Consider the following 72,089-nt stretch of genomic DNA (forward strand, 5'->3'; position numbering starts at 1 on the left):
GAAGAGTAGAGTATTCAGTATACTCTCTACTCTAAATATTCAGATCTACTGAGGCGAAGGACCACAAAGTCACATGGTAGAGTTGTTGCTCCTTAGGTTAAGTGTTATTAGCCGCTACATAGCAACTCAAAAAAACAAACTCTAAAATTGATATTCACTCTAAACACCACTTGGCAACACTTGTCGCAGTACTTATACTTCAGTGGTGGGCGACTTAAGGCCCTGTTATGCTCATTGTTATGTAGGGCTGGACGACAAAGTCAAGCTCTGTGTTCATTTCGTCCGTATCTCTGCAAAGCTTATGGATATGGACCAAAGAGAGCCGTACCACTGGACACCGTGGTGGGCAGTGTTGTTGTTACTACCAGACATAAAGCTCTAATAGGGCAGAATAAGACGATATTCCGACTTCCAGTCACGATAAATTTAACAACCTCACCGACCGCTACCTCCGTATTCCTCTTTTCTGCTAGTGGTACATGATCAACGCTGCTTCCACAGTCGCCGTGTTTGTTGTTGTCTTAAACTTTTGACTGTGGGCTGCTCCCCCTGCTGGATATGTTGATGAACAGCAATACCAATGCAAAGAACACATGGAAGTTTGTGATCAGTGATGTTAACATCGCAAATGGTTGATTTGCAGGGGTCCAACATGGTGGACCTGGGTAGCAGAAATGTAGCGATTTATCTACCGCGTCCGTTCCATTCAGCTTGTTTCATTGTGATGGGTTTGTTCTCTGTAAAAGCTGGGCTGTGATTGGTTTCACATTTTTTGCCCAGCGTCTTTGATGTTGCTAGAAACGGACTGAAGCTGTGACCGTGAACCCCAGGCATGTCACATTCTCCGCCCCTAGATTGTAACGCTACAGTTTGCCGCACGCAACTGTGCCTCTACATTGACTTTACAAGTCACTCGCAGGCTATTGCCACATTGAGTTGAACATACCACCATGAATATAATCGATTTTCAGCTGATCCCAGACACTGCTAGCGTCAACACCAGGGTAGTTGTGCTGTTCATTCTTTGGAGAAAGCAAAGCAAAACCGTCCACCTGTTCATGACGCCATCCTGATTCAAGAATCCAAGACATGCCTCCAGGGAGCCTGAAGACAGATTTGACTTATTCCTTCTGTAAACCGTGGCCTCTGACATGAAGGTGCTGACCCTCATCCCGACCACTTCACACTATGACCTTCACTTAACAAATGTCAATAGCCAAGATGCCTGCATAGCCACGTCGTCTTGAGAAGAGAGAGTCTTCCCAGCGGTCTCTAATGGAGCTGATATTGAGGTGCGGACTTGGAAACGAGAGAAAACGCTGAGTAAAAGTTGGAAAGTATCTTGGCAATATTTCAATGACAGAACTTTGCATTATTTTCTTTTGCATTTTCTCCTTTCGTTTTTTCAATTCCAGCCAATGCCCTGGAAATGACTTCCATTTCATATGTTTAGTCTAGTTGCCTGTGCCACCCCCAAACTTACTGAAGTATTTATCACATTTTGTGCCTAAAACTGCCCTACATTTCCATTCTAAAGGACGCTAACATGCCTCAGTGGAACAGCACTATCACAAAATGACCTTTTGCTTCCTTTTATTTCATTTAAACCTTTAACGTCCCGCTGAACCTTTTCGTAAAGAATTTGTACAAACAACAAGACCCCACTGCAGAACTGTTTTTCCCCAAGAGCTGGCTCCTTGCAGCAAAACGGTTGCGACATTTTTGTCTTGTATCCTTTTTGAAACAGGCATTTTTTTTTTTTTGTGAGCCGTTGCTATAATTATCCCTAGCATGTTACCAGATGTCTTGTCCTCATGTTCCTGGAGTATGATTCCATCTGCCAGACTTTCTCAGAATCCTCTCCCTCTTCTCCCTTCCCACTGCGCCATGTAGTCACTTTCAATCCGACTGCATCACTGTCTGGAACTTAACACTTTTTAACACTCTGCATATATAATGGAAATGCCAAACCACTCTAGTATGAACTCTACCCATCGCTCTCGTCTCGCGTTTCTTTCTTCCCCTCTCATTTGTCGGCCGTGTAGCCAGCTAGCGGTCCTGCCCCAGGAGTGGAGGCCTGCTCAATGTGGCAGGGATGATTTGTTTGCTTTGCAATTATTTTCCATCAGTGGAGACAAATGGATTCATACTGCATAGGTAAACCCGCGCAGACAGGGCCTCGGTGACGAACACGCTGGTATAGACTAATAGGCACTGCTCACAAGACTGGGAAACTTGCGTACGATCCTCAACGCAACCTGCTCCGACAGCCAAAAGAGCGATAGCTTTAAAGTGTTCCTTAACCATGTCATTCTTATTAACGTCATCTCGTCCTGGTCAGGCCATGAATGGACAAATACGCCAGGATCAAAGGCAGCCTGCGCTGAGGAGCAGCTGGTGGGACCCCGAATTGATGCATGCTGAACTGACTTGTGGGAATGAGTCGGCCCTGCTTGCATATTTACATGTCATTGAACAGACTTTTTTATCCAAAAGGAACTTTCAAGTTCATCGGAACAAGGACAGGATTCAAACTCAAGAGCAGTAGAGACGACTGCCTTCTCACAATGTCACTAGTCGAGGTTACTGGAGCACTTCCTCAGCAGTACTGAGTACTGCTTCCCCTTCCTTCACCGTTGGTGATGAACAATTGGCCTAAAAGGTCAATATTCCATCATTCTTCCCAGTTTCCTCTTTGCATTCAGGAGTAATTCATTTTGCTCAGCTTAGTTTAGTTACAAGTAGGTTCAATCGGACACTCCTGATACAGCATACCTTTTAAGTGTTAAACTATTTCGGGTTCATGTGATGAACAAAAAAATTCAGCAACAAACATCTAAACTCGGTGATACGTGCGTCATTTTTAAAAAAATTCACGATTTGGTTTATACTGATCTAAATGCTGTGTCATATCTACTATGTTTGTGTAACGCGGGGTTGACCACAGATGAAGATATTCTAGTATATGTACCAATAAATCAGAGTTTCACGTCTTTACCGTATAAAAATGTTTAGAAGTTTGTACGAGGCTGGTTTGGTCTGTAGTCTAGTCAATACTGAGCAAAAACATTACTTCAGGATCCATGTACTGTTTTTCAGTAATAACAAACACAGACACATAAGCAACATAAAGTACTTTAAACGCTGTAAGTAATACAGTACTGTACACACTTTTATCTTAAATAGAGAAAGGTAAATGGAAAGAAAATGTAAATGTACTGTTAAAACAATGGAAAGAAAATATTGCTTTCATTACATCTTCCATCGCTATCATCGCAGTTGTTCCGTTCTCCACCGGTACTTTACCTTTGTTAGGTTACCAACTTACGACCAATGGTATGAGTTGACCATGCACCGGCCATTTTTGTAGTTCCTACTGCTCTTCCTGTATAGTGACCATTTTGCTAAGCTACCATTCACAATATCTACTTACAATAGAAAAGGAAAATAGTCAAGAGGGCCCCTTTAACGCGAAGATAAAGAAGTTTTATGATGAGGTTATTCTACATCTGACAGCCTCAATTTAAACGGTACAAAGGTAAGAAAATAAGAACTCGGAACACGGATCAGTTCGCTGTTATAAGAAGGCCAAACTGGCCGTGCTGGTGAATTCACTTGTCAATGTACAAAACTTGGTTATAAAGCTGCACATGTACTTGCCACCCAGCTCATGACAACTCAATGTCACTCACACTGTATTTCAGAACCAGTTTAAGCAGTTTGTTTTGTATCATTCCGACACTAAAAGTTTCAAAATGTTGATTCTATGTTGCTTTAACCATGACTTTGAGTACATCATTTGTGACTTATCTAGGTTACACATGTATACTTTTTTGCTTCTGTTACACCTGAAAGGCCTTTTTAAAAATGTTTTTGTGCTAATAATTGTCTGAAGTTTACATTCCTGGAATGAGTTTCAGAGACACTGGAGGCAAAGGTTTTGGCCAGATCGCTGATAGATGCGACTGGGCTTCAGACTTTCCTTTCTCTCAATTGAACTTTGGATCTATCTGGGATAACCTTTCCAGCCGAGCCCGTGTCTTCTTAATTTTTGTGCCTTCTGTCTCCCTTTTCCTCTTCATGACCCTGTCTCCTCTTTCCAGTGTCTCTGTTGACTATCCTTGTCCCGTGCCCCCTCTTCCCGTCCCCTCCCCTTCCTTCCCTCCCTTTATACGAAGGGCAGGTTCAAGGGTCACCAATTACTGGGAGTAGGCTGAGAAAGTTGTATGGGCTCTGCCCTCGGGGCTGCCATGTTGGATTATCGTCAGTGAGATTGCAGGTACACAGCAGCTACTGGCTGCCGGCACAACAAGCACAAGCTCAGCTCCAGTACCGGGCTCTCCAGCCTCCGCCAGGTTCAAGCTCTCCTCATGCCTGAGCGGCTGGCTGGCTCCGAGTCAGGCCACCTCTACTGACCTCCTAGGCAGAACTAATATGAATGTCTAGACTTGATGGGAACTTCACCTAATCGCGTATGTATGGGAACAGTGTGGGGAAGCGTGAGCTGAACCTCCAAATATCTGCCAACTAAACTGACTGGTCCAAGTATTTCTGGATCGTATACAATATCTATCATATCATGAGCAAATGTACAAAGTTTAATTGCCGATACTTTTTGTTGGTGGAACCACAACAAAGTAACTAGCAACACTGAATTACCTATTTGAGGGTTTGAACCGGCACGGTTTACGAACTAATGATTCCTTAGTATATTGTAATGTACTGCAATAAATGGCCACATTGCATAATCTGAGATCACCATGTCAAAACACTGAGCTCCATCCATGACACAAAAACACCATCGCCATGACCATTCTGGGCTACGCAAACCTGGCCGCCAAAACCACACCAGGACAAGACAAAATCGAACCAAACACACCTTGACTTCTGACAAAGATGCCTGGTTATTGTTCAGTTATCTCTTTCCCACCACTTCAGTTTAGCATATACAGCAAACGCGAGGACAAACAGAAGCATTTCAGCAAGTTGTATTTTAAACGGCTACTGAATAAAGAATCTCAGCGTCCGATTCAGAGTGTTCAGCCAAACCCACGGTAATTGCAAAAACAGCACTTGGTTCACTAATAATGGGTGCGTGTCATCTCCAATCCCCCGGTCCGCCTGTCTGTCCACGCCACAGAGGCAGCAATTACAGGCTCGGGCCATCTACCGGACCTGCGCACAGTAAGGGCAGAGGAACGGTCAGCTACGTGTGGAGACGAAAGGTTGAAGGGTCCAACTGAGAGGGGTGTGGGTGGGTGTGTATTTCTGGGGCCAGTAAAACAGTTTTTTTTATAACGCCAACCACTTGTTGGTTGCATCCAGTCATTCGAAATACATACATAGGGACACAACTTTGATGTACTTTTTTATCAGTCCATATTGTTTTGGTTTGGTTGCGAGGGAAGCAACCTTATCAATGAGTCTGTAGAAGTCTGTTCAGGTCGACCTGGAGACATTTATACAGGGTCCTGGGTCTGCCTCCAAGGTTCCTCCCCGTCGGGCATACCTCACTAGGGAGGCAATCTGACAAAATGCCCAAGACATTTGGCGTCTCTTGACATGGTAGAGCAGCTTTTCACCCGGATGGTCGAGCTCACTATCATTTCACCTAAAGTACAGTGACGTGAAGTAAACAGTCACTTGCCTCTCATTCATTTGGTCAATACACACACCATCAGTAACCACATGTTACAATAGGAATGAACCTCTACCAGTATTAAAAGGAGAACTCGGTCTTGTACCTTATACTCCAAGTTTTCCTGACCCAAACAAAGTTACCTAGGCACTTGAACTGACTGGTTTCAAATCAAACCCAGACGATAACCTCATCACTGGGGAAGGAACTCGTCTCCAACCAGGATGGGACATCTCACCCACTCTGAGAGGACGTCTTTCCTTCAACAGTCCAGGAAGAGTTAAACTTGAATTTTCATATCAGTGATATGTGTTTTCCCTTGTGGCTCAGGAACCTACTGACAATCTGCCCAAAGAGCTCCTCCAATTTCCATTGATGGCTTCATGAAACTGTGAACTCATTTTGAAAAATAATGTCTTTTCATTGAAATGACTGTTCAAAATCAAAGAACATGGCAGAAGGTGCCATCTAGTGGGCCCTGAAAATGAGGGCACCGTTTCATGAAACCTCATAAGCCCCTCACTTCCAATATCTCTCCCGAACCAAGATGGAGATGTACTGGTGAATCTAACCTGCTTTGTTCGATCTGCTGGTTTTCCCTGTCACTGGGGCATCAGAATCAGTAACTTCAGAATCTGCAGTTAATCTACATCATGAATTTAGTTTTTCCATTTGACACCAAAGTAAGCAACACCTAAACCAATGCAATACCTTAACTTAATAACAACAACCTTAGACAGTCAGTTCACAAGACAGTTTAAAGAGTTTAAAGTTGACCGTCAGAATGAGTGAAACTACTTGCAGCCCAATGTGATGGAAACGAAATACCCGTTCTTTTAACCTGAGAATAACCACAGTGCCTCTGACTCAAGTTTCCATCCAAGGAATCAGCATGAACTTTATATGGGAATAGTTTTTTTTCTGACCACTGAGGTCCACTCCAAGCTAAGGTCCTTCAACATCTGCTGGAGGATGTTCTGCATGAGTGTCTCTGGTACCCAGCACCATATTGAAGGCAGATGATTCCAACAGTCTGGACAAGCTTGCCCGAAGGAGGTGTGTGACAGGAGGCAACTCTGCCGGCTAAAGGTCATCTTGGACAGTGCTGACCACCCACTGCCACCTGAAACCCTCACAATGCTCCTGTTGACATCAGTGATTCTGTAAAAGTGAATATGTGACCAATTGTTTTCAAACATATGCAGTAGAATGTAGAATTTCAGACTGAATCCCTCCCCCCATACGAGTCTGGCACTTGTTATGAAAGGGAGAGGCTAAGACCTGGTGCGATTCACTTCCTTTACCAAACACTCCCATGGTTAACCATCCATGATCCCAACAAAGACCATCACGAGGATTTGCTAAAACAGCCACTGATCTTTCCTGTAACGCTGCTATTGTTTTATTTGATTTCCTCTGCAGAGGCATGACGAACTCATGTCAGAGCGGACAATAGAACAGAGCCAGGACCTGACCCCAAAACTAATTTGCCAGCTTAAGTTCTGTTCAGCAAGTGGCAACTTCGCCAGAGTTTGTTTGGCCCTCGTTCTGCTTCCTCTCTGTTTGTCGTGGTTTCCCTTTGCCTTTCTTTGCACTGTGAAAGGAGAAGGATTTAATCCTGGATTTCACACGCGCTTCAGGCCGTTCAACCTCAGAGGACATTATTTTCTTGTCACTTCCTACGATGAGAACCTCTGTGTTTCTCATTCCTTGCGAAGGACAGTCTCTGCTTTTGATTTAAGCGTCGGCTTGGGCTGCTGTAGTATTGCGCTACAACACTCAGTGTCTGGTTGCGGCAGGGTCAAAGGGCAGATTGGAGTAGCCGTTAGCATCAGGGAAATGTGTGAAATTGGACACAGCTCCGCACCATTTGTGTGTGATTACGCTGGTTTCCTCAGGCAAGCGCTGTCCGCACCTCTTGGACAGTTGGGAAGTGGAAGCGTCTCATATATCAATTGGCCTTTTAAACATTATTAGCAAATGTATTACCTTAGACACACCGATCTCTATTTCTGTTGGTTTACGAAATGAAGAAATATACCCGACACTACTTTTAAGATCTCTCTGTGCTTGCTGTCCAACCACAACATTTTGGACAAACTTGAATGTATCCCGTTCCACGAGACTCACAATGTCCAGTGTTGGTGGTAGATACGAGGTTATACTGGATGTAGTGGCAGAAAGTTTGGCCTTTATTCCAAAGTACCTTGTGACACCCTACCATTCTGAACCGACAAATGCCAGCAGACCCTGGAATTCATCTTATGGAGATGAGTTGTTTTGATAATGCTGCGACTTTAATAGAGCCAGTGTACGATACGGGTCCCCTCATGTGTTATTCTCAGAAGACCGGCATATTTAGGGGCGGAGTAGCTTTGAAAAACAACCATACCACAGCGTTTTGAAAACAATGATGTCACAGTCACATCTCTTTTGTCGGTCATGACAAACTGCTTATGTTGAACATTTATGTTTCACAAATGAAACACATACATGTTAAAAATAATGAAAAAAAAAACCCCAAAAACAATCATTGTAAAACATTTCGTAAAGTGAAATAAAAAAATAAAACGAAAAAACACTAACTGCGACTGCACTGTCTGGTTACAAAACTAATAAAAACAAACTATAATCATAGCGAAATTGTCTGTTTTTTTATATATATTTCAGACAAAAAAAGACATTTTGAGATTTTTTTTTTTTTGCAATTGGAATTGCAAGTTGTCAAAGCACATATCTCAAAAAGGGCAAGACAAAAATGTGTTTTACTGTAGAGTCATTGCCCACAAAATACAAGGCAAAATCACATGACATATCCCTTATACTATGGACCGTAATTCAGTTAAGTTAAATTGAAACCTTAAATAACTGTGAGCTCATCCCAGATTGCAGAAAAAAAAAATCTCATCGTTCCGGTCACCTTCCATTCAGTGGAGTGCTTCAGTTTCTGCTCTCTCTTTTAAGTGCCCAAAACAGCAAGGTAATGCCGACAGGATCTCGCTGAGATGCACGCTCCCTTTTGAGTGCAATATTTTTACTACACCGTGAGCCCGCTATCATTCTCTACTCCCCTCGGCCCTCAACCATTTTTGGTTTATTTATTTATTTGCTGAAAGTAAAATGTGATTCAATTAGGCGCCTCCATGCCTGAGGCCTCTGCTGCTCCCGTTCTCTCGGAACAGCGTCTCTGCTTTATTCCATATGCAATGCTGATAAGTAGACCATGCAATATTACGATCACACTTGACTAACAGCAACACAACACCCTAGTGACATTTGTACAAGCTCCATGTTCCCAGAGTTAACACACTAACACCTTCTTCAAACCTCATGAAGGGCTTGTGTCTTTCTACGTTCAGGAAAGTCATGTTTGACCCGTGTTGTTTTAAACGGGGCCGGTGCAGTTGTTGTTTTTGAGCAGTTGATGGCATTAGTCAAGTCTCTTTAACCATGGTTAAATGGTTTCCTCTGTTTGTGAATCGGCACTTGAGCCGTAATCAGAAGTGATGTGTGGAAGTGGATGTGCACCCTGGTGGAAGACACTGACAGCGCCATGATAACTCACTAAGCAGACGCTGAGATCAGCTGCCTTGTACACTCCAAAGCTAGGCTTTGTGGGTCGTTTTTCCACGGGGGAGAATGGCAGAAGAACACTTAAAAAGTCAGCGAGAGAGAAGAGAGAATGAGGAAAAGCCCTGAAGGCAAATGGCAGGGAACATCAGTGCCGTTAGACGGAGCTACTTAAGCTGTCATTCTAGGCTACGTGAACGCATCAGCGAACACAAACAGTCGGCATCAGTGAGCACACATGCAGAGACAACAACGGGGGAATAAGATGCAACACAGTCCTGGTCTGGCTGAGATGAATTAAATAATGAGATGCACTGGGTTAATGACAATGGTGATGATGCTGGTTATTAGCAATAATAACAATGTAGTAACGCGTTAAGCTGAGGGTGCTGAATGTCGACATTCCCGTTATCTGAGGGTGCTGGTCACCCTAAAAAAGGGTGGTTACAATGTCAAGCGCCTCAATAATCTCTACACAAGACGCCACTCACATCAAGATTCTGAATCACCGCCCGACCCACAACCTCATCCTCCAAGCTAAAAATCTCACGATAAAACGTTACAACAACTGGGAAACACATGTGACATGGAAGTGGATGGGATGGTGGCGGTCGTTTTTTTTTTTTTTTTTTTTTTACCAGAAAATCTCAAAACAAAATCATTACGAAATGACGCAAAACAAAAGTCACACATGCAATCCGGACACCTGATGCAGCAGGAAAAGATGGCGGCAGATGCACTTAACCCAACAAGATTAAAAGCTAGTGGTTTTTTTATTGTCATTTCAAAACTTCCCCATTGCTTTCCTGTTTCTAAGTCAGCTTGCTTCTTCATTACATCACATTCTACGTCGCAGTTCAAGTCACAAGCCGTCGACTGAATACGTTTAACCACCTTTGATTGTCGTCCCTGTCCGTTTTTGGAGGGTTATATTGGCCTTCAACACACCTCAGACCACAGGATTATCTCAGGTTTTTAGCGCGTTCTGGTCCCAGCGCCTTTCGTTCTTCATCCCTGTTCGTCTGAATATTGCTTTGTCTTTGTCCATTAAATTGTTTATTTTATCTCGTCTCCGTGCCTTCTGTCCTCCAGTTACCATTTGCAACTGGGTCCAGCCTCAGACAGCCATGACAATTTCGCCTTTATCTTCTTGTCTCAGAAACCAAGAAAAAAGCAGAAACTAGTCTACAGCAACTGATAACAGAGAAATAGCAGTATAAACAACAGAAAGGTGGATGCTAAATCTTACAATAGTCTTACAATAACTTACCCTGACACTTCCGAAAAAGGGGATTTACACTTTATTTTCTCGATTGCAAGACAGAATTTCAGCAAACACTCGTTCTAATTCACAATATTTGCTGTTGGCTTCCTAGTCAGCCCAAATGGTGTTAACTCGGCAGACAATTTGGGTTTGTCAGAGTAGATTAGACCCAAGGATGCGTAAGCAGGCACTCTAGGGTAACATGCGGTGGTGTCACATTGAGCCAATGACCACAGCTTGCTAACTGGCTGATGTGTTAGGACAGGGAGAATGGAGCGGAGAACGTGTGCAGATAGAGACAATGATGATGCTTGAATTCTCTCACACAAGTACACTTTCTCCCTCTTGCTATTATTGAATCACACTTTCGTTGTTTACCATTTTGTCTGCCATGAAATGGAAGGTGGATGGAAGCGCTCATGATGGATTTTCTGCAGATGTTTATGAGAAGTGAGAGCAAGCAACTACTTACTACTACTCTTTAACCTAAAGAGGCTGTCTACCTCAGAATGTGTCGAGGGCTCACTGTTCGGTGGAAGCTTGGGTCCTGCATAGTCCCAGATGTGCACATTCTGAAACTTGCAGCTTAAACAACAATGGATTTTTACATTATTACTGTCAATGTAAATAGATTCATCACATAAGACCAGTGAAATCACAAGGTGTTTTATGGATATTAACACACTCTTTCTGCGTCACAGCTGATCCCAGTTGCAGCACAGAGGTCAGGGAACACTGGAGACATGGCGGAAAGTAAATAAAACACCAATAATTCCATTGGTCTCAAGTGTCGAGTCAAGTTATATTGGAGGCATGATGATCGTTCACAACACCACAGAGTGTTTTCGTCATTAATCATTGTCGGTACTGGACTCTGTTCTCTGATCTCCTGCCGCATCTGCTGCCAGTTTTATCTTCATCGAGGAGGTCATGTTTTCGATGGACTTGATTTGTCCGTCGGACTGTACGCAAAAATAACATGAAAAATTATGGCTGAATTTGGATTATATTTTCACAAAATCTACAAAATGGGACCAAGAACGAATGATTCAGTTTTGAGCGTGGTCTAGATCACCGTCTGGAAGCATTTTTTATAAACTCGCAAACTGCTGACATGACTCAGTGTTCCCGTATTTAACTCCTAGGTCATGCTCCCATGCGACGGAAATAGCTAGGTCCCTGGTTCAATCCCAGGTTTCACCTTTAAATATTAGTTTCATATACAGGTATGAGCTCATGAGCTAAACGCTGGGCGGAGGTTTGCACCCCCTGAGTGCTTTTCTAGTTTCTACTTGTGCGGTTTATATTCAGATGTGTTCAGTCAAATTATAGTTCCACAGATGGATCTGCAGTAAATAAAATATAGGTCATGAATATTATCTGAGGTCTGCTTGACTTGAGTGGTAAGTTAAATGAATAACCTTATAGTAAGAGTAAATAAACTAAACTATAATATATATACAGGCCATTTTCACAGTTTGAGCTAGACGCTATGCTAAATCGGCCACGGAAGATTTGTCCTCCAGTTCCTAAAAGGTGAACGTGTCTCTCCATCATCAAATGTTTTCCACTTTATGCTTCAAACTAGTTGAACACAAATCCTTGGCACATGACCCCTTTAATCTTGCATCAGTCCAAAGTGGTCCTCTGTTAGCTCAGTGCGCTGAGCGTATTATATGATGATGAATCTCTCACGCTGAGTTAAGTCACTTGGATAGGAAATACGAGGCGCACCGGGGGAAATTAGCATAGCTTTAGCTTAGCCTGCCGTGGCCATTGAAAAAGGCCACGTTCGGCTTACAACAAAGTTAATATTAGCTTAGCATTTGTGTTCTGCGTACAGGGGGCTTAATCATGCTGCTGGGCTGTCAGAACGTATAAGCACATGCTTCCCATGCTCTCTTTGGAGTAATAATCCTGGGTCGCGGCGGGCGATGACCTCATGGGCTGGACTGGTGCCTGTGGGAGGATCGGGCAAACTGTGTGCGTCTAGCAGGCCAATCACTTAGACGTGTGTGTGTGTGTGTGTGTGTGTGTGGACTGTGCGTTCGATTGTCTATGTGACATATGACACACAGACAATCTAATGACACAGTTGAGTTGAACTTTACGGAAATTCTTGGGACTCAAAATCCAGGCATTCCGCCGCAGACGCCGATGAAGATAGTGAGTGTGTCGGCCTGGGGACATAAGAGCAATGATATTTCAATCCTCTCCATGCCACATCTCATTAAAGGCGTGCAGTCCGGCTCATGGCTATGAGATAAATGGAAAGGTTAAGCTGTCACTTTGAGCATGTATTACTTGGCTGCTCTCCGACCAAAACAAAGGTGAAAGATCTATGTGACTGGCAAGAATGTATGTGGCTATTTGCCACTGTTGAAATGTAAAACTTTCGCTCATCCATTTTAATGTTTTTAAAGTGCAATGGGCTGTGGCTAATTCTCTTATTTGATCATGGGGGTTTAAACGGCTCCGTGGAGTTGCAAGAGAAAAACAAACTAGCGCAGAGGGTCTCTCCGGAGGAAGATCGCTTCTGTCAGTGTCAGACTCTGTCAATCGCCCAGGTCAGCGACGGCCGTCATCCACCGTAAGAACAAAGGCTCAGCGACTCCTCTGAGCTCCTGAGCAGATCTGTCTGTCTGACGCAAAAGGCCTCTGGGATTTCATTTGTCATGAACCTCTCCGTTTGTAGCCTGTGTTTTCTGCCGTAACAGCCAGGAGCTCTACCAACACAGGGGGCAGTCTGAAGTTTCTCCGTTCGCAAAACCAACACAGGTCATTATCACCTATAGTATCATCACCACACTTTCCTCCTAACATTATAAACATATAGTATTAAAGGCACTTCTTTGTTGCTTTAGCCCTAAGTTCCCAAATATTCATTCGGTCAACTGGTAGAGAAGTATGTTTTTTCTTGCTTATCCAAATTTACGATCAGCATAACAAACCCATCATGACTTTCTTTTACTTTTTGTCTTTTACTTTACTTTTTTACCATATATATATATATATATATATATATATAAGGAAGACGACCCCCTTAGCTCAATCTCAACAGCAGGTGAAGAGCTTCCGACGGCGTCAGTTGAAGCCAATTGTGTCAACAAGCAATGCGTAAATCTGACTTGGTGTGCAAAGTCTACTTGTCAGTGTGTTGCCCCCCTGTGTCTTCCCCTCCAGATGTATCAGGCAATGCCTCCACCCTGCAACCCTGGAGAGGTGGATAACCCATCAGGTTGATATGTATGTCATGGTGTATGAAATTCTCCTATGAGAAACATGTCACGACAGGAACAGCATGAACTGTGCTACTGAAATGTGCAATGTATTTTAAAGGTAAGAATGTGAAGATGAATAATCCGCGCGTTGGCATGTGTGCTATTTTAGCCAGTGGATGTGTGTGTCCATCCTCTCACCATGAGAACCGGCCTTCCAGCTGAGTTCACAGATCCGAAGTGGAGCTAATCTGGTTTTACCTTTTGCCCCAAAAACAACATGGGAGTAATCCAGGAACGGCTGAAATCAACCATGAAACCTGTGATGGCTGCAAACTAGTTGGGGTCAGGGAGCACATCAGGAGGAAACCTGGAGAAAACAATCGGACATTGAACTAATCGCCAGCGTCAGACGGAAAGGGAACTTCTGAAATGATTTCGTTTCTCCAGGATCTGCTCCACAACTTTATTCTAAAGTAAATAAATGCGTTAAAAAAAGTGATTTAATGGCAAGCGCATCCATGAGAATCATCTGAAATCGGTATAATGCGATGAGGCTGCCGCGGCTGGTGGGTCTTGGTGCAAGTCATTGGCTGCACGTACTCGTCGTAACAGTGAGGCAGACTGTATACTGTGTACTAGGAACTATTACCACGTTGCTTCTGGGGCGGAAAGATAGTTTGCACTCAACATATTAGGTTTAAACCACATTTTTCTGTCTCTACCTGAAGTTTTATGTCAACATTGGAATGAATTAAAAAGAAAAACAAATTAGTGCATTTGTTTTTTGAAAAATAAATAATAAATAATAATAAATAATAAATAAATACAAAAAATGCAAACTGATATGTCCTGTCTTGTTGAGTATTTTTTCGGTAAGTAAAGCAGGAGTTTTGAATGAGTCTTTCATCCTCAGACAGAAATAAATAAAAATAAAATATAATAATAATAATACTAATAACAATGATAATAAAAATAGTAACAATAAGAACAAGACAAATTTGAATTAATCTCTTCAAACTGACTGAATACAAAGTCTAAATGAAAATAAATTCCAAATAGATAAATAAATAAAATAATGAATACATAATAAAAATAAAATAAAATAAATATTGTACTTATTGTGTTAAAAGTTAAGTTTATTTCTATCTGACCAGGGCGACCCTGCCTCCCTATCTAGCTGGGAAAGGCCTCAGTGACCCCATTAATGGCATGAAAAATGAGATTATTATATCTGTTATTTGTAGTGTACATTTTTTATTGAGTAGTCTGTTTCTCATTTTCGACTTAATATACAGTATAACTGTATCTTAGAGTCCATGAATTATTTGAATCCAAAACAGGATATACAGTCCAAGCAGAAACACAAGATTATTTTCCCCCCTGCGCATCCCAATATAGAGCTGTTGGATTTACACGGATCCTGCTGTGCTAACTGCTGCTGGAACAAGCAGCTCACCATAAAGTGTTTGTTATTGTGTTAAGAGGATCGGACCTGAGAGACAGAAAGAGACTCGAGAGGCTGGAGCACACATAGAACTACGCAAGTTAAGTGGAGGGATGGGAATATGTGCTTTCATTTATTACCCCCCGCCTCTCTTTGGACAGATATAAGTGCTGCCCCTTCACCTTTTGCTTCGCTGCACTTCTCCGCCTCTCTCAATAGAAATCACTCTCCGGCATTAAATATGTAAAATTAGCATTTTAAGTAGAACACATTTCTGTGTCGTGGATCTCTCTCCCCCACCGCCTGCCCTGTGCACATACGCCACACAAACTCATGCATGCATATGATATGCATTTGGTCATCTCCATGGTAACACCGGTGGGGGAGGGAAGGGGCCTCAAAGATTGAGACATGAAAGGTGTGATCACTCAAAGTAGACCGGATTGTGTTTATTTTTAATTCAGTGAGTTAGTTCAGTGGGTAATACACACCCACGCCTGACTCATGGAAACGCTATCGACAGCACGCACAGTTCCCAAGTTGCTCTGGGCAGCTTGTGTATGGATCATTATCTTCCAGAAATCCACTAAACATGTTTTATGGTATTAAACGCTTCCTAACGTGTAACAAGAAAACGTTTACCTTCGATGCCAGAACTCCCTCCTCACAAATGGGCGGATCCATTAACCTTTGCCCCGACAATTTAGGGTTAAAGGGGCAGTAGCATGAAGTGACACGTCGTCTGTAGAGACAAGTGACCTTTGAGAGTAAAAGTCGTGGCACAACACCTACATGGAGATGCAGACAATAACATATAGAAAGGCAGTAGCCATGAGTCCCCTCACTCGGTTCCAAAGCAGCTCAATATGTGCACAACTCAATATATATGGGGAATTCATGTTTTCAGTAAGGGTGGGGGCTTGTTAGAATTTTGTGGCCCGTATTTGAACCATAGACCACCAAGACATATACACAAAAACAGTACGATTTGTTCAGTGTGTCGCTTCAGGAGCATTAATTCTAGCTTCCTCCATGTTCTATGAGTTATCTACAATGTTAGCAAGGTGAGGCGTCACCGTAATGCATGGTGATGTGATAAATAACACTTTTCATCCAAGTAAAAGTTTTTAAAAATAAGCTTACATAATACGTTACTCTTTACGAGATCCCGGTTCCTTTGTAACGTCAGGCGTCTTGACGTTAAGTCGGAAATGTAACACTTCAAGAGAGGCGGACATTTTGCAAACTTCAACTTCCTACAACTTGGAAACATTTAAAGTTTTACTTTTAAGGACTTCGTGACAGTTTCAAATGTAACCTGGGATGTTTCAAGAGAGGCGGCCATTTTGCAAACTTTAACGTCCAACAACTTGGAAATGACAAGCATTTATTTATTTATTTTACGCAAAAGTTCACTTTCAATATGAGATTTGATCCCCGGAGAAAAAAAAGGACAATCGGTTGACAATTGAGCCAATAAATTGCCAGTGAAAATAGGTGGGATTTACTCATAAAAGTGTCCAACTTGTGTAGCAATACTGCCATGATGTTATATAAAACATATTCTCCATAAAACTACATAGTGAATCAAAGTGACGTCGCGACTTTGTGACTGTTTGAAATGTAGCCTGGAAGGTTTGAATAAGGGCGGCCATTTTGGAAACCTTAACTTGTTATGACTTGGAAATTATTAATCATATTATTAATTACATTATTATTACTTACAAACATTTAAAATGTTTATGTTGATGCAAAGTCACTCTGTCAGTATGAAACCGGATTGTGCAAGAAAAAAAAAAGTCTAATTCATTCCCTCTATAAAGGAAATTATTTGCTAGTGAAAATAGAGAGATCTGCTTACAAAGTGTTCAACTTCTCTCACAATATTGGTTTGAAAAAAGTATTGGTCACTGTAATAAAGTTGACCTGTCTTAAAGCTTTCCTTAATGACTAAGTAGTAAATCATAATATGTTTTACAGTCCCTTAGCATTTGGAGAATGCCCCAAAATCCACCACAAAAAAACAGTTTTTATTTATATTTTTATATATTAATATAAAAAATGTGTTTTTGCCTAATAAAATAGTGACAGCTTATGAAGCTTCATGAAACAGTGTTCACATCTATCTATCTATCTGTCTGTCTGTCTGTCTGTCTGTGTCTATCTATCTATCTATCTATCTATCTATCTATCTATCTATCTATCTATCTATCTATCTGTCTGTCTGTCTGTCTGTCTGTCTGTCTGTCTGTCTGTCTGTCTGTCTGTCTGTCCGTCTATCTATCTATCTATCTATCTATCATCTGTCTATCTATCTATCTATCTATCTATCTATCATCTATCTATCTATCTATCTATCATCTGTCTATCTATCTATCTATCTATCTGTCTATCTATCTATCTATCTATCTATCTATCTATCATCTGTCTATCTATCTATCTGTCTGTCTGTCTGTCCGTCCGTCCGTCCATCCGTCCATCTATCTATCTATCTGTCTGTCTGTCTATCTATCTATCTATCTATCTATCTATCTATCTATGACACCAGTGTTGACAGAGCTTTGGATTCCGAGGCCTGCACAAAGGCCCGGCCCTCACAACAAACCTTGGCAGCCCCTTCCATCTCGAGCGCTCGCATCATCAATCATAAACAGGGTTTACAAATTCATCAACCTGGATCCATTTTGCCGTAGTTAGAGATCAAAAGGTTGTGAGTTGACTATAGGAAGTCCAGGTACTAACCCAGACTAATTCATCTAACATGGGAGAAATTTCGCCGCCTGAGGTGCTGGGGACATGGTTTTTCTCCATCACCTCGAATATCCTCGGCGGGGCTGGAGGGCACTTAGTCCTGCCGCGGCGTATCCTGTACGCCGTTTAACATTCCATTGATCAGATGAATTGCACTTGATTATGTCCTGTTTGAGGAAGCCTGTGAAAGTACACATTCGAATGAAATTATTTATTAGAGGCGCGACGCAGCCCGGGGAGGGTTTGCGCTCTTTAGCGGGGTTGCTGCTTTGCATCAGCTGAGTCAGGACCCTGACAAAAGGACGTGTTTCCATTTAGCAGTGTCCTTTTTTTCCTAACTGGGAATCATTTCTACTGAGTGACGCCAAATATTCCCATGAATAACGGCCGTGTTTTTCCAATATTCCAACGTTTCATTGGGGATCTTTATGGAGTTTGTCAGCCTGTGGCTTTCCGAACCCCCTCTCTCCGTCTCGCTCTCTCTCCCTCGCACACACGTTTCTCTGCAATTATGAATAATTGTGACTGTTAAAATGTGTGTGTGCGCTTTGAGTTCCCTGGTTCTCCTCATTGCTGGAGGGGGCAGTCACCTCTGCTCGATCTCGGTTTCAAGGGTGTGTATGTCCGCACACTCACATACACAGCAGTGAAGCAGCCAGGAAGTGGCGACGCTTTGAAGGCAGCAATTCGTGTTTCCAAGTGTGGAGCACTTATTGGAGGTCAGACTGGGGGTCCATTAGGCCTCTCGTATTCATTACGGAGGGCGAGCGGCGAGAGATCCCGAGAACAACAACACCTCCTAGTTACCATGACCCCAGGACCCAGGATGTTTTTCTGTTGGTTTTTGGGTTCTTTGAAAGAGACTCCAGTGATTACAGGCGCTCCTTCTAAATGTGCCCCGCTGCGGTGTTTTCAGAAACCAATGAGAGAGTGGGGCGTCCTTCAGGAACCAAGAAGGGTGGAGAGAATCTCCATGATGATGATGATCCAGATGTTGGAGCCCAGCAACTTTTTAATTCACGCCCGAGGATGATTTCCAACGGGGGGCTCCCGTCTGCTCAGACGTGGCATTACCATGCGGCGCAATTTCATTTCTCCATCTCAGGGTTGGCAAAGGTGCCAAAACACGGCGTCTCACAATGGAACTCACACTGAAGATCAAACAGCGCAGGAGCCCCTACAGGGACGACATTCAACACTGCTGCGCGGCGCACAGATCCGTTCTTGTGTCCTCCGATACCGTGGTGCGAACACTACCTGGATTGTGAGCATGTGTGTGTGTGTGCGGGGGCATGCAGGTGTGTGTTGAGCAGGCACGTCAGTTTAGACTAAGGTGATGGGCCCGCTCAGACCCAGGGCTGTCCCGGTGACCTGCTGCGGGAGAGCCCAGCGCTGGATGAAGTATCCCATAGCGCCGCACTGGCTCCTGGGCAGCAGACAGCTAAATCAGTCACAGGTTGGACGAATACGTTTGAATGCATCTTCCTCAAGAGGAGAACATGAGTCGCGTCGGTCATGCCAAGGCGATTCATTACGACTCCCATTACGCCACAGACACAACAGCGATAGATCTGAAGCCACCTAACATACTCTTTTAATTCTTCTTTCTTCCTCAGCATTCACTCGCTATACATCTTTCTGTCACCCCCCTTTTCCTTTCTTTCTTCTCTTCCTCCTTCTCCTCACCCCTCGGGTCATAGACTCAGTTTCAAAGTGTTGATCCTCATCTGAAATCTATTGCAATCAGCGCTGCACTGGACACGGAATACAAGCGTTTGCGATCCGATACGCGAGCAAGTCAGGCCGTCTGCGCTCCAACAGCGTTTCTTTACGGCTTCACGTCGAAAATAATCAATAAGACACCTGGTTACGGTGTCGGGAAACACAAAAGGGGGCAGCGTTACACATGTAAATCTCAATATCGCCAATACGTCAATGAAACAGAGGGCTCTTCGCTTTTACCTGGGCAAATCTTCCACTCTCAAAACACAAAAACCCAAAGTTAAGAATATTTTTCTATATTTTTTACTTGATATAGTTGTATTTATATTTATTTACTTTATATAAGTTTCATGTATATTAAAAAAAAGTACGTGTAGGCTCTAAAGAAACACTCAACTTCGTCTTCTTCTTCCTCTTATTCTTATTGTTATTATTATTATTATTAGATTAAATGGCCTTTATTATTATTATTATTATTATTATTAGTAGTAGTAGTAGTAGGAGTAGTAGTAGTAGTAGTATTACATTCTATTTACCCTTCAGCTTTATGGATACTTGGTTGCAAGATGTGAGAATCAAGTAAAAACAATGGAGTAATGTTTCATGATACAAATATCGTGCCACATATGGTAAGATCGGGGGAGGTATTTCTGAATCAATAATTGGCTGTTTGCTGTGCAGCATCTTATCCGCCAATAAATAATGGCACAGCAATGTTGTTACAGATTTGAATTTGTATGAAGGAGGAAGTGGTTTCCTGCCATGTTGACAGTGTGAGTATAATGCATTTCAATTAAAAATGAAATGCATTTCTTGTTCTTTCTATCCTGACAAATGTGAGGAGGAGGAGCACATGGTCAAATGTTATTCAATAGTCACTCGTCACAGCCACTTAAAAGAATATAGTGGTGCTGGAGGCCAGTACTTTAAATCCTGTTAAACAAAAAAATAGCAAATATAACTAGAATAGTACTGGATACTAGTGGACCAGTAACGTTTGCCTTCTTTTGGATGTTCATTTGTCCATTTAATTTCATTTTTATAATGTTTCTGGTTTTCTTTATTTATTTTCTGTCCAGAAATTGTGATGCAGAAATGTATTGCCCTCTTCAATACATGCAAATTCCATATTCTTCAAGGTTCAGAAAAAATGTTTTCAGGAAATTTCAGGAAATTGCTCCTTCTGTCATAGAAGTCTAGCCAAAACAAACTTAAATAAAAAAACAAAACAAATGTTTTGGAATGTTGGAAAGTTTGCTCTATGTTCATAAAGTTTACATTAAAAATGACCTCAGTTATTTTCAATGTCTTTCTCTTTTTAAAATGAAGCACTTTGTTTCAAAGTTTGTTGTGAGTCGCCAGCAATGCGACGCTTGTAAGAGGGAGATATGAACTTTAAGTTGATCATCAGAGTAACTAGCAAGTTGATGTTGCTCAGCACTTATGATTTCTGAAGAAATGCACGTTTGCTGCATCATCCTTTAATAATAATATAACAAAGCACTTGTATAACTGTCCACTTTATTGAAGGGCTTGGTTTATTTACTATTAACGTGAAACTGGTAGAATATTGTGGAACTTTTCCAGTGTAGATGTTGTACTTCTGTTGCGCTCCTGTCAAAATTATAGTTATTAGATGCACTAAATTCAGAAATAAATCAGAAACCATGTATTTTCAAACTTCCTCCTCACTCTAATCCAGCTCGAGGGACGACGGCAGCAGACCATTGCTGAGACTCTGAGCTCTGATTCAGTCGGTGAGTGTCATTTTTGGCTCCAACATTCCGTGCAAAAAAAACCCAGTGCTTTTATTTAGTCATTTGTCCCCTCACACCGAGTTTCTGAGCATCACTCAGCCGGAGCTGATAACAGTGTTTGTCTCTCAGCACCCGGGATGAAACATTCCTCTCTAATAGTCGGGATCAGACTCTCGGGCCGGTAACAAGGGCTCGGCGGTGACACCAATATATTTCAGCAGATGACTGAGCTCGATGTTCGGTGCCACAAAAGTCTTCACGGCGGTGGATGTTTTTATTCGTTGAACAGGCTTAACTGCAAAGCACATGAATCAATTCGGGTGAAGTGACTCGAGCTTCTCTGCACTCCTCCACTTGAGCCTGAAAGGTCAGACGTTCTCAGCCGCGTTCACAGCATTTCATCAAAGCTGAATCAAAACTGGCTTCCTTTCTTCCCTCCAGGTGAAGCACGTCTGTTGAAGCATGTGGCGTCTCGGCTCGCTGACAGACATCCAGAGACACGTCTGCATGTCCTTATCTTCATCTGACCCGGCACTCAGATCAACCTGCACATGAAAGAGCGGCTCAGTGAGTCAGGGACTTATTTTACAATCCTCATCTGAAGAGTTTGTTTTTTGCCACGACGCTAAGAAGCCGACAGGCCAGGGACACTTTCACCATCATCCTCTGTAAATATAATATCCAAAAAGTTGTTATTATATTTCCAATGTTTTTCTTTTGTTTCTTTATATTTTTTCTAAAATAAACATGTGACCTTGAAATATAGCAGAGCCACAAATACATATCGACATCAGTCCCCGTAAATAGATTCCTTTCCTTCCTTTCCAGAGTGTCCCCTGGCTCTCATGCCGCACAGCTGCGATTGTTTGTAATCTGACTAGTGTTGTAATTGAGACTAACTAGTCAAAGACCAAACGAAAGAAACCAAGTCCAAGATCAAGACTTTGATGGGCCAAGACTTAGCTAAGACCGAGACCGTTGTGGGGGGATCAACCAAGCGCAAAACCTTTTTGTTACCTTCGCAAATGCTTTCATTCGGACCAACTAGTTGTTTGTTCTGAATTTACTTTGGCCCGGTTGTGGTCTCGCCCCACAATGGTCTTGGTCTTGACTCGGTCTCGTGCCCTCACAGTCATGGATTTGAACCTTGTCTCTGTGTGCTTTGGCCTTGGTCGTGGTCTCGCCCCACAATGGTCTTGGTCTTGACTCGGTCTTGTGCCCTCAAAGTCTTGGATTTGAACCTTGTCTCTGTGTGCTTTGGCCTTGGTCTCGAGTCTCGGTCTTGGGTTATGTGACCTTGACTCCAAAAGTAGCTCTAACATTTTTAAAAACCACCCAAAATAAAGTCAAATATTTCATTTGAAAATATCCCAGTTTTGATTCCGTATGCGGTTATGACAGACACACACAAAAATACACTTTGTTCCTTCAAATACTTTTCAAGAAGTGGGTTTCAAGATGTTTCAAGATATTGAGAGTACTGACTGTGCTGACTCAGCTGTCTTCACAGTTTAGACGTGTGAAAGGTGATTGCTACTTTTGTTTGATCATTTTTCTTTTATTCTCTGCTAATTTACTTGAGCATGGACAATAAATGCTCGGGCTGAAGCAAAGATTGAGTTACCCACATGGGAATGCTAGCGCTCACGTCTCCAGTTCCAAGACCATATGCCGACCACTCGCCGTATCAATCATGGCATCGCAGAACACACAAAAAAAGGCGTATTGATTACCAGCACTGTGTTATAAATCACAACTTCTGCTGCTTCTTTATCAGCCGCTCGCTCTGCACGGACCGTCGCACGGACTCGGGTCCCGTATCGAGACAAAGGACGATTAAATTAAACAGAAAACAGATTGAAGAGCAGAAATCGCAAGAATGTCTTTTTGATTCTTTTTTTTTTTCCGAGTCATTTTTATTTCATGTTAAAAGCAGTTGCTTTGTGACCTCAGGAGTGGGACACATGTTCCTCCACTGTTTGCCAGAGGGCATACATGGGAACGCTGCTGCCTATAAGAGCATTTAGAACTGAAAATGTGTTTTAGCTTAGTTATTTATTTACACGCACAACACGTGCAATATTGATTGACTCCAAGATGAATCTGCAGAATCCTTTTTTTTTTTTTTTTTTCCTGCGGAAAATCAAACATCTTCAGATTGAGTTGCATTTTGTTTTGAGTGTAGCTGTGCCGTCGGTGGCTGGGCATGCGTGCCTCCCCCTGCGGAGGTAGCCACTTCTCAAACAACAAACGCCACAAGCTTCTTGCAATAAAAGTATGCCATCTAATATTTATCACAATAACTCTACCTTGACTCCGCGAATTGAGTCGAGTTCAGTCAATTTAGTGTGAAGATGGCAGGAGACGGCAGAGTGCTGTTTGGTATTTTTAGGGGCTGGAAATAGCTCGGAGGGACGAGAGCAATGACAAAAACAGACTCCACGGATGCATCCTGTTTTCGTGTTTTAGCGCAGAGTTGACGTTGCTTGTCCTGAATGACAAGAAATACAAGATGAGAAGGACAGAAAACAAAAGGAAATGAATTAAATATGCTGCTCATGTGAGGTGTTCGGAGAGACTGCGACGCTGTTGTACAGAGGATGGAGGCACCAGGAATGGGAGAACAGGAAGCGAGCCAATGATGTTCATGGATCGTAAATGGAGAGTTTTAGCAGGAAATTTTATTTTATATTATTTTATTTTTAGGGTTTTTTTTTCGTCAAAACCTCTTGAATCTAATCCCTAGATCCAGATAGGTATGGCTCTGACTTGAATCTGTTTTATACTGTACAACTATAATTTAATTGAAAAAAAAAAAAAAAGATCACCACTGGTGATCAAGTATTATTTGAGTTTGGTCATGTGTAGCAAAATGTTGGTTGCATCATGACAAGTACCTCCCTTGAAAACAGGCATCAGTTTCCCAGAGTCATGTGGTCCAACATGTACAGTTTACCCCTGAAGGCCATTGTTTATGTGGAGGGCGAACCCATGCTCAAGCAAATCCTTAGACGCACATGTACAAAGTATGTACTTTGTGGTCATGCGCAAAAGATAGAGTTTTCTGACTCAGGATAAGAGCTGTGCATTTCGATGCTCTCTGACTTCAAGACCACCCGACCCCATAATCCTCTGTTCTCGGCCGTGGAATGCAGCCCCCTCTGTAAGAGTCATTCGTTATTATCCGCTGCTTGTTGTTGAACTTTTGATCCAAATATAAACCTAAGTTTATTATTTATGACTGACTTTACTGTCTCACCTGTTGCAGGAACCAATACGGACAGTCAAGCCAAATTTGATGGAGCGGTTCCATACAAGCCTGTTTCCTGATCACATCTGGCTATAAATTTACTGTCTGTTTTTTTTTTTCATCTGCTGGTGTTACCCTTCCTCATTTCTGGCGGGAGCATGAACACAACTGCTCCTCCGCCGCACTGTATCGACTCCCACAGCTTTGCTTTTATTGACATTCCAATGGACTTGCTGTCACTCGGCAGCGTCACTATGGACTAACCACTATGGCAGCTGCAAGTCTGAGCGCTGGCAACCAACCTCGTCTTCTGACATCAAGTCTGCTGTCTGGGAAGACGTTGACTCTGCTAGCATGGGGAGCGACCGTTGCAATGCACTAGCATGAATCTCTCCTCCCGCGTGACCTGCTGTACCCAAGGCCCAGCCTCGATACACACCACTATCATCAGCAGCAGCATCTTGGAATACCAACGGTGATATTTAATACACTGAAAAAGAAATAATTTCATGTGTCTTCTATTTTGAAGTTTTCATGAGATGACGGCCAACAACAGACCATACATTGTGAGCCCAACATCCCTGCTTTACATTGTGTAAATTTAAATGATTTCAATAATTCATCCAAAACAAAAAAGTGCCCTAAAATACATATATTCCGCTGTTAAAAAGCAATCGCTCCTCACCCAACCCTTGCCCCGTCAGCCGTGATGAGATGATTTGGCAGCACTTTTCCTCGGGCAAAAATGGCAAGCCTCATTAAATTTGCATTGGGGTAAAAGACAAATGTGCCCGAACACACCGAGGCACATTTAATAACAACTCACATGCTGTTTTACCCTTTTTCCCACTGCAATAGTAGCCAAATAAATGAGATGTATTCAAATATTTATTTGTTTCATGTACACACTACCTTCCGTCTTTTTGGAGCCCCTTCACCCGTGGATCATTAACATCGTCCCTCACGGTTCCTTTCTGCCTGGATGAGCTTGGATGCTCCAGATTCTGATCCAACAAGGATCTTGATATGTCTGGATGACTAATCTGAAGATGGCTATCATCCAGCAGAAACCTTTGCCTTCTTGTTCATGAGCAGCGATTGCTTCATATTTTGGCGAGTCTGCCGGTGGGATGCTTCTGAGCAGGGGACACCCTGGACAGGTTGCCACTCATTTACATGTGGACATACAACCTCATAGCTTTAGTGACAATGTACCTATAGTATGTTCTTGTGCAGTAGGAGGACAGGAGACCCACCAAAAGTATAGGGTGAACATCAAATCTTGTCTTTTATTTTCAGATTTTTGTCCTGTGCTACCAATTTATTCGTCCATTTTGATGGTCGCTGCGGCAACACAAGTGATGACTTGGACGGGGAAAGTGTCTTAAGTTATTTCTTGTGCACCGGTACTTTTAGAAGAGAAAGGGAGTAAGGAAGGAAGAGTCCTGTACCCCGACATTCTTGATAGGAGTCTGGAATTGGAGGCAAATAATGTGAATTTAATGATTCTCTTGAGGAGACCACTGGAAGAGTGGAAGTCCGGAAATGTTCTACCTCGACCGTAACGTTGATTCAGTATGAAATAATCCTAATACTCGTAGTGCAGCGCGGTAGACGAGAGCCATATGCCGGCAAATTCACATTAAGACGATTAGCGAGCGAGATGGTCGGAGGACCTGCAGTCCACTGTGTGCTCCAGTTTGAGCGTCTGATCTGAGCGGAGCAGACAGGCGAGAGTAGCTTGCCCCAGAGTCATGTAAAATGCAAAGCAATACACTTCTCTATTAAAACCTTCCTGATGGCAAAGCGACTACAGATATTCTTGTCAAGACATTTCGCGTTATTTGTCAGGTCCAGACCCAAGAGCTCTGTTATTATCTTGATGGTTATTAACTGTTTATATAATCACAGCCTCCAGATGTCATTCGAAAGAACGTTTCAAAATCTTCTTAACATTTCTTTGAAGACGAGTATATTTTCCTTCTGGAGAATCAATCGGCGGGTTTGTTAAGCACCATACTGGCACCTCACCATCCCAGCTTGTCATTTGGTGTCTCTTCCACAACACTTGAGAGTGCACTCCTAAGTGTACTTAACTCCAGCAACTCCACATGTACTTGATCCATTATTAAACCCTCCCAACAGACTATCAACTTTTCATTCTGGCTGCTGCCAGAAGCTGCCTCTCTGAAACGTTCTTCCGCACTCATCCGAGTCCCTAACCCCAAACGACACTTTAAAACACTTAGTTTGAAACTGCCCCTCAAACGCGGGACAAAATATTTACTTTGAGACAGGAGTATTTTCTGTCCAACAACAGGCAGGCTTTGTACCTTTTGAGTGGCGAAAAAGCCGCGAGTAGTGCTGCTCTGAAAAGCCGGCTCTCGGATGACGTGTTCTTTTATTATCGCCAGAGGAGTCCGGGGACGCTTTTATGACTCACGCACATTATTGATAGACAATCTTGGTGCTTTGAGCAAAAAAAAAAAAAACTTCACTCCAATGTCTGTTAGTACAAGACAAACCCGGGAATCTACCTGGTTTGTCTTGCACTAAAATGGGTGATGGGACAAGGAACTGTAGCCATATTCTTACATTGCAGTTGTATACTGAAGACATCAAGCATACACAAGTATGTAGCAGCTCATGATACAACAAGGTGCTATTTATACTGAGTGACATCATATTGAAGAGCAAGACTAGAAGAGCTTCACCTCGCGTCTTAACGTCGACCCCAACTGTTCTCTTTCGGTGTGCTGTTCAGTCCGGTGAAGCGCTACGTACCGTTACATCCTCACCTCCATGGCATAATGCAGTGGATTGATGTTGGGAAAGTGGACTTTCCTGTCCGATACTGACGCGATGCATAGGCTTTTAATTGAAGGTATGTTCCGCTTTTGCCGTGGGCCGTGCGACACTTAAAGAAAGACGGATGTTGGGATTTAGATAAACCATGGGATTGCACTCGCGTCTCCCCCTACCACCTCCATTGCTTTTTCTTTTTTTTTTGCTTCATTGCTTTGGAGTGTACACTCAACAAAATCTAATGCCTTAGTACTGAGACAGTGTTTGTGTCGCACACCACGACGCATTCAAGGTTTTTGCAATTTGCAATTCACCTAGAGTTTTTCAGATAATGTTGGGCTGTCCTGGTTCTCAATGACCTGACCTCTGCGCAACCCATATCAGAAGGCAAGATATTCCACAAACGTATGCAAACATTTCATATCATGTGAAACGCCTGTGAGGTAGAAAGCGTTTCTGGTGGCTTCTTCACAAAGCTCATTGACAGAAGGCCAAGCATTTAGAGCGAATCTAACCCATGACAGTTTTATTTCTCGCTTCTGGATTAGGTCATTCATGCTTCATATATTAATCTCATCAGAATATATGTGAACAAGTCTGCCACTCTGAGATCAATACAGCAGAAACAGCTACAATAAGAGGCACAATATATGACTCATAACAGCTGCCTTATAGAAACCATGAACTGTCTGAATGTCATCGCTCCTCAGACACAATTCTTCAACTTATTCTTTGACAAACTGTTCTGGATCTGGCTGCGTTATTTTTTATTCATGAAGCTTTCGTTAATTATAGAGGAGTCTTTAACGTGGACTTGGAGAACAAGTTGTCTCAGAAGTGATTTGTTCCTTCTCTTCGCTGAATGAGCAGCAACGCCTACCGAAGGAACAAGTGTTTACACGTGCACGTTTAAAGCGCTAGCAAAACACGTGTGCGTGTTTGAGCTATCGAGCGATTGAAGTAGATTCAGATTCATATATATATATATATATATATATATTCAAACACAAAACTAGGTGTCAAGGTGTCATTTCCTAGCCGGTGAGGCAGGAAATGAAGGGAAAATATTAATATATGTAGATGGACAAAAGGGAAAAATAAATAAACAAAACAAAATGAACATTTTATTTGATTTCATAGATGTTGTGTTATTGCATTATTATTGCATTATTACTGTTTTTAAACCTGATGTGCCTCTATTATTATTATGTTTTAAAACAAATCATGATCCATTTATAGACAAAACATGCTGAAGAACGGACAAAAGACAAAATAAACATATAAACATTTGAAGTTCTAATGAATAGTTAAAAGTACTAAGTAAAATATTTTGATCTGTCTGAACATTTGTACATTTTCTGAGTTACGTCACAGCAGAATCCACAGGATTCCCAAGACTCGGAGTCACAGAATCCTCACCACCCTTGAGTAGGGTATCAAAGATGGCTTCTCTGCATGTGAAGAGGAAGTACAAATTCAGTGACAATGAAACATGTTGAAAAAACCCCCACAAATGTCTTCATCACCTTGTCTCTTCCTGCGGCAGATTTTCCAGTACAAGAAGTTCTACGGTTCCATCTGGAAGTTGGTTCAATTCAGACAAGCATGAGAATAGTTTTTGCGGACGCCGTCATTTTCTTATCTGACTTTGATAACTAGAACCTGCCGAACTCAACTGAGGTGCCATTCCTAACCTCTGAAGTAAATGGACCTCATGAGGACCATTTTAACACAGAGGGCTGCATGTTGCCCCCCGGGCCTCTTTTGTCCTAAAGGAACAGAAAGACCGTGGTCTTTAAAATATAAAACCGTACATAACCTTCAAGTGTGTATTTTTAAAACACTCCCATCACTTAGCTTTATGGATAGAATCTTGAAGTTGATCCTCTTTAATAATATAAGGAAACAGTGACTCCTCAGGCTTTTCTGTGTCTATATTAGGATTCGACAATTGTTGCTACCCTCCTTTTGCCTCAGCAAAAAAAAAAAAAAAAAAAAAAAAAAAGAAGCCGGGTCACCCCAAGCTACTTATTTATCAGTCTAATGTTTGTTCTTGTCAGGGACAATATGTTCTCTCTCTGTAGCCGTCTGCTTCAGTTATTCCTCATCCAGCCCCAGAGCTGTTCTTAGTCAGCTCAGTGTCCCCAGACACCTCTCCACTGACCATCGGAGGGCTTTAACTATTCATGGCTGTGAGTGGAAGTGGAAGCTTCGTACAAGTAAATTAGGCGGTGGGGGTGTGGACGGCACTTCAGGGATAACCATGTGTTAAGGCATTTGGTAAATGCTGACTGAAGCCTGAATGCTGGCTATTTTCCTGAGGCACCAGAGGAAGAGGAATTATTACAGTAGATTTTCTTTTTTTTTGTCTGAAAGTCCCAGTTGAGGTTCTACAAATGGATCACGCTTTGAAACTTCCGGGCCATATTTTTTTTTAAATTTCCATCCACTTGGGAAGTGATTTCACACCATTAACCCACTCCACTATCGCCCCAAAACACACCTCATTCCCCCGCTTATCCATAAATATTTCAGCCTGGCAATCTATATTCATTATAAAACACATGCTCCAATGCAATATGTGGTGCAGAGGACACACGCCTTTTATTTATTCATTTTATTTGATTTTTTTTTTTTCCTCGGGTGGGACGTCAGTCTCTGTCTAGATTAGCTGATTGGCTGCTATTAAAAAGCACTTTGTCGGAGGAGAGAAGAATCCTCTTGTGACTCACTTACTTCAGGCCGACGATGAGATTCCGCTGCATGTGATCAAAACGTGGAGTGAACCACGTGGTTCGGCTGTTGCACTTGTGTTTGTCAGTGATAGTATGCCTTTCGTTTACCTTTCCCTCATGTCCACGTCACACCGACTGTTATGTATTTGCAAAAATATTGTTGTTTTATTTTTATAAAATAGAAGCACTACTTTATGTTGGGTACAAATACAGCGATGGTGCATGCGTGATTCGCCTGCCCATTAATACGTATGTGTGTTTGCAGTCCTGCAGTTCAGGAACAACAAAGAGATGCAAAAGAGTATCACTGGCTGAGTTCCTCATGGTGTGCAAGTACGTCTTGAACATAACACCGACAAAGAATGCAGCGCACATGCAGATAATCTTTGCTGCTTTTAGCGATAAACGAGTCTCTTTTGGGTTACGGGTTATTGTGGGTAGAAAATTGGCTTTTTTCTTTTTACGCAAGCTAACGTGCTGTAGCATGGCGTCACGTCATAAGACGCTAGACCATTGGCATTTGTTTAGGCTTTCAACCATTAGAACATCAGCTGGTCACGTCACATCACGTCCAGACAGTAATATTTATCACCCATCTTTCGTTGGAACAAATGTGTTATTGCATTTTATGAACTTAAAACCGCACATGTGGACCAATTTGTTGTTCAATAGTGAACTTTATTGAGGCTTGCACATTTCTCTCAGACAAAGTTATTATTTATTTATTGTATTTTTACTATATTTACATTATACATTATATTTACTAACATTACATATATTATATTAAATGTATGGTAGGTGTTTATTTATTTATTGCCTAGTGTTGTTTGATAGCTTGTGACTTGACTGTTTTTGTAGCTTTGTGTTTTTATGTATTGTTGAATGAACGTTCTATTTGTGAACATATTTTTGTGTTTGTGTTGTATCTTTAATGTCTTGGGCGTGTTTTGTGTCTGTTGTCATTGACTGTGGCTGCTGTGACACGTTTACTGTCCCCACTGTGGGACAGTGTGGATAAACCGCTGAGGATGGATGGATCCACAAAGAATATGGGCGGGCTTTTTGACAATGGTGACGCTTACATGTAACCTGATTCAGTGGAACACCCTCTTATGTTATTTGGGTCTTGGATCCTCTTTTCATTTCATTCAACATTTGTTTACTAACCGGTTTTTAGAAAGCACATGGATGCTAAACTGAATCTAGTGATTGACAGGAACCTCAGCAGCACTTGTTTGAGGTCAGAGTTACTCTACACACCCGTGGTGCCGCAGAACACTAGTGTGGCGTGAGAGTGTGTCAGATGTACTGTGGGAAAATGATCCAATTTCACCTCATTTGTCCGGAGATAGAGGTGGGCGAAATGGTTCTATTTAATGCAACCACGGAGATGAGATCACATGGATTCGCTGACATTCTTTCTGACCACTATACTGTAGAGCTACACTGTGTTGCTGCGCTGATCTGTCCGTCAGTCAAAGCAGCGCTGCTGTGATGTGCAGAGCTCCTCTTCCCACACTCTCACAGCGACGAAGCCGCTCACATGAGCGACTTCCAGCTGTTTTTAAACCTGATGCGCCTCTGTTTTGACCACACATTTTCATGACAGATGGAGGGAGGGATCCTTGATGGACCCGCGACGCCAAAGACTGTCTGCACCGCAGAGCTAACAGAGCTAACGTGACGTCTCACTTCAAAACTTTATTGATACTCACAGACTGTCAAAGTTTGCTTTGTGGTTTAAAAGTTGGCGAAAAACTAAACGCACAACAAAATAAATGCACTCCACAATGTGAAGAGAGAAAGAACAATTGTCTTTATGAAACAAGTTCAGGCAAAGAACGCTAAGTCAAAACTACAATAAAATCATGCAAAAGAGAAGTGATAAAATCGCAACAGTAAGTAAATAAATAAATCATGATATGTTTTGCCATATTGTCCACACTTTCTGGACACATGTGAAACAAATACATTTTCTGATATTTGTTTCTGCAAATAGCCTGGCGAAATCGAGTGTCAGTAGCTACAGTTTTTTCACAAATAAATAGAGGTTTTTCTATAGGACTTTAAGCACAAGTGCACTTTGGCCAAGGTTCCTTTGGTGGTGTGCCTTGGGATTTTTTTTCAATGAACCAAGGGTGCCGTGGCTAGAAAAAGGTTGAAAAACACTGCTCTACACTGTCAATCCCCACAATCCATAAACATGCCAGATGACAGCAGGTCACACTCCACTGGTCTCCAGAGTGTCACGCGGCGTCGTTCCATGACAGAATCATGCAGGTACAAGCAGAAAACATGTCCTCATCTGGTTTGATCCGGGTGACCGAATCCTGTGGAACAAGGCCGTAGAAGCTCACATGGGGAGGCGGAGAGGTGTGTTTTACTTACATCCCAAGACGTACAACACTGGTGACCCAGCCACAAGAGAGCATGAACAGAAATGTGTTGGTGTCCCAAAATGTTAACCACAGTAAGTTTATAGGGAAAAATGTTTTTTGTGTTCACCAATAGTGTAGTTATTCAGGGAGCTCTGGAGAAGTCCTTTAAACACTCCAATTCAGTGTTGAAACGAAAGAGTGCCGAAACAAACTTCTTCATTTTAGATCAAACTCATCTGTAAAATCACTTGGCAACACCTTTGACAATTGAGGAAGAGTGGTGGCAGAGGCAAACACTGGACTCCTCTGACACCTATATCTGTGTTAATGGACCCTTATTGACAAGCTGCATGAGACCACACTGCGTATCCCATGTCTCTACGCAGCCCGTCGTCGTATAGTGTTCGAGATAAGTGTGGCTCCCCCGCCCCACTACTCAGACGAGTCCCCTCAGACTCGGAGCGTCTTTCCCCTGCCTCCTGTTCTTCTGCTTCCTTCTCCTCTTTCCTCTGTTACCCCCCTATCGTGAATATTGATCAGCCAATAATGTGTTTTCAGTGGTAGATTAATGGCACATTATCCTGACAAGGGTGTCTGAGGGGACAGGACATGAGGGAGGACCTCCGACACTGCAGCTCTTTAACTGATACATTTCTGCTGAGTGTGTGTGCGTTCTAACTAAGTTGCTAAAAGCTTTGTTTGCTGCACGCCAAACTCGAGTGTGACACCGGCTAATTGTTCGACCGACACCTACAGAACTGAACCGAGCAGCTCACCGGAAAACAAACCACTATTGGCAGCATTAAACAGCAACAATTTCACATAAGTTGTGAAATAAATGGGGGAAATCTGTTCAGTTTGAGGGAGAATTTCAGGAGTTATCTTCAAAGGTGATCCAGTATGACTCTACCCCCGTCTTCTTAAAGCTCACAAGTCAAAGGAATCATAACTATAATATTTGGACTTCTGATCTACACCGATGACAAATTTGAAAATGGTCATAATAATAATAATTTGGACACTGGAGTCAGAACAAAATCTGCTTTTCCACCACAGTCGATCCTGCTTTTCCTATTTGTAGTCGAGCGTGCACGACGTCGACAGAACTCTTGAATCATTGTTTCACTGATTTTACTTTTTTGGACACTTTTTTTCCAACACTATTAAGTTGCTTTGGATTTTGTTTGCCATCACTTTAAAGATTGAGAATTAATTTATATTTTTTTAAACACCATTCAAGCGACTCTGTGAACAAGGCAAGAGCATTGATGTTCCATCACCAACCATTTTTCCTGCATGAGAAAGTGCCCTTTTCTCCCCTTCAGGCTTCTTTAACTAAGAGGTACTATCTCTTTTTCTCCAACTCTGCCCAACTGTATAATAAGAAGAAGAAGAAGAAGAAAAAGAAGAAGAACTTCATTGACCACTGGTGCCCTTTTTTCATGGCTTACCGCAGATCATTCAGCCCATAATCTAGCGACTCTCTCGCACACTTTCTACTGGGTTGTGTGAGAAGATTTTTCAATTCTACTGCCACCTGCTGTTCCAAAATATAGGGCAGTAACAGCGGGTGGAAAGTAACAGTCTATTGTACGTTAGATCGGTTCACAACTGAGCTCCTGTGGCAGAGGAATCATGTTGAATCAGAATGGGAATCACAGCATTCCCACCCCACTGAACTGGATTGAGCTAAAGCCCTTGGCAAATCTAGTGACAGAACTGACCTGTTGCCGAAAGGCGGACCAACAACAACAGCATTAACACCCATCGTGAAAACAGTCTGACATGACAAACCGTCAAAGTATTATGACATCAGGTATTGGAGCAATACAATATATTAAGTACAATTTCACAGAAATAAGAGAGTGATTTTGAAACAAGGGTTATGGCGGCACAGCAGCAGCATGTTGGACAGGAAGAGCTTCAACTCACGCCGCTAATACATCATCACTTGTGAAGTTACTACTGGGTCAATGTGGAGAAGTTACTGGAAACAATCCAATCAAGCACAATAAAATAGTAATCGAGCACTTACTCTCCGCTCATAAAACTCTGCCTCTCTTTATATAGCCTGGTGTAATGCTGCAAATTAGTCATTTATTCAAATGTATTTATCTGTGCTTTCTCACTTAGCAGGCTTTGGATTTCTTTTTTGGCCACAGTCCAGCTGAGTCTCAACCCGCTTTATGCTCCCTCTTTCCTCTCGTCCTTGCACTCTCTCGGCCTCTTATCTCTGGATCACTGGCTTTTATCTGATTTCATCCCCTCGGCCTTCTTTCAATTTCCTCCAGCAATTTGCATTATGGAGAAGGAGGAGGAGGGAGACTAAATGAGCGGATCAATAGGCCATCAAACAGTCTTTAAGTGTGACACGTACAGACCTCCTGTCTCAGGTTTCCTCCTCTAACTAATAGCCTTGTTGTTTACTCTGCAATGTGCTGTGTCATGTAGTTTGGGTCTCAGGTTGCCCTCGGGTGGATTGGGACACATTGGGGAACCTGTAGTTCTGGCTTCGGCGTTGTTCAGCGCGGCAGTGAAAACGGCGCAGATTGTGACTCATAGTGGTGACTTTGTAGTGGTGACCTTTGGTGTCATGTTTTGAAAGGGCTTTAGCTGGACCTATCAAACCTCAAAATGTTTATTGATCGATTGTTTTGAACTGTAGCCATCGATCTGGCGGCCGATTTATCGGCGCCGATATGGGCATTCATGACACAATCAAATATAATAAAAATAATAATATGACGAGCAATGTTATTGTTGAAGAAAAATACAGCACAATATAAAAATGTCAAAATAAACCACCAAACTGCACTTCGCAACATTTGGACCCACAGAGTCAGCGTCCGCGGTCAGACCGAATTTGAGCGCTACCAAGAGGCTAACGAATAAAAGCTAACTGGAGGTAACCACAGGAGAAACCGAAGCTAATGGAGTTTATTGTTTTGGACGAGCATCCGAGTTCTATTGTCAAAGACCGGAGCTTTCAGCAGCTAATAGCCCACCTGGACCCCAGATACTCATTCCCTGGACATGTAGTCGATGAAAAGAGAAGCAGTCTGTCAGGTTATAAGGCAACATTCCCCTATTTAACAAGTGATGAGTGAAGCATACATTGTGGGCTTCATCTGTTTATTGTTCATAGAAAAGGATAGAAAAGTTGGACAAAATAATGGAAACACCTTAAAGCTGCAGCTTTACTCACAGGCTGTCGCACGTGTCAAGCCATTCAAGTGAATGATGATTCCATCAAAACCTTCCTAAATCTACACGTGACTACTGAACGCCACCGAAATTGAATCATCTGTCCCTTGTCTGAACTGGGAGTGAACTGAGCTGCCCTGAGTTAGATATCAAAATCAGAAAAACTTTATTAATTTTTATTAATTTTTTTCTTTATTAATATTAATCCCAAGGGAAATTATGTTTGTAACATGCTCTGTACTCAACATATCACAATAAATCAAATTATAAAGTGCAAAAAAAAAACTATACTAAAGAGCTTAGAAACCATATGAACAATGTGCAAGAAAATGCAGGAGAATCCTTCACTGTGATTTTTCCAGAGATGAATTGTAGGTTTTTATTACCACAAAGAATGGACCTCCTGTGGCGCTCGGTCTTTCTCAGTCTGTTGGTCCATGTGCTTCTGTATTGGACCAGGAGCTGATGGAGGGGGTGGGTGATGTTGTCCAGTATGCTCCTTAGTTTCAGGAGCATCCTTCTCACATCCGATCTGATTCAACTGCATTGCATTAAAGAAACAAAGTATTATTTACCTGATTTTGAAAGGGAAAAAAAACAAAGTAAGCAAGTCAACAATGATGGTGCCTCATTCAAAATCAAAGTCAAAAGAAAGCAACATTCGCTGAACTATTTGTCACGCTTCCTATCATGGGATGGGACGATTAAACAATTCATGCTTTGTCAGCGGGAGGAAAGCAGAGTTCCTACTAGCCTGTGACCAACTCATTCAACTGTGCGAGAAAAACAGTGAATAGTGATGTGTAATGACATCATTGGAAGTGTTCTGTGACAACAGAGGTGAACCCTACTTTCATGTGGCCTCTGCATGTTCAGGGACAGTCGCTCCCATCGACTTGGGGGATGACCTTTGTCAGATGACTGGGAGAGTTGACTAGAGGTTAAAGTAACAGGCGAGCTGAGAAAGGGGCCCTGGTCTAGTCATGCAGAAGGAAGCTGCCTGAGACCCACGCAGACACACTCGGTCACTCTCTCACACACCCTCTGACCATTAAGACGTGCACTTCCTGGCTGCTGACCGGGCCAGACCTGGGCTATAGAGGAGCACAGACCCATGCAGGAACACAAACGGAATTGCAAGTTCTCCAACACAAACACACGGTCATCAAATGGTGCTCGCCCTCCCTCCGACTGGATCTGGCTGTGCAGTCTCCTCCTCGGTGTCAGTTGGCTTGAGTGCACTGATCAGCTGTGACAGGGCAGGAGGCACCGTTGTAACGGCACCAGGAGACTGTCTGACCAGACGTGCCGGCGCAGGACCCGTCTTTCGAGGGCTTTCGTGTGATTCAAACTTTCCACGGTGTGGTTGGTTTCCTTTTCTATGTACTGTGACAGCACTGCTGAGAAGTGGCTTCACAACAGTTCGATATGACGCAAGCATTCGCTCCTTACTGTCCATTGCTGTAAAGCAAAAGTGAACGCCAATGATGAACTATGAACTTTTGTTTTGTTTTTTTGTCCCCACAGTCCATACATACTTTTGCATATGGAAAATAAAAAAGATAGCAGCATGATTCTGCAAGAAAGAAAACAAATTACTTTATTACATGTATTTGTTAGAGCACTGTTAGTAGTAACATGTAGTCTGTCCAGACAATGTTGCAATCGCAACTTTTCATGCAACTTTCGCCCACCCCATCTTCATATTCTTTACCGCCTTGTAGAGATGAAGTCACGTGCAACGCGAAACGCCTCGAATATTGCTGCCGATGGACGCGCTTTGGCTGTGAGCGATTCTGATTCAATTTTATTTTATTTTATGACTGTGCGTGCCTGGTTTATCCTCACTTGTGGGCACCAATTCTCTACACAACACCTGTTTTTGTGCAGACCATATGACTAGACCCCACAAATCGAAACCTCAATTTGAGGATCAAGACGTCAATACAACTGGGTCATTACAATTAGGTTTAAGTTTGGTTCCGTGTCCTGGTTAATGTTTAGCCATGTGTTTTGGATGGTTAAGTTCAGGGTTACAGGCTGGGGAAAGTCTGTAAGTGGTGACTTCAAGTTTAATTTTCAGCATCTCTGACTGTTCGCACCTGATAACGATGACAGGAAGTAGCATGCAGATAGACCCGTCACAGTTCATGAACGGTACACGAGAAGCTTCTGATGGTGGAGAGATTGAGATTATTTTCGAGCTCTCTGAGTGAGCCTGCACAGACGAAGCCATGGCTCTCAGCGTCGAGGTCCTGCTGCTGGTGCCGCTCATCTCCAACATCATCCAAGCTGAAGTCATCCTGGGAGGCAGCTCTTATAACTTCATCCTCGACAACACAGCTGACTTCTGCTCGATCTCAAGATGGCTCGGCGAGGACGAGAAGCTTCTGTGGAATTCCTCAGAGTCTCAGAACTTCAGTCCTCATCGGATATCCCATCTGCGTGTTTCAGACTCAGGCCTGTACCAAGAGAAGTGCTGGAGTCAAGGCAGTGTGACGCTCGAGAGGAACACCTCCCTCCTCATCTGCGGGAAACCGAAGAAGAGGTATCTGACCTTCTACATGGAAATTGGACAAACAGAGGAGCTGGCTTGTGGAAGCGTCGGACCAAACCAGAGTGTCCAGTGGGCCTACCGATATATGAACCACAAAAATGTGGAATTCACTTTCATAAATGCTGAAACGTCTTCGGTGCACAAAGTCCAGCCAGTGAAGAACAGCACGTCTCTCCTGGTCACAGCTAAAAGACCGTTCAGTTTCTTCCCTTATTTCTGCCTTGTGATGAGCCATCAGAAGTGTGACGTGGTGAGACAGTTCTACGTTGATGTACGACCAGATTACATTTACCAGTCGGTGGGAGACAGTCTGGAGCTGAAGTGTTCTGAATTGAACAGAAACCAACCGCACGTGTGGAAGATGCCGACTTTTTTGGTGGACGATGGGGCAAGTAACAACTCCACACTGGTGTTTCCATCTCTGACGTTGAACCACACAGGTTCCTACACCTGTGACCACAAAGCAATGGCTGAAGAGATGTACTTCCTGTATGTGTGTCCCAAGTCTGACCCGCCTTCTGTGGCCTTCTTCACTGTGGGAGAAGAGCTGACTCTACAATGCGGTGACTGGAAACAGGCTGTAGGGATTGACTGGTTGATGAAGACAAAGAGTGATGAAGGAAGAGTCTCACGTATTAATCCAAATGGACAAGGCAAAATGTTTCCCTCTGAGCTGAGCCTGCTGATCATGAACGTCTCTGTGGAAGACAGTGGAGAGTTCTGGTGTGTAGTGAGGAAAGACGGTCGCTGTGTGTTCGCCTCAAAGACCCTTGTGATGTTGAGAGAGCCAGAGATTGATCATCATCCATTGCGGTCTGTGCTGCTCAGTGTTGCGATCATGATAATGCTTGTTGTTGCTGTAGTCGTGGCGGTGGTCAGTAGAACCAGGAGAAGAGAGGTGCTCCCAGTACCCGTGGAGGAAGTGGAGATGACCAATCTGTCTCCAGCGCTAGAAGGTCTGCTGTCTGAAACTCCGGTTTGAAGCCTGAACATGATCCATGTAAATAGCTTTCCTCAGAGATGAATCAGTTTTACTCAACTTCAGTGGTTTGTGTTGACTCTCGCTTGCTCTTCAATAAAGTGTAACCATGCTTCTGAAAAACACACTCCAATGTCTTTCTGTGCGGTACTTCATTCACTGAGGAGTGAGACGCAAGATTTTAACTCATTCTTAACAAGTACACACCTACACACACACGCACACAAATTGTCTTTAAAAATACTAGTCATGTGAATTGTGGTAGACATATATACTGTAAATGTATGAAATACCATTTGACTTTTCGACTATTATTGTATTTTCATATGATCACATGGCACATATAGAAAGACAAACACACACTCTCACACACAAATGAATGTTATCCAGGTGCAGACTTAACCGCTCATCTGAAACCTACAAAAGCACTGGGAGAACATACACATTTTGCTGATGCTTTGTGTCTTTAATGTCTTTGATATGTGTCAGTGTCTTTGCTGTCATTGGCTGCTGTGACATGTTGAATTTCCCCACTGACTAATATAGGTCCTCTAATCTAATCTAAGCACATTTTTTTTCTTTAAGTCAATAAAGCTGTCATGACAAAATACTATGTATGCACAACAAGAATTTCAAAGTTATTGCACAATAAACTTTTTGTTTTCACTGGCACTGCTTCTTGTTTGGGGGTCAAAAAACACAACCGTTGACTTTTTTTTGGATCACAAATATATGAAAAAGGCAGATCCAAGAATTGTGATCCATTTGGGCAGAATTCAAGCACTTATCGTCTGCGCTGCATCAATATTTCACCGCAGGTTTACAAGGATGTTGGGATAGAGAGGTAATGTCATCCTCTTACTTTTTGTAATCCGTAAATACGGTGAAAATTCAAAACTATTTAAGACTTGCAGAGAAGTTTGCTTCATCTCATGTTCTATGAGTAACATTATTAAATTAGTGAAGTCACAATTCCATGGAAAAATAGACTAAAATGTTGCCCCAGCAGTGAGTGCTGTAACTTTGTAAAATACTACACACACTTACAGAACAATAAATACATAAACTGCTGCTTTGTTAAATATGTGTGTGTATTGAAACATATTTAGAGAGTCAGAGCAGAGAATAGTATTGCAAGGCGCCAGCAATGATGGGGCTAAGATGACAGTTGGTGATGTGTGGAAGTCGATTGAAGGCAACAGAGAAGAGATTATGAAACCTAATAGCATTGTGTTTGACATCTTCTACTTCTAGCTAATTCTGAGATCAACAGATGGATCGATTACATGTCTTCAGGACTCCGTGGTGAAGTAAGTGCTGAGCCAAAAGGCTTTGGCTGACAATTTCTGCTCTCACCTGTGGTTCCCAGCTTTGGGTCGGGGCTGAAACAATAAGTTACCGATGGCGTAGATGAGAGTGAGAAACTCATTTACAGCATCAGAAAGAGAGTCGATGCCAACCTCTGCTCACCAACCAGGAAAACACTTGTGCTCAGGTCAGCCACCCTGCGTGAGATATTCTGGGCTCAGGTGGTGAGGAGGCCCTGGGTCAGACCAAGGACCTGTCGTAAAAATAATGCTGCTGAGTTCACCGGTAATAAACATCAGCGTCAAGCGCCGAAGGGAGAGAGACATCCGTGCCTCTTTACTTTCCCCGCTGCCCCTGCATCCCGACCTAACGCTTAGATTTGAACTTAAAATGACATTGTTATTCTGGTTGCAGTATATAGTGGATATCTGCTAACTCAAATGTGTGTGTGTGTGCAGTGACTCAGTGGTTTAAAGACACAGCAACACAACAATGGTTGCTCGGAGAATACAGACGGAACAAGACGACAGAAGTGCGTAGCTACATTTAGAATCCATTGGCCACATATGGTAAGGAAATCGCAACTAGAAGGACTTTGCTGCCTTGGACGGTAAACCAAAGCATTTTTAAATTTGTAGGAATTTAATAGTAAATATAGACTTTTGTTCGCTATGAAATTTAGCTTGAACAAGAAGAGAAATCCAACTAGTCACTTGTTATACTTTCAGCTTGATGCAGGTAATAACTAGGCTACCAATAATGAGTTTTTCAGCTGTTTGTGTTGAGTTTGAGTAGCGTTTTCCCCCAAATCTTCCGCAAGCACGGCTGACCTGACACTTCCCCATAATGAACCAGGCTTGGCCTGACATCAGACGAGCGCCAGCACAACTTCCCTTTGTGTAAATTGTGCTGATTCTGGTCTATACGGAGCAGCAGAGTGGCACCATCAAGGATGAGGAGGAGGAGGAGTGATGGAGAGACACTTTCTCTCACACAAGCTTCATCACCCACTTCCTGTCTGCATTAGTTCTTTGAGATGTTTCCGCTGCGCATGAGGTACACTCAGGTATTCACCACGCCAGACCCAAGTGAATTTATGAGAGGTTCTGACAACTCAGACTTGCAGGCTCCCTCCTGAAAGTGGGCGCAGCAGGTCTTGGCAATTACACCAAAATATAGTGAGGGATACTCATTTGCTTTTTCCACATCTTCTTATCAGTCAATTGAAAACGGCGTTCTTCCTCGAAACCTGATCGATGTGTGGATCCATAAATGTCATTAATCACGTTTGACAGTTACTTCAAAACTATTTATACCGCTGTTTTTCCACATATAGTTTTACTATTACACACTTTCTAAATCAAAATAAAACTTTTTAAAAACACAGTATCATACTCATTTTATGGAAACTGTATATTACACTGAGAGTACTTGCAAAAAACTATTTTTTAAACAATCTTATAGCAAAACGGATTTTGCTCCAAACCGTCAGTTTTTAAAGCAAATGCTGAGTTTCGTTCCTCTTATATTCTGACTCAAAACAAAATAAACAGCAGAAAAACAATATTTATATATTTTTGAAAACACATGACCTGACTATTTCACTTGTTTTCCATGTATAAATGTTTTAATGTTCGATGCAAAGTATTTACACCTTATTCTAATCTTCAAATAACTGAACACATGCTATAGCATTTGTTTCAATTTACATTTCTCTTCAATTTTAAAACGTCCTGTATGTATAAAATCACGATTTACCCTGAATAAAAGAGCAATAGTCATTTTCTTCATAAACATATTAATGTTTTACGTCGCTTGTTTTGTAAGCACACTTTTAGGAACCTAAGATCAGTATCATATTTAATATAAAAATAAATATGTGTGAAAATGTGCATTTTACAGAACTAATTACTGACATTTTCTTCAAAAAAAAGACGTGAAAAAAAAAGAAAAAGTTAAATACAATTAGATGATTTGGTTTCTGCGTCTCACCCTGGACACTATCAAGACTCAACATAAAAATATGTCGTTTTCAGGGCATTAGACAAACGGCCTTGTCCAATAGAACCTCTCGCGTTTCAACCTCAGTTCATGACATGAGACGAAACCCTGAGATAAAGATGTGTGTATGAACGCCCACCGTCTTTCAGAAACTATCACCGTGTACACACCAGAAGCCCTGACCGAGGAACGAGTAAATAGTTCTTGCCGAGTGAAGATGTTTAATGGAGTAAATTGTGCGCCAAACATAGAATAAAATAAGAGTATACCTTTATAAAAAAAAAACGAAAAAAAAAAGAAATAAAAGTAGTCATGCTTGCAAACGAAATTAAAGTGAATTACATTCATTTAAATACATATAGAAGTCTTTATGATACAGGAGATGCATGCAAGTATAATTTCTTTGGTGGCTAAAGCTGCTGGAAATGCTGTTGTCGGTTAAAAACAATAATTGTTGAAAAAAATTATGATTAAAAATACTTGAGTGGAAGGTGGTGAATACAATGTTGGAGTTGTTGTAGGCCACAGTGTCCGGTGCTGTGTTTATGGCAGGTCCGTTATAAGGCCTTTAAGAAACAATGAAAAATAAATAAGCTTTGAAATGTGATATGAAACTAGTCCTCTGTCGTCCTCGCGGGTCGCTGTCTTAAAACTTGAAAGAGCTCTTGGCAACAGAGCGCCATCATCATAGGTCTCTCTCATAGAGGCTGAAGTACTTGCTGGCGTTGGAGAAGCAGAGATAAGGCGCACTGCTCCCCGGGTAAACCACCGGCAGCGGCACCGGCATCAGGCATCTTCCCAGCAGGTTGTTCTCTTTATACAAGGCCGGCAGCTGGCCCACCACCACGGGCTTCCCCACCTCGGGGAACTCAGTCACAGGCCCGTCCAGTTCATTGGAAATCTGCCGTTTCAATTTATTCCTGCGGTTCTGGAACCAGATTTTCACCTGCGTCTCGGTGAGCTGCAGCGAACTGGCCAGACAGGCGCGCTCCGCGCTGCTCAGGTAGCGTTTCATGTCGAAGGTAGACTCCAACTGGAAGATCTGTCTCTTGGAGAAAATGGTGCGCGTTTTCTTTTTGGCGATCAGTTTGCTTTTCTTGGCTGAGTGGCCCGCTTTTTGTGACCCGGTCGGAGCTCCAGCTGTGGCGGAGCTGCTGTCGTCGCTGTCCCCGCTTTCTGCCGCCTGGATCGGCTCTTCGTGGGAAATAAGCTCCGATTCTGTCGCCCGGGTGCAGCCAGTGACGAATTCTGGGACAAAACAAATACGTTATCTTCCATTTTTTTTGCTTATTTTCTGGCTGCTCCCGCTGCGTAAATCCTGGTAAACACTTTCATTTCCAAAGATATGAACCCAAACAATGCACAAACCGAACACTTCTATCGCTCACAAAAATAAACAAACTTGTATATAAAGAAGCATCTTCAGACTGTCACTCACCGCTTCCGTGCAGCCTCCTCTCCGGAGCCTCTGCCTGACTTTGGAAACCGTCTTTACGCAGCTCCGACTCATCGCGCTCCTCCACGGAGGGCTGACCCCAGTTCCTCCCGCTGGTTTTCAGGTTGAGGATGTTGTCAATAGTGAATTTTAAAGAGGCAGCCGGTCGACATGGTGCGTCCACTTTACTCATATTCTCCCCCGCGTCAGTCCGCTTTCGTCGTTACTTCCCAACCAGGTCGTTGACGTGTATACGGGTGTCTTCTCTCACCATAGCAGCAGAGACGCGGCTGGCCGGAGACTCTGTGGCTGCACCGGGGTCGCTCCCGCCGGATGGAGCTGCGCTCGGCCCGCTGTGATTGGCTGAGAGCGGGACTCTGTGGGGACCAATAGCAGGTGGCGCCCGGGAGGGCAGGGTGGGGACAGAACCTCCCTCTCATCCACGCGTCCTCAGCCTGGAGCCTTCGGTCTGCAGCCCTTGACTGTGGCCCCATCGAGGAGCAGCTTCGCGTAATTTCAAACCTCATATCCTCACCGCGCGCTGGATGGAGATCAGTTACAACATTTGTTAGGGAGTTTAAGCGAGGATCAATTATGATGATCTTTAAAACCGCAGAACACTATTACATTTTATATTTGTCTGCAGCCACAAACAGACTAATAACTGAAGTTTATGAAATTATTACACCAATTATATCCTGTACAATATCATTTCATGACTATAAAGTTTATTTCGAATCCAAATGTTTTAAACTGAGAATAGATGGTTTGAATTCATGAATGATAAACCATATTTTTGGATACACGCTTCGATGTTTTTGTTGCATTTGGACGACGCTTTTTACGTCTATGGATCTGCACTGTATATCTTCATTTTCTGTTGTCAAGAAATTGGCCATATAGCTATATATCATGTGGTTTATCGGAATACTTCTCAGTTCTCAGGTCCGTGAGAGAAGATCTCAGTCACATTTTGGCAAAACAGAATTCTGCCAACTGAACTAGCAGTGTGGTTCATTATGAATTATATATTATGATCAGATATATCCTTAACAAACAGTCATATAATGGCTCACATGTTCGCCATCAAAAGCTCAGGAGTTAAATGATCTTATATATTTCTATGTATCATTTGACGTCACATTTTCATACACGCTCAGTACGCAAACACACAGTTGAGAAGTACGTTCGGAGTTAAAACTTAAATGCTGAATTCAACTTATCTTCACATATAGCTAGAATAAAAACTATCCGTGTGCGATTGCTCACTTCTTAAGAGTCTAAAACTTTCAGGTGTCGTACAAAGATTGTGTTGTTTCTTGAAAAGAACTCGGATTTTATAATAATTTTGAAACTTTATTTTTACATTTACATCATTTATTTAACTGTACCCTGAAGGTAGCAGATGTTAGAAGCGTGTTCATATTAATGTGGCGCATTATGCATTTTAGAAATTTGTCAGGACAATTTTTCGGATTAAAAGTATCCACACGCGGCTCAAGCCACAATCGCGGGTGTTTGGTTGAATGCAACACCTAAAACTCAGGGTTATGTTGGTATCAATTTAATGGCAATATACATATTTTTAATTGTTATATTTGGGTGAAACTGAGCAAGTTTGTTTGCAACTTTACAAACAATGATGAGACACAACTGTGCTTGTTTTTTTTATTCATCTATTAGTGAAAAAGTGACAAAATTTCAAATCTGTGTGCATTTAAATACAAAAGTTTGCAAAAATATGTGTTGCTTTCGACAGACATGAGCGGCTTTATATTTCTATTGTGGGAAGAGAGTCTTTGGATGCGTCTCCTGCTGGTTATTGCACTGTAGAAGGTGAAGGTGTGTCCGGGTCTTCAGACCAAACCAGTCATCTGGGACCTCAACATGCTCATGGAGTGAGCGAACGACGACAGCGGGTAGTTGATGGAGTTGGAGAACCCCACCAAAGGTGGGGAGACCGGGTGCGCGCTCAGGTTGAAGCCCATACTCGCAGCAGGTGCCGGCCCCTCATGATAGAGGATTGGCACCCGCACAATTCTCTGGGATGAATTTGGGATATGTGCGGCCTCCAGATCTGCTGCCAGCTGTCTCTTCCATTTATTCCTCCGATTCTGGAACCAGATTTTGACCTGTGTCTCGGTCAGGTGGAGCGACGCGGCCAGTCCGGCTCTCTCCGAGCTGCTCAGGTACCGTTTGACGTCAAAGGTGGACTCCAGCTGAAACACCTGACTGCGGCTGAACACAGTCCGTGTCTTCTTCTTGCGCGTGGAGCTCGGGTCAAAGGTGGCGTCTTGCTCTGAGCGTGCGTCGTAGCTGTTCGGCGCGTCCTCGTTGTCGTCCGTCAGGCTGCTCTCTGCGGCTTTCTCGTCGCTGGCTTCCGTCACAGTCTCGGACGTGGCCGGGGAGTCTCTGTCGCTGGTGGAGCAGCAGTGGTCATCGACACTTGGACCTTGAGATGGAGAAGAAACGTCTGGATGAGAAGATATATGACAACTCTTGAAAAGTTCCCCATAGATCTAAACACAAATAAGTAGATGCTTACACATCTGGATGGACGTTTGAATAATATTCCAGGTGGTTTTACTTACACCGATCAATACAAATCAGCTTCCGTGCGTGTCGGTGAAAGTATTCTGCATTAGATGAAGTTAAAAGCCATCAACTCACTGTGGAGTGGGTAGACCACCGCGGGGTTCAGGGGTATTCCGCCCCCGCTCGGCAGCGGGACCGTGAAACCACAGATGCCTGGGACTGGCGCGTGCTGCTCGGCGTGGAGTCGCCGCTCCGCTCCGCTCCCGACACCGACCTCGTCCGCCCCATCCCGAGCTCTCCCGAGTAGGTTCTCGATGAAAAACGACGATGCCCTGGACGAAGTGGTGGTCCGTGGTGTCGGCAGCTTCTCCTGCATCTTTACTCGAATTTAAACCCCAAACCGAGTGGATCCACTTGTCCGACTGGTCATTTCAGACGTCGCAGCGCGGGACGCGGAGTCATCGTGGAGCCCGGGACCGGGGAAGCCCTGCTCAGCCCGCGGGAGGAGACGCAAACAGAGACGGTGGCGGCGCTACAGTGGGACGTCAAGTCAAAGGCTCGACAGCATCCAGCGATTGGTCGAGCGCATGAGCAAATGGGATTTTCCTCGGAAAGGAGGGCTGCTGTCTCAGTGTGCGTGCGTGAGTGCGTGTGCGTGCGTGCGTGCGTGCGTGTGTGTGTCATCCACACGCGGGCCTCCGAGCAGCAGGATATGCCCACGATCTTTATTTGGGTCAATTAGACAAGAAATCAAAAATAAAAGATCCCACAAGAGCAAAGCAGAGGCAGCGGGGTCGCGACCCTGCAGCACGAGGGGTCTGTGGCGCATGAGGATATGGATGCGTGTTCTCTGAGCGCGGGGAAATGAAGCCACCACAAATTGAAAATCGAAAAGGTCGAATTATTATTATTATTATTATTATTATTATTATTATTATTATTATTATTATTTATTTTTTATTATTTTTATTATTATTATTATTATTATTATTATTATTATTATTATTATTATTTCAAGGCTCAGAACACACACTGTCTGAAATGAAAACGTGGTTTGATCAATAATAACAATGCTTGTGAGTCAGTTTATTTATTATGTCAGTTTATATTTACTTGGTAAAGTTGCTGTGTGCTGGCTCTACGATGCAAGAAAACCACACTAATATCAGATTAGTTTGCAGGTATTTTTCAACCTTTTTTCTGTGATATTCTCTTCATCTTTAAGTCATCGTGATGTCAGTGTGTGTACTTGCATGAACATATTTAAAAGTCAACTGTGGTGGCTACTAAATGGAGAAAGTACAGGATTTAAATTCTAAATGATCAAATATTATTGATGTATATTACGGACTGTTATTGTTGCACTTTTGTCGAGAAGTCTCGAAAACTTCAATGACTGCTGTTCTTGTTAAATATTTCCACAAACTGAAAATTAAACCATGTGTGGAATATTCAAGTTTCATAGTGTAAGATGGTTCCTGTAATTTAGCTTTGCTCACTGATCGAATCTCTGTCAGTTAAAAGGAGCAGGTAAACAGACAACACTACACTGCATCTGAAAAGTGAGTGGCTGGGGAACATTACTTCAGTTCATAGGCAGTTGTTTGATTTGTTGGTTTGGTGTTTTGTATTTTTTGTAGTTTTAATTTGTGATCATTAATATCTTGAGACTCCTATTAGGTCTCTTGTAAAGTTTTCCTGCTCTGTGGTTCTTAACTTTCATGAGGAAACACTTGCAGATAGACCGGGATCCTGACCTTATGTGTGTTATTTTTACCCTCACCACTTTGTTCTACTCACTTTCAGATCAACTCCATGGAACTTGGAGAAAGACAAAAGAAAATAACTTTAAAAATTATTGAAGACAGAATGTAAACAGAGAATTTAGGGTAAACTCAAAGTGATGGGTTGTAAATTTCATCAACAAGTTCGAGTCATCCTGAAGTGTGGACTTAAGAAGTATAATATTTTGGGAGAAAACAGTGTGGAACCCAGTGGTTGAGAACCTCAACACCGGGTTAAACACCTCTCATGGTGAAACACAATGGGCCGCTGTTTGTTACTAAACGCTGTGTTGGTAACATAAGGGGTGAATTATATCAACCAAAATTCCAGTCTCCATCCTGCAGCCGAAGATGTATCACTATTAGATCATCTGTGGGATTTAAATAACTGCTGACAGGCGTCTTTACCCTTTCCGTTGAAATGGCAAGACATTTGAGCTTTTTATTTCCCTGAATGGAGTCAGCGGCTCTGACCTTTAACTCCAGTCTCTCTCTCCCTCAGCCAGTGTCTGTGTCTCTTGCCTCCCCTCCCTCCCTGCCTCCCTCCCTGCGGCCAGACGTAGCCTTTGACAGGAGATCAGCACCGTGGTTGCTCTTCATCCTCACACTCAAGGCGGTCAACGGTAACGTGAGCCGGGTCCTGCACCTGAACTTGCTTGTGGAGAGGAGCCCAGCTCTGATGCCCCTTAAATCCTCCCAAAGGTCCAGTTCAGAATAAGTAAATGATATTGTACTTCATTAGCAAAGACATTTCTTTTATTTTTATTAAAAATATATTTTTAAGTAATCTAAGTATGTGTCCTTGTGATGACCTAAGGCGTTTTTATAGCTGATGCAATCATTTTTATTTTACTGAATGTTTTTCTTCAGTCACATTTGATCACATTTTCTGAGTTTCAATGTTCTTCTCTCAACTTTAAACACAAATTTAAGACAAAAACATTCTTTACTGTATAATCTACACCGGCATCTGCAGTGAGAAACTTGATGTGTTTAACTATTATTAAGTTTAAGTGCAAAAAACACACGGCTGCTACGAATAATCGCTTCCAAATAATTGCTTTGTTCTGAAGCGAGTGAACGCCTCTCTGGAGAGACTCCATGGAAGGAGTTGCATCCACTGCCATAAAGTTGTGTGTGCTTTGGAAAATTCTAGAATTGTCCTGTATTTAAAAAAAAAGGGAATTGTAACTATTATGAAATTTGTAAACAATTGAATTCTATTATTCTAGAATTCTATCATGTGCTTGTTTGCTGGGTCATCCTGAAGAAAACACACACACACAGACACACACACACACATCACATATATATCGATATCTATATCTACCTATACACTTAGAGGACACCTTCCCTTCTTGAGGAAAAAGGGAATAACTGGCTGTTAGGGGGTGTAACATTGATATAGAATGAGTCTCATTTTTCTATATCATATCAAACCAAAGCCTGGCCTGCTGTGTGGACCATGTGATCCCATTTCCCCAGCATGTTAGCGGGTGTTACATGTAACTTCCAAATGCCTTGTTGTGCGTCAAAAATCCCACATTAGATCAGGTTTCTCTGTGTACACCCGCCCGTCTGAACGATATGGCACCCCGGCCGGCACAGGTCTCCTTTGGGGGCCGACAGCCAGGACCCACAGGCCCCTCTCACGCGCCCCTTTCCTCACTCTCCACCTTGCTGATTCTTATCCGCCGTGGCATGCCCTTTGCTTCATCCTGCCTACTGGTTTGTTACCACAGTCGCTGACCCCCATCATGCCTCCGGACTGTTTGGTCACACGGACTCCTCTCAGCGACGTGTTTGCCAGGAGCGTACTTCAGTAAATTGAGCATGTTTCAGTGTTTGGCAGAGGCGACAGTTGTGCAGCTGCTGATGGAGCGAGGCCTCTTTGTTACGCTAGTTGACTCGAGGAAAACAAACTATGAAATGAGACAGCAAGTGCTGCCGTCCGTCCTTAAAACGCTAACTGCTGATTTATTTCTGAAGACCTCGCATGTCGATTCATACAGCCCAGTTTATCTGCAGTGCCCAAGCAAGAGCTAAAAGCACACTATTAGCGCACACCCTCTCTTGTTTTGCAACTTTTAAAGGATCCGGCAGCACACTGCAGCCACTTTAGGGAGCAGGGCTGAACGGTGCTGGAGCAAAGGGCTTTCAAAAGTCAAAGTCAAGACACTAAAATTCGTGGAATTTAGCTTTTTTTATTTACCAGACAATTTCCTTAAGATTCTGTCAGACATGTTTCCATCTTTCTCTCCTGAAATGAGTAGTTTAATTTTAAAAAGATTGGGAGGGTGGTATTGATGTGGAAAAATGTGGAAAAAATAAACATTTTTTTTTATCATGCAGCTCTTTAGTAAACATTTGGTCACACTTTAGATTAGGGAACATATCTTAGCAGAAATAAATTACTTATACATAGATGTATTCGGAGTATATCAGCTTGTCACTCATTAATATAAAGTACTTATTGACCTCTTGTTAACCCTTAAAACATTTTACCTACTAGTCGGCAAATGTTACCTCTAAACAACATCATATGTACTGACTATTAACCATAAACACGGAAGTGATTTGTTTATCAATAGTTGTGTTCCCCAGTCTAAAGTGTTACCAAACTTTCATAAAGGTATGGCTACATATCCTACATAGAAATACCATGATATTTTTGGCTCATGAAACTCAACTTCCTTTTCATCTTCCTATCTTTAATCACATTTTCAGTCATTTCCACTCATTTTTGTAGCTCATTCCTTTAAGTTTGTTTATAAATAAGAGCTTTTTAGGCAGTGATTTATTGCATTTGCCTCTGACAGAGTCAACATCCCAAATGTTCCAGGGAGTCCAGTGTGTTTTGTATTCGTTTCATCCACATCATCTTTTGAGGTTATAAGCGTTTGGCCTGCCAACAACCGTCTCTGCTGAAGTCTGCCGCTCTCCTTCAGGTTTCACAGTCAATGAACGTGAAGACGGTTTGACCCACTTCCTCACACTGGAGGCAGTGGGACACTCAGACGACGGGGACGAGCCCTTGTGCTCCTCTGGGGCATTTCACAGCTTTCTTTACAGAAACACTTCCGCGACCTCAGCCGCCCGGAACTGGATCACTCCCACAGTGGAGACGGCGTCTGTAAACACGGTGATCCAATAGAACCGTTTCCAGTCCAAACTAGTTTGGTTAGTTGTTGAAAAATGTTGAAATGAACTGTAAATTTATTAATAGAAAGAACAGGGTTGTTATCACAGTGACAAGTCACAATTTTAACCCTCAACACAGGCGCAAACATTCAAGATATATTTGTTTGAAAAGTGACTTGTGAATGAAGGCAATAAATAAACAAATAATACAAATTTAGTGAGCAATAAAATTGCTGTAGGCTCCACTCTGGTAAGAAATATAGTGAACCAAAGAGGCCAAAACTGAGCTCACTACCCTCACGCCATGGAATCCCTTCACAACTTTTTCTGAATTTGTTGCTTTTTTATTACAGTTATTATTATTATAGGTACATTTCTTTCTGACTGTTCTGTTAAACAAAGCAAAAAGCAAGAGGTCTGATATCCATGAAACTAGTTATGGACTGTCGACCTGGTCTATCTTTATACTCATGATTCAAAATGTAAACATAATTTTCAATAACAGTCATAGATTAATGTAACTAAAAAATTTTCAATTTTCTCTGACGGTTGGGTCACAGCTTCCGACGACAACAAGACCTTGTTCAGATTTGAAGGTCATCTCTAGCATGGTCAAGACCCAGCACCTCGGGTCCGGACATCCTCCACTCTCACTCTGTCTTCGTCTTAAAAGAGTTTCCCGAAACCTCCCTTCTTCAACCACAAACTTTTATTTACACTCCAGCAGGGAACTTCAGCTCGGCCATCAATAATTCACCGTCCATCATAAGTCACGGCTGCGTTTTGTTCTCCTTGATAGTATGAGCTGAGGTGAACGTCCAGGGGCCAGACTGTGAGACGCCGACGGCCCAACATAGAGTGGGGCTTTAATTGCCTCTAATCTGGGCCTTTCTCGTCGCTCCTGCTCAGCAGCGCCGACTCCACTGACTCGGACAGGACTTGTCCGGCTTCAGATCATGGCTTGCTTCTCTTGAGCAGGAATGCTCAGAGGAGATTTTCAACTCAGAAATCAAAGGACTTAAGAGGGTTTGTGGACTTTTACTCTGAAGCTTACAGTATAAGTCAGAAATTTCATATTGCAATCCTCAAGCAAACCAGCAGCTTAGCAGGAGAGAGGGAGAGAGAGAGAGAGAGACTCTTTTATTTTGTGAAACTTAAGCAGCTCTGATGGCAGGAGGATGGTTATTAAAACTAGCAACATGGGTTTAGAATCAGAAAGTGCTTTGACGGCCAATATAACAAGGATGTACAGTACATGAATACTTTTTTGGTAAAGTATCACATATTAAGAAGAGCATGCAATGATGGATATTTACAATATGTACACGCCTGTATACAATATACAGGACAAAGTCTCAGAGTTTGTGAGGCTTTTGGCGGAGGGGAAGAAACTGTTCTGGTGTCTGGTGGGTTTTGTCCATAAACCACCAGGTAGAGTCCAGTGCAGAATTTTCTTGAGATATAGAAGTTATCTAGCTCTAAAACAGGAATCCTTCGCCACAGATGTTGAGTCGAATGTACCCAGAACCTTCCTGTATTTTTGTGTTCCACTTTTTCCTTCGTGCATATTTGTATCGATTTACACTATTTTACATCACAGGAAAATTGAAACAGCAGTGCCAAAATATGAGCAGCAAAAAAGACTTCTGGACAAGTTTATACAAAACATCAGAGCGACATTATTTATTTTATCTGTTATGGTTTCAGTTTTCGTATTGTAAGCACAACGTGAGAGGTAACAGACTTCTAATAATCGCAAAGCCCTAGTAACCCGAGAGAGAAAACATCAAAAGCGGAGTGATAAAAGAAAGCTTCTTATTTGAGGCAGAAACCTCAAGAGAACCAGAGGTGGTGGCTGTTTCAGACCAGTTCCAGTTATCTAGTCGACTGAGAGGATGTCAAACAACATATTGTAAACACTATTTACTATGATACACTTGGTTTGGTCTAATGATGGAGGTGAATAGCAAAAACAAAATTCCTTTTTTACCAACTGTGGTAAAAACCTTTCACTGCAGCTTGCATATTCATAAGAAAATTATGAGCATATTAATTTATTTGTATACCATTTTTGTTTCCCCAACGGAAGCTAATTTTGATGAGCACTTTTAAAATAATAACATGAATTTGATATTGGCGATGACATGATCAATATTATATCATGATATTTGGGATTTGAATTGCCAAGTGTAACACCATAGAAATACTTTATTTGTCTCAAGAAAACAGCGTGTAGTTTTTACAGGTGGGTCTTAATGTTTCACAAAACAATAATAAAATTCATTTTTTCTTATTATTATTACTGATAACTAACTGCATTGTAGTATTTGAGGCTAGAGTTCCGTTCAACTGTGTACATATTTTTGTGCTCTTATTCTTACATTTTAAAACTCAAATTTCTCAAATCCAGGTACGTCTCATTTACTCTCCTTCATCGTTGATATTCTATAATGCAGTGCACAAGCAAAGAAACTTCAGACACGACCATGATCATCACTAGAGTATTTTGATCGATTAGTTATGTCTGTAGATCAAAATGAATCTCTCGCGTGTTCCGACCGAAAAACTGCGTCAGCGCAGGCCCTTCATGAATTGAAATATCCTGACTCTGATATTAACTTGTGAAGTGGCTCATGAAACAAATCCTCAAAATCATAGTGGGTTTACATATTTGGCATTCCATACGCTCGGCAGTGTGAGCATAACTCCGCTAACTGGATGTTTTGAAAGAGTGACAGGTCGTTCTAGGAAGCCTGTGTTGGAGATAAAACAAGTCAGGCTTAATGAAAAATAAATCCAGTGAGGGAGCAGCAGTCCATCAAAGCGCATAACTACATCCATATTTACACAGGATTTAACTGGGGGAAAAAAAAAAGATTCTATTGTAGCAACTCACACCAGCTTACTTTTGCAGGATTTGACGACTTCATTCACACAAAGAAGTCTATAAATGGTGGCTGAGTTTTGAAACGAATCAGGCAGGTTTATCCCGGGTTAAATACCCGAGAGCACCACTGCCAAGTTCTCCACTTATAAGGCCTTATGTGTCTGGAGGATTTCTACCGGGAATGTCCGTTTGTTTAACCTCTTCACGGTACGTTAACCCCTGTCAGGACGCACTCGTCAGACCAGTACAAAGGGGCTGAGAAGCGAGGACCTTTCCCCCTTTTCAGACCAAATCTCCGCTGCCTAAAGTGCTTAGGAAGCCCCTTGTAAGAGGAAAGAAAAACACTGCTGATTTAACTGAAGAAATCACCTGCCTCACCCATGAGTCCAGCCACCATCAGACAGCGGGATAATAATTCATTTTCCTCTTCAGAACCTTCAGAATGGCGGTGTAGTGTTTCTGTGAACATTCTCACCGTATTGAAAACACATGGCCGCGAGACTCTCTGACCTGCCGTAAGAAGCTTAACTACATATATTAGAGAGTTTGGAGCCCAGCTCCGCCGACACGCTGGTATTTTGTCAAAGAAAGAGAAATGAGCTGAGTGAAACTGACGAAAGCTATTGGATTCAGTTTCGCAAGGTTGAGATAAAAAGGTAACTTTTACAGGCAGATCGACGATCGAGTTTTAGGGTTTTGGGAGTTTGGATCGACACAAATGAAATTGATGTTGCAGATGTTCCGTTGCTGCCTTTGGTAACTGGAACTAGATCCATTCGGAGGGGTTGTTCTAGCTCGTGACGCTATGCTTGGCTGGTCGGTAGCACTGTGTATTGGCAGGTATTTCACAGTACGATACGTATTAGGAGTGGTGATACGATACATTGCAATATATTGAAATACTGTAAGTTCAGGAATATATTATAACACCAAACACAATTTAAAAGGGGAAAACCAGTTAATGAAGTACAATTTTGTGTGTATGAAAACGGGTTTATTGATACGATCTCAATCCAGTTTCTTTTAAGTTACATTTAGGTTCCACAGTCCAACAAAGGAAGGACCTGCTCACTTTATCAATGAAATTACTCCGGTCAGCAAACATGTCACAAATGTAGCAACATATCCAAGTATAGATGCAGTAAATATCCATATATATATATAACTTAAAATATAAAGGCAATATCACACAATCAAGTATTGCAATATATCCGAGAAAATATCGCAGAATCATGTATTGCAATATTTCAGTGTATTGATATTTTCTTACACCCCTGCATTCCTCACTGCGGAACCAGTATATTTTGTCTCTTATATTATAATACAACTTCTGTCTCTTGGAAGATGCTTTCAAAACTTGAGGTGAGATCTGTTGCCGAACTTTAGTATTTCTGGGATGCATCCTGGCCTTCACCTCTCAGGTCAGGCTGAGGTCCCTGTGGTGACAGGTGTTATGATGCCGCTGTCAGCACCGGCTGGACCACCGAACTGGACCTGAGCAGACAGCAAAGCTGAACAACATCTGTCCTTGCTCAAGGACAGATTCAGGGTCAGAACCTCAGTGTCCCACTTTGTCCTCGCACTTCTCCCTGTGGTTTGCGCGACAGAGCACAGCTGAGCTTTCGGATATGATGATGAAGTTTAAATAGCAGATGAGGAGTTAGGATCAACTGACTGTCTCTGTCTTGGGATCCGATTATTTTATTTTATTTTATTTTATTTAAGTGCTTTCACACATTAATTTCAATTCATTAAATACAGGAAAAATAACATGCATAAAACTTTCCTCCGGACAGAACATTTTTCAGGGCACCACATTAAACCATGTGAAACATCCATGATGGAGCAAGCTAAATGAGATTGCGGTGGTCAGAAAATTCAAGTCCAAAGAAAAAGAGCTGACTCATCACTGGACCATGTGACCAGATCCAACTTAGCTTTGATCATTCTGGAGTCAGATACTACAATGCAAATAATCGTACTTAATTCATCATAAAACTTTATTAAATGAGGTCCAAAATAGTGAGCAATGTAATGGGGCTTTTTTATATTGTGTATTTAAAGTTTCTTATGAAACTGCTCGAGTTTTAGAATTGCTATACAACTGAGTTACATATACATTAAAAAGAATGTTTTTTATATTATTCCATTTCCTTTTCTTAAAAAAAAACAAAACATAAAAAAAACCAACAAAATAATTGTTTACAATTAATTTCAAGTGTGAATAGAAATATCTGGGAATTGGTAAACACAATTTTCTGTACATTTTATGAAAATGTTGCAGTTGAAGATGGAAATCTCATTTCTTGTACGACTAAATTAAGTTAAAAAAAACAAAAAAAACGACATGCAACAATGACTCAGAGGTTATGAATCCACATGTACGGCGTCTTGCCAGCGTCACACATCTGCACCTATGAACCTTTTTGCATCTTTTAACATCAGATGAGAGAAATTATTTTTCCATGTGGTAAAGGTCCCGTTCGCCTCAGGTCCAATTTAATGAGTGTTTTCCTGTGTCAATTCTAATCTGACAGAGAAAGTTGAAAACTCACAGTGGTTCTCGCCGGTCACATTTTTTATTCACTTTAATTACATTCTGAGGTGTGTCGGAGTGGAAGTAGCCAACAGTGAGCGAATCCAAGTGTGGAAAAAATACTCTTGTTCGACCTGCTGATACGTCTTTAGAGCAAAAAACAATAGAAATGAAGGGGGAAAGAAACACTGAAGAACATCTATATGCACAAATAAATAAATACAAAAGGACCATTTTTATTTTTATTAAGGAGTAGTGGATGGTAGATAGTATAATCAAATACATGACGTTGTAAATCTTTCAGTTGTAGAAAGACTTTTTTGACATTATGCACCACATTTTTTTTTTACATCTGACGTAATAGAAAAAAGAAAACAGTCTTTGATAGAAAAAAAACAAAGCAAAAATATTGCACAGGTACTTTGCTCATATTTGTATTCATTTTAAACAAATCTTGAGTAAAAAATATATATTACCAGCTATAATAAGGTACCCTTTGAATATAAATTTCAATAATTAAATAAATAATGAAATTACATTAAAATATTTCCAGTGGGCAATAAAAGAATTATATTTATGCATAACAGACATCCAGGCATATATTGATTTTCTACAACACTTTGAACGTGTGTGTTCGTGCATGAGTGTTACTGCACTCTTGTTTTCTTCAGTCTTGTCACGCAATGTTCACCGAGGCTCCGCCTTCTTTTCGTCCACTAAAACCCCTCCTGAATGTGTGTGCGGTTGTGGACTTCTAATGGCACCCACACACACTGACAATAAAACCAATGGCCTATTTTCTTTTTTTTTTTTTTTTCTCCCGCAGCCGTGGCGATTATGGTATGGCATCTATAGTCGTCGAGTGCAGGAGATCATGTTTAGCTTGCTGTTAGTGAATAGAGGGATCACCTTAATCTCAGCTTCCCCCTCCTCTTCCTCCGTGTCAAAGCCTCATTCGGCTGCACAATGCAACTGATGTGAGACACGACACTCCTAAGCGCCACATCTGAATGATGTAATTGAGAATCAAGCGTAATATCTATATGGTCTGGATGTCAGCGTGAGAGGGGCTGTGCGACCGCACTAATGAGACTATTGGCGACGGGTTCATTAGCATGTAGCATGTAGCATTGACTGGAAAAAAACCCAAAAGTTACTCAAGAAAATATGTCTAGCTCATGCACGGTTTATCTCTTCCCAGTATTTAATATTTTTATTTCCTGTTTTAGTCTTTGCTTCAACTATAATGTAATTTTGTTGCAGCACATTTGTGTCAAACTCAAGGCCTGGGGGCCAAATCGGATTTATTGTGTTGTCCATGTGGCCCTGCCACAAGCTTTAGTAGCTGAATCAAAACTGAACATATTAGACTGAATATAGACCGCATATACTATACATGGTGCCACACGAAATTGACAGTGACAAATGTTGCTGTTCGGTGAGCGGCTGCCTTGAAAGTGGAGAGACATGGATGTTGAAAAAGACACTGATGTGTTCCGGTCAATGGACTGGCTTCTTCTCCACTGTTCAAAATAAGTTGTTCAGTCGGTAGCTGGACTGCACCATATGCTTTAGCCTCTCTCCAACTACAGTTTGACACCCTTTGTTGTGGGACTTTTTTCTTTGTAAAGCTTTCTCTTTAAATCTTTGAACTGTGTGATTCTTTTCTCATAAATTTGTCAGTTCAAAGAGGCCTGGTTAGATCACTTGATGCTATTTAAATGAAGGCACGCTGTTGGGGAAATGTAGATCATAATAGTTAATAATAGAATAGTAATAACAGGACAGTAATGAATTCACTTTCAATTCAGATTTCTCCCTTTGAACACACACAGGTTTGTGGGGACCTCTCATTGCCATGATCTTTTGTCCGGCCTCTCATTCTTAACTTAACCATCCAAAACAAATGGCTAACATTAACCAGGACTCTTTACCAAACTTACACCCAACTATATTGACCCAGCTATCTTAAGGTTCTGATCCTAAAATTGAAGCGTGGCCTACTGGGGTGCAGGAAAATTTCCCCCACAGAGCAAAATGTCCCTCAAGTATGTGTGTCTCCAAGAATTGGTCCTCACAAGTATAGCTAAACCAGGTGCACACACACATGTATGATGATGTACACACTCAATGAGCAGACTGCAGCGCATCGTACGTTCTGCTGAGAAGGTGATCGGTTACAGCCTGCCGCCTCTTCAGGACCTGTATGTCTCCAGGACCCAGAGACATTCAGATCGGATCAGAGCCGACCCCTCTCACCCTGGTCATGGACTGTTTGTTCCTCTTCCCTCTGGCAGGAGGCTACGGTCCATCCAGACCAGAACCTCCCATCACAGGAACAGCTTCTTCCCCTCAGCCGTCAGACTGTTGAATTTGTGATAAGTTATTTTATTTTATTTTATTTTATTAACACTTTATTTTGAAGCACTTTACTAGTTGGTGGAACCCCAACAGACCATGGCAATAAATTCTATTCTGATTCTGACATTTATGCAGTGTGTATAGTCATCGATAGACAGACAGACAGACAGAGGAGAGAAAACTTTGAACGCTAAACGGTCTCAGCGAGACCCTACTACAATACTGTAGGGGAACTGTGTTTGCCTCGTCTCAGGGCCAGCGACCCAGTGGCTGGTCTGCAGTGCTCACCTCCCAGTCGCACTGACCTGCCATTGATCTCCAGGAAATCAATGCAAGTCAAGGTGATGTATTCCGAAACGACAGAAGCGATTATCTCACAGGCACACACACACAAAGCACACAGGCACTGCTTGTGTGCGAGACGCACAAATGGGTTTGTTGACAATATGGGTCTTGACAAAGACCAGGAACCTGTGGCGAGAAAGGAGAAGATCGAGTTCCATCCAATCACCAGCCGGTGTACTGAGGGCAGAACTCTGCGGGGGATCTCCAACTATCTCATCATGAATGTGCCTCACACCAACCTCCGGCTCACACCACCGCAACCACGGGAGCCCCTGTGCACGAGGGCCTCAGCACGTCCACGTTCCTACCATGGTTTTATGGCTTATATTCCATACCATACCATTGCCATACCATACCAAGTTTATTTATAAAGCACTTAAAAAGCAATGCAAGATTGTCACTAAGTGCTGTACGGCAGTAAAATCAGGATAAAGCAGACATTAAAGACAATACATACATAAAGTTAAAGCAGGGCAGATAGACGAAAAAAAAAAAAAAAAAAAAAGATTTATATATATATATATATGGCAAATACAACATATATATATATATGTTGTATTTGCCATATATATATATATAAATCTTTTTTTTATATATATATATATATATATATTTTTTTTTTTAAATATATATATATATATATATGTTGTATTTGCCCAGTTTTACTTTCTAACACAATAAATCATTATAACATTATAACATATTATTATTATTATTAATGTTAATAATAATTTTATTGTGACACAGACAGACTTATTTAGTTTAAGGTTTCATTTCCAGAAACGTATCTCTTCTTAATGCTGCTGGAGACTATGTTTAACTGAGGTCTGTTTCGTAAACTAGTTGCATTTCAAACAAACAAACCCTAGGTGGCGCCATTGTACTTTTAAAATTCTTGATAGCGCCAGGACCGCACGGGCGCGCGCGCGCACTCACGCAACAGGGCCCGCACCGCTCTCCCTGAAGAACAGGCAGAAATGAGGTTTAAAAATCGGCCAGTTTACGTTGTAATCTGCCACAAGACGCTGTTCAAATCCAGCGCTGTGGGTGACGTTAATGTGACGCTTCACTCTTTTGTACAGTATTCTATTAAAGTGTCAGGTTTCAGTGAGTGACTGTTTGTCACCTTCAACTGTCAAAAGAGACTTGTTTCTCTGATCATATCTCTCCTTCTCATGTATTTACTCTTCTTCTACAATGAAAATCTCTACACAGCTGAGATCACAATTGTGTCACAACACACTTTGATGGTTAGAGGGCACCAGTGTTGGTTCATAACTTCCAGAATCAGTTTTCTGGTTGGCATGGCAACTGCTATGCTTTACACTCTCCAAGGTCCTTTGTGCGACATAGACCTGTCTTTTAGAAAAATCATTATACAGGAAGGCCATATTTGCCATGCATTGTGTAGCATTGGACATTACATTGACGAACCACAGAGCTGACAAGTTATTCTTGACGTAAGTGAATATATAAAGGAGTGGATGTAGCAGTTGGAAACAACAGTCAAGCCTTTGTTCTGGTTGTTGGATTGGCTCCTTTGTATTTTCAATTGTATAAAGCAAAACGTGCAATCTAATAGCTGAAATACATCAAGCTTAATGGGTCTATTTACTGAAGTTAATAACAGAACATACTGTATCCTAACGTAAAACTCTGGCTGCCCTGCATCGCACTTTAGCAATGACGAACCATTAGTTAGTTTTCAGCGGCGCAAACGTCGCTAGATCCATTAAGGTAACAGCAGCATCAGGAGATGACCATTTTCACCTGCTGCCCTGCACGACATGGAGAGGAGTGGGTCTCAGCGGGGGCTGGAGAGAACTCAAATAAATGACCCGTCAGACGCCAAAACACTTTTGGGCAGAAGTGATGAGAAAGAGGGAGTAGCTTTATTTTCTTTAGAATTGGTGAGAATAATGAGAAAAAAGGCGGCTCCAGCAAAAGGGCTGTGAAAAAGGGCTTGTGCTTGAGCGCCACTCGGGTCTATCTACGTGCCTGGGGTGGAGACAAGAGCTTTTTCTTTTCTTTTTTTTTTTTTAAATCATTGCGATTAAAACTGTTAATGTCAGAGGAAGTAAAAATGTTTTCAACAAATGTAGTTGTTCTTTCCTATTTAATTCTCACTTCAATTTAATGTGGGAAAATCACGTACTTTATCGTTGTGTTTTACTTTGTGTATAAATTTGTAGCGGAACGAATGATTCAGTTTTGGGGGCCTTGCCGTCAGGATCCAGCAATTTTTGACAGGATTCTTTAACATTGTGACGGAGGTTTCAAGATAAAAGGAACAAGATAAAATGGGGCAGAAAGTCATGAAGAATTTTATGTCAAGAAAGTCCATGGTGAGTCAATATGCATGGAGTAAAGACAAACACAGTAGCCCATCAACTTTTTCAATTTTTAGTTGACAGAATACATGCTGACTCATCAACTAGCTCAACGTCAGAGGTCCAAAATCAGCGTCATGGAGCTGTCATCATCGTCCACACACTTCCTTCTGCAGATTTCCAAAATAAACTTACTTAAAGTACTGAATAAAATAAAATATTCAGGGTCGGTGTTTTCTCTGTACTGCAGAATGGTAGATGTCAAGTGTCATCTTCTAATCTTCCTATGAGAACTATCGATCAAAACAATCAGAGTGAAAGAAATGAAACACACATCTGCACAACCTCATTCAGTCGCACATCACCCAGTCCAGTCATAGCCGAGCTAAACGGCTACATGCTAGCTGAGTCAGAGTGGACAACAGAATGCATTCCAGGGGCCCAGGAGAGGAATCATCGAATCAAACTTAAAATGACGTAACATGAAAATGATGATGGCGATGAGGAAAAAGGTTTAGTCAACATCATGTAAAACAGCAAGATAAACAACATGTGAAACACAAAAACAAAACTGTAGTAGTCTATTGAACATCCATCATGCAGAGGGACGGCTGCAGTTCTTGGAATGAAGTCTCTCACAGAAAACACAGTGAATTTATAAAGCCTGTAATGACCCAAAAAAGAGCAGCTGGGGATGTGAGCAGTGGAGAGCCGGGCCAGCAGGAGTCAGACAGCGAGGATGAGTGAACAGGTAATGCATGGCAGAGTAGGAAAAACAAACCCAGGCTGTTTCCAAACCGTGGTGTGCTGAAAACAACTGTGGTGACTTCATCTAACCTGCAAACTTCATTTCTTATGCTCAAAAGTTTACAAAGCAATTGCAATGGAGACTGAGGATTTCGATCTTCCACGATGGACCGAACTCAAGCGAAAGGATTGTGGTCATTTATTTTCAACATTGAAGGCTGGACAAAGAAGTTTGGAGACAAAGGACGACAGCCAATGAAGTTCATGGATGTTTTAAATAAGAACGTACGGTGCGACTCAGGTGGAAGAGCAAGCTATGCTAAGGTGGAGAACGCTAGCACGGTGTGGCAACCTGTGCTGGGAACTGAAGAAAAATAGGGAACCGTGTTGTTAAAGATACATATTTCTCCTGAATGTTACATCATCACATCATCAAACACATCACAGGCCGCAATAACAAACGCAATACTCTTATTATATAGGAGGCTAAAGAGGTAAGCACTCTTCAAACCTCTTCAGATCAAGTATCATCTCAAGAAGAGTGCGGTTCATCGCGGTTAACAGGAGCAGCACTCGTCTAGTGAGTGGGAGACCTGCTGACTAGAATTTCTTTAAAGCTTTTTCTGCATTTAAACGTGGCCGGTGGATCAAATGGAGCTTCACACGGAATGTAACACCTTTGTAGATAGGTTGTGAGAAGATTGAGTGATGTTGATTCACGGGAACACCAACGCAACGTTTAAATGAAAAGCCCATTCCACGAATCAAAACCATTTTTTAAGGATTGCTTGCCCTTCATTCTGGAAATAAAAAAGATTTGACCTTCAGCGGCACATCATTCACTTGTCTCCACAGCAAGGTGAGAAGTCTAGACTTTTAGGAATGTAAAAAAAAAAAAAAAAAAAAAAGGGTAGAAAAAGCTCTGGACTGGGAGTAGTTTCAGAACAATTTATTGATCTGCGTTCTTCTGAAATGAACTTTGTTTCTGCTTGAGAAGGTTAAGCATTACTTTAAGCAACATTGATCGGTCAATTCAAATTTCAGTTTCGACTTGTAGTCAAGACCCGGTGCTGACAGCATCATGAAGTCATGCAGCGCTCTTGACAAACCGCGCTGTCAGGGTCCTGCCGTAAACATTGGAGTCACTTTTTTTTGTGGTTGGGGCTCCTAGCCCAGTGTTGGCTCCCATGGTCGTCCTTACAGACAAGGCTCTTGCTCCCTATTGGCCAGGTAGAGTTGGCACGGCAAGGTGTTTAGCATACGTATCCAAGTGAATCCGAGCCCAAGACAATGAAAAAAAGTTCTCCAGACCTGTCTTGGTCCTGAAATCCTAACCCAAGCTACAAGTCTCCATTTAGGACACACTATTTTACCATGACAGTTAATGGTACTTTAACTCTCAAGAGTTCCATCCAGCCAAAGAAGGTCTGACCTTTATTTTAAACTCAACAACAGACATTCTCGTGAGAACAATGGTGAGGACCTTCTGCCGTCACTGTGACGTTTTGAGCGTGCAACAAAGGATAAGTAGAAGTTTATTTCCATCCAACATCAAAGATACCATATCAAACCACATCAACAATTCAAAGGTTTCAAATCAAATGAAACAGGTTGGTGGATGTGAGGTGGAAGCTCACCGCTGACAAAACCTGATGCTCCCTGTTGAATAAGATTCATTTCTTTCAAGCTGTGCTGAATGAACGGTACCACAATTTAACCAACAACAACAACAAAAAGTCCAGAGAGAGTGAATCTGCTGAACAGAAAATGAATGAAAAAATATTTTTTGGCATTTGCAGCTATGCGGAGATGCCAGGCAGTTGCTATGAAAAGGTCGGGTAAAAAGCACCATCAAAATAGATAGAAGGAACAGAAGAAATTGAGTGAAATGTGATGCACAACTGCCGTTTATTCCGTACTATAGAGTGCACCGGAATATTAGCCGCACCCACAAAATTTGAGAAGGAAAATAGATCTTTTTTGCACTGGTACTGTCTGCGCCACAGACAATGCATGAGGATCATTTCTAGTGAACGGGGACCAGCGTGGAGACTGACTCATGAAACAATCTCTGCAATGTTCTGAACTTCAATCATGAACTCCTCTCATCTTATTTACATTTAAAGTGTTAAAATTGCACTGTTTTCACCCTCCAGTAGATTGTCTCTGTTGGCAGAGCTGCGGACATGCGGGCGGAAACAGTGTAATTTGAGCGCTTTAAAAGTAAATAAAACGGTGATGTGATGTGACGAGGCATGGCGCTCTTTAGACCGTAAAAATGAGGGATGCTCCGAGAGACAGGGAGAGCACTCAATGGAAACAGCTGTCTACAGCCTCTTTTATGAAAGTTACCACTCTGGATGTTTGCAAAAGTTTTAGATTCAGGTGGCCAAAGAACGCTGCACCTGACACACACGAAACATCAGTGGATTTGGTCGATTCCGTCAATTTCTTGGGCAATATGCTTAGCGCTCCGAAGGTCACGCTCAGTGTCTGTGAGTGACAACAGGTTCCTGCAGTTTCACCTCCATGAGCATGCTAAAATCTCCATGCTCTGAGCTAGTGTTTTAAATATCAAACTCAATTCGTGGCGTTGACACCTTTTAATGCGCATGTGCTGCAGGATGCAAACTTTACATAACAGACTGAAAAAAACCTCCACAGAAGACATGCTGTTGCCATGCGAGCGGCGAGTCGCAGGGAGGGAGGGAGGAGCGGACGCATCACAATCCATATATTAACCACGTCTTATAGGTTCAGACCACGAGACAAAAGTAGCACTACATTCTGAAAGTTACCTCACGCCACACTTTAGCCAGGGACCTACACGTGAGGCCGCAGACTGTTGATGCCTACTGGCCGAAATCCTATTATTGTTGGTGTGTTTCACGCTCATGCCATAAACCTGACATCCGTCTGAGCTCCTTTCTCTCTCTAAAGGTCGCTACACGTGATAATTTTCCCTTATCGCGCTCAAAACGCCGTCCTGATTTATGACACCACGGCTCATCCATCAGGCAGGCGAACGATGACACTAAAATATTGCACTCACTGATGAATAAAAGGCCAGATGTCAAGTTACGTCATTAGTGAATCAGCAGAAATGTATCAAGCGTCTTCAGCCGCCGCTTGGAGGTTGTGATGTCAAGCGAGAGTTGATCGCGAGAAGGATGACGACTGTATTTTCTCAGCTCTGCTTGTCTTTGTTTGATGTCACTTGAGATAAGAGCGTTTTAATTCTCGAGTGCGACTGAGGCAAAAACATTCTTAGATGATACCAAATATGAATTGCCATCAAGTGCTTTGAGCGCTGACTGAAAATTTAAAGCAGTACGTTGAAGAAGTAAGTTTTATTAATAACACATTCATATATTTATAAGCCTGGAATATGAAGATCATTTGCTGTCATTTATTTCTTCACTCACAATCTGACTGTTAAATTTAATAACGTTCCCATTGATTTTGGAATCTTGAGCTTCAGATGACACCGTCTTCAAACACATGAAGAATGATTCAACTGCAGTGCTGAGTGCATAAAACATGTGGGCAGGTGTCAGGAGAGTCGGCACCGTCAGGCGCCGCGTTTGTGCTCAGGTTAACTGGGTCTCGGTGATAATTCAGCCCTGTAATTACGGGAACAGATCAGAGTTTTGCAGTCATGGCACTGGGGTTCACCCACGTCTGCGACGGTCTCCTGGGAGCTGAGCGCGGAACTGTAGTTAAATGAGGAGATCGCCTGAAAATAGGTCGCCGTTTGTTCACTCTGGAACTTCATCTGGTGTGAGAGTTATGTAGCTCACACCACACCATCAAATGGTACACAAAAGAAGGGTGTGTCTCTTTCTCCCCGGCAGAGTTCCACCAGATCTAAATCTTTTTTCAGATAAGCTGCGTTCCATGGAGACAAACCAATGACAGCTATCACAGTTTGTTAGGTTGCCAGGGCTTTGCCGTCACTCGAGCTGATCTGAAAAATGAAAAACCCTATTGCTTCTCCAGCCTCACAGCAAACAGGATTATCTCTGACATTCGCCTCTGAGTCAACATGTTGAGCCAGAGAAGGACAGTTAACATCGTTCTTCCATATTTGTTCAGCAGCGGGCAGAATTAGCATTGCAACATCAAAAACACATCTTTTTTAATAGCACAATTGTAAAGGATTTAACTGAAAAGCTTATTTGGTGTTGTATAATTCCGTCCACTAGAGGCTCCAAGTTCACATGTATGACCCACTGATGGATGACGGTTCAATAAGCAGAGTTGCGCAATTCCTGACCTTTAAACAAGCCACCAGAAATGTTGTTCTGGTGAGTAGTGGAAGTTTGAAGAAGGTTTGAAGGGAAGAGAAAGTGAACAGTGTGAGGGTAAGAGAAAGGATGCATGATAAATGGTGCGTTCCATCTTGAATGCAAAAGAACGGACACAAATTCCCAGTTACTCCCTCAAGTGACGTCACCCCATATAGAAATTAACAAGTCAGAAAGTGGGCGAATCCTCACCTCCCCAAATATGCAATCCAAGATGCTTTCCCTTGACAGGGAGTAGAAGTTTCAAGTCAATAAAATACGTCAAAAGAAATACATTCCACTTCACCCTTCAGCTTTTTCTCATATTTCCTTTCTAGTTTCCTAGTCAAAGACAAGCCTCAACCTGGCAACCCAATTTTCTTGCTGTAAGGATGCGGACTTCCGAGCTTAAAGAAGGAAACAAGTATTCTGTTAGAGTATCTGCAAGGAAAGTAAGTTGCTCATAAGTTCTTATCTGGGAAGGGCTTGGAATCTCATATACATCCTGCTAGAATTTACAGGAATTTTTTGACGGCTTCGTCGCATGCGACATGCAGGAACAATTTTCAACCCTATAAAATCCTCCATTTTTTCTCCCTGTAGTGATGAAACTTGCAAAGGTTTCTCTCTCTCTCTTATCTTTCACGTCTGGATGAAACAGTTCCAGGTCTGTTTGGGTGTCTTGCTTCCCTCTACCCGCACGTCTTTCCTGTCGCCATGGCTACATCAAACAAGCATTCATCTTGCAATTACTGTCGCGCCGCATTCGATCGCTTCATTACGCGACTCGTGTCAATAATGGCTGGTGTGTTGGGGAGGTGTTGTGGTGTAATGAGGGTAACTACACGATCTGAAACAATCGAGTCAAGGTGCTACATTTCCTGTCAAGTCTCTCCAGCTAATTCTCCAGGAGCTCTGTGATTTAAGGTGTGTAACTAAAGCGAAGTTTGGGGATGAAATAATAAATAATAAAATAAATAAAATAACGTATATATCACTTGCACTGAAGCAAGCAATATCCTGTCGGCAGTATCCCAGCTCCAATCATGGCAACACATACTTAAAATTCATTTTTCCATCCTAATTAGGAAAAGGAGGCTGGTGTGGTGTGAGGTGAGAAATGCTGAATCAGCATTAGCATAGTTAGCGGTGAGCTAAAGGACTGTGTGGAGCGGAAATCTTTGTGCGCATGATGGCTCCTGCCACCTCTATTGCAGCGTTCTTGTTACCTCAGAAGTTGGAAGAAGGAGCTGGGAATGATGTCACAGCCGAGTTCAGCACATCCCTGTTTTCGAAGTTGGAAAATTGTCACGCGTGTCTTGTCCACGTCGAAGCAACTTTATGGTGAACATGCTTTGTTTGTGACTAGAAAACCCACTGGATGAAGAGGACACACTAATTCGCTGAATAAGTTCGTATTTCACAACTTCTACTTCCTATGTTGCGTTGGGGGAGGCCATCTTGGATTCTGTATTGGGGGTGGTGAGGATTCCCCCACTTTCTGACTTGGAAGTCATACAACGGGAACACACTCTGTGTCATCTAAACCTGTACCAGGCAATCCAGTAGGAAGTGAGCAAAGCTCATGTCAATGTTCGCCTCAGTGTCATATGTCGCACCGGTCAATCAGACACAGGGAAAAAATAACAAAAAAATAAATAAAGTTAATATAACATATTAAAGTTCTTGCAAGCCACACAGAATGACTTGGCAGGCTGAATAGGACACGAATCTGGTGACATTTCAAGCCTGGCTCACCAGCCCTCGACGCAAACCAATTGGACAGGAAGGCTTGTTTAAATTCCAAGATTTAAGTCTCAGCCAGACTTTCACTTTACAAAAAGAAGAGCTGTGACTAACCTGACTCACCTTCTCCACAAATCCTTCAGAAGCGAAGATAGGGGCTGCATTAGTTACTCGCAGGCAGATAACATCGCACCAACGACGGTTCAGGTTAAAAGAAGCGGCAACATGACTCAGTCTTGTCACTGCGTTTGTACTAGTTGTGGTGGAAGGAAGGGATAAAGACTGGTGGAAAGAGGTTTCACAAGGAGAAACGCAGAGAAGAAATGGAATCACAGGGATTATGGAAGTGCATTAAAAAGATAAGATGATGATCGTGGGGGCTGAAGGATGCAACATTGGACAAAATAGTCAAAGGGGATTAAACTGCATTCCAGTGCAGTGTCAGAGGAGAGAACAGGGCACTTAATCTCAACAGCAAGACAAGAGACTGTTTGTTTCTTTCATCCATCTGAGATGAAAGCGTGAAGAGAAACCTACAGAAGCATGGCAATCGTTCATTGGATTTTGTTTGCAGGCTACATGAAGAGATCAGGGCTTGCGTAAGATCATACATGACAGATTTATGAATGATGTTAGGGGTTTATATCACCTATTAAAAATCTCTTCAGTGAGTCATCGATGCTTACACGCACAGAATGACCCGACAAGGCATTAGTTTGAGCTGAGAAGAAACAGACATCGATGGCAAATAACGTTGTTTTTCTCCTTTTATCCCAATCCCAGATATGAGCAGTGAACACACACCATCAATATCTTCGACATGGTGCTTGTGTTTGATATACAGTACATGTAATTACACAGTTCAGTGTGACTGAAATTCAAGTTGCATCCAGTCACCAATATTGAATCCATCTCAGCTGCAGCTCACAAACAGCAAAGTCAGAATCATTATACTGTATCTATATTTTGGGGGTAATTTTCGTCTCAAACTATGTGCATATTAATCATAGTCATATTACGAGTAAACAACTGCCCAAATGATGCATACCAAGAGACTGTTTTCACATTCACTCATTAGACCCGTCTCATTAATGTGCTCAAAGTCAAGCAGATATTTCACTTCTGAGGATAAAACACTGTCCCTAATGCTGGGACTTTCGAAATGTAAACGAAAAACAACACCAAACTACGGTGATAAATAAATAAATGTTAACTGAAATTTGTTTTTCCGAGATAAGAAACCCAAACTTCTGAGTAGGAGTGGAATTATTAGCGAAGAGGGCGGCTTCATTTAAGAAGATAAAGGTTATTTTGATGTACAACCGCTGCATGGTCAGTGCCTTCTGCAGCCATTTAAAGTGACCCAAGTCATGACTTCATTAGCATCTAGTTTATAGCTGTTCCCCAGAATAAATGTGCGTTTCCATTAGGGACTAATGTGCTTCTGAATTTGTAGGTTTGTTCTCGCAGCTTTAGGCTATGCAGAAGAGCAGATGCAGTCACAGACGACAAGTTGAATGGAACGCTAAATGCAGCTGATCCAGGTTTGCTGGCAGCACAGCCATGACGCCAATATCCGGTGTGTCTGTGACAGGATGACACCGGCAGCAGGATGATCTGACGGCACATGGCAATGGCTTGCCATTTCTGTTCTTGGTTGACACATAATGTAGATGTTGCATGCACTTTTAGGTAGAGATTGTCACCTGTCGCCCACTGAGTCACAGACTCCATGGCAAGAAGGTTTGCTCTCCCCCAGGGTGAGTGAGGGAACACCAGTAAAGAGGGCAAGAGTAGAACCTCTATCAGCCTCCTGGTGTAAGCAGAAGCAGGAGAAACACTGCGGAATGTCCACAGGCAACGCCTGATATGGAGCAGTGGAATGAATGAGCTTTTTTTATTGTACATACCTGTACCAGCCATTTATTTGTGACGTCAGTTTTCCATGGACACTTGACCTTAGAGGTACAGTAGGAGCGTAGTGGCCCATAGAATGGGGGGATCACCCAGAGGGTGCGATGAGGGCCACTACTGATGCCTGTATTCATCCTCCAGTAATGGCAGACTCTCAATTGGCACCTCACCGATGAGAGCTCACACCCAGCTCAAGTGACAGACACGAGCGTGTCACTGTCTGATGAGATTGTCTGACCATATGCTGGACTCTGATCTGGCCTCATATGGCAGGAGTGGGTCGGCAGTTCCTGTGTGATGATGGTGTAGTAGCCCACACCAGCATTCGTCATGTTATGTGATGATTCAACCACTGCCGCCAGGTAGTAAAACATTATCCACATCCTAAATGAGCCCCTGATCTAGGTCTAAGATGAGATCTTGTCGAATGGATTCAACTAAAATCCTGTCCTCTAATTCAGTTGATGTCCATGCATTGCCCTTCAACAGACTAAAACAGGAGATGAGAGATACAAAAAAATTCATACTGAAAATTCCTTAGGAACTGACAGTGAAGATGGTGAACAGACATTTTGCAAGAGGGGCATCTGAGCATCCTCATGAGCCGCTAAACCGAAAAACATTGGCAATTGGACACCATGTTTTTTTTCAGCGGGATATCATAAAATTCCGATCCGTAGTGCTTGTATTGTACCCTAACCCGACTGGTTTTCATGAAAGCATGTTTCGGTAATTTTGCCGATTCGTGAACCTGCAACTTTGCCATTGTGGGCACCATATTTGTTTTGAAAACCTCACGATAATGACCAGGCATTGGGACGTCCTGTCTTTTTGTGCCTTATGAATAAAACTCGAGTTTCTCTCCTTTGTTGTGAGTCTGTCTTGAGGATACGTTTGATGCGCTGAAGTAATTCTAAAATTAGCATGCAATAATGAACTTTTTTCCCTCGCCAATAATTCCATTGACTAACACATTTTATAAAAAGTAACTCAACCACAGGGCGGCCACATGTGTATACCGCTGGATAGGCACGAAGCCCCAGCAGACAGGCAATTTAGCTGTACATGAAACTTGCGCACACGTGACGTCTGACCGCCGAGCAGTCGGTGAGATAGCAAACAGGCAACATAAAACAGAAGAAACTGACAAGATTGGACGCGTGCTGCTCCACTTCTCACCAGACGCTCCTCTTGTGGATCGATACCCTCGACACAATACGGGAGGCCTGCTAATGGGCTGCAGGAGTGTGTGTTTCATAGGCTGCCTTTCGGACATTTAAGTGCCGTTGGATCTGTCACTTTTCAGCCAACCCTGAATTGCCCTGCTCGGTGTTTGCCATTCTACCAGCTAACAAGAAGAGGCTTTCATTCGTGAGAAAGAATCCGAGTGATGCCATTCTGTTGTCTTCGCTTCAGTCTCTTTGCTGAGACGAGTAAGACGAGGGAAGGAGGAAGACA

The 72,089-nt window shown here is 42.3% G+C and overlaps 2 protein-coding genes across 2 annotated transcripts; both read right to left on the reverse strand.

Annotated features, from left to right (window-relative positions):
- Positions 1 to 42,245: 42,245 nt before the first annotated feature.
- On the reverse strand, positions 42,246 to 44,311 carry LOC128754543 (homeobox protein HMX2-like). The gene is made up of 2 exons (XM_053857247.1): positions 44,023 to 44,311; positions 42,246 to 43,832 (listed from the first exon to the last, which is right to left on the reverse strand). Exons 1-2 carry the CDS (start codon positions 44,210 to 44,212, stop codon positions 43,270 to 43,272), a joined length of 753 nt encoding a protein of 250 aa, XP_053713222.1. The 5' UTR covers positions 44,213 to 44,311; the 3' UTR covers positions 42,246 to 43,269.
- A 1,373-nt stretch (positions 44,312 to 45,684) lies between these two features.
- Positions 45,685 to 47,100, reverse strand: LOC128754427 (homeobox protein HMX1-like). The gene is made up of 2 exons (XM_053857035.1): positions 46,690 to 47,100; positions 45,685 to 46,471 (listed from the first exon to the last, which is right to left on the reverse strand). Exons 1-2 carry the CDS (start codon positions 46,928 to 46,930, stop codon positions 45,876 to 45,878), a joined length of 837 nt encoding a protein of 278 aa, XP_053713010.1. The 5' UTR covers positions 46,931 to 47,100; the 3' UTR covers positions 45,685 to 45,875.
- Between the last annotated feature and the right edge of the window lie 24,989 nt (positions 47,101 to 72,089).

Source organism: Synchiropus splendidus, chromosome 2, assembly GCF_027744825.2.
Source record: "Synchiropus splendidus isolate RoL2022-P1 chromosome 2, RoL_Sspl_1.0, whole genome shotgun sequence".
In the NCBI taxonomy this organism is placed as follows: domain Eukaryota; kingdom Metazoa; phylum Chordata; class Actinopteri; order Syngnathiformes; family Callionymidae; genus Synchiropus; species Synchiropus splendidus.

Bases quoted from the DNA above. Each gene is read 5' to 3' on its own strand.
- LOC128754543 (XM_053857247.1), bottom strand. From the start codon at position 44,212: ATGAGTAAAGTGGACGCACCATGTCGACCGGCTGCCTCTTTAAAATTC. The intron at 43,833-44,022 runs GTGAGTGACAGT...GTTTTGTCCCAG, and splicing joins GAGGAGGCTGCACGGAAGCG to AATTCGTCACTGGCTGCACC.
- LOC128754427 (XM_053857035.1), bottom strand. From the start codon at position 46,930: ATGCAGGAGAAGCTGCCGACACCACGGACCACCACTTCGTCCAGGGCA. The intron at 46,472-46,689 runs GTGAGTTGATGG...CTCCATCTCAAG, and splicing joins GGTGGTCTACCCACTCCACA to GTCCAAGTGTCGATGACCAC.